General features: G+C 46.5%; 1 protein-coding gene and 1 pseudogene across 5 annotated transcripts; both read left to right on the top strand.

Moving 5' to 3' along the window:
• The first annotated feature begins 499 nt into the window (after positions 1 to 499).
• Positions 500 to 23,090, top strand: TFAP2A (transcription factor AP-2 alpha). Of its 5 annotated transcripts, XM_055391293.2 has the most exons (8): positions 515 to 587; positions 9,800 to 9,853; positions 9,997 to 10,234; positions 13,285 to 13,336; positions 15,393 to 15,624; positions 17,525 to 17,643; positions 19,549 to 19,690; positions 21,430 to 23,090. In XM_055391293.2, exons 1-8 carry the CDS (start codon positions 550 to 552, stop codon positions 21,716 to 21,718), a joined length of 1,164 nt encoding a protein of 387 aa, XP_055247268.1. In that variant the 5' UTR covers positions 515 to 549; the 3' UTR covers positions 21,719 to 23,090. The 5 variants fall into 5 exon arrangements, with proteins under 5 accessions (XP_004043307.1, XP_055247268.1, XP_004043305.1 ...); XM_004043259.5 differs by having other exon boundaries at positions 500 to 741; positions 9,800 to 10,234; XM_004043257.5 differs by lacking the exon at positions 515 to 587 and adding an exon at positions 5,120 to 5,219 and having other exon boundaries at positions 9,800 to 10,234.
• A 30,406-nt stretch (positions 23,091 to 53,496) lies between these two features.
• On the top strand, positions 53,497 to 54,562 carry LOC101129784 (ribosomal protein uL30-like; annotated as a pseudogene).
• The last annotated feature ends 6,386 nt before the right edge of the window (positions 54,563 to 60,948 follow it).

Genomic DNA, 60,948 nt, shown 5'->3' with positions numbered 1-60,948 from the left:
GAAGCCAGAAGTGACAAAGAATCATGAACGTCTTCACCTATTGAGCAACAGTTTCATGTGGAATCTAACGCTGAAGTGGCCCCGGGGTTGGCAGAGTCGGATCCGCTAAGGCCAGCCGTGCCCTGCACCTCGTGGGCGGGTGGGGAGGCGGGGACGGCGACCTGTCCCCACTGTGTCCAGGTGCGCGGGGATCATGGGGTCTGGACGCTTCTAGCGGTCTAGCCGTTCCCCAACCCCCGACCCCCACCCGGGAGTGGAGACTCCCCTAGTTCGAAAGTTCCGAGGGGAGGCTAGCCATGGGTCGAGCTTGTCGATGCCCCACCACTGGAGTGCGAAAACACACTCACACTCGCATCGCACCCAGCACATCCAGCAGTCAGTCCGCTTCGGTTCCCGGGCCAGGGACTGACCGGGAAAGCGGGTTGGGGCTGTTGGGAAAAGCTGGAGCTGATGGCAAGATTGCCGCGGCTATAAATCCATCACTTCCCAGGTCAGCTCCGTGCGGCGCTGGGACTGCAGCTGGCGGAGTGAATTCCTGGGCCAGCGCGCATGCGTCGGCAGGTAGCAACCCAGCTCTTTATGACCAGGTGAGATGTTGGTGAGCAGGTAAAAAAGGAGGATTTGCCTAAGCGATTCCAGGGAGCTGGCCCGACCGAGCCCTCCAGCCCATGCCCGGCGGGGACCAGTCGCCAGGAGCGCAGAGCCGCGATGTCCATACTTGCCAAAATGGGGGACTGGCAGGTACGGGGGGTTTGCCTTGGCTGGGGTTGAGGTGGGCAGGGGTGGAGTAGGGGAGGGGGCCGGAGCGGGGAGGAGGAGAGGAAGCGCCGTGGCCCAGGGCAGGGGAGTCGTAGGTGAGGCGCGCCTGGCAGCGCCCAGGAGAGCTCCCAGGAGACAGCGAAGACAGGAAAAACGAGCGCAGGCAGCGACTGCGGTGCTGGGCGCAAAGCGCGCAGCCCGCGGGGCCCGGCGCCGGGGAAGTCCGGCGCACGCTCCACAGGTGGCCTGGTGGGTCACTTGTGGTTTGTGCTGTGGCCGTTTCCCTCACCCCCTCCCACCTCAAGTAGAAGCTTGGGAGGATGACTAATTCGGAAGGGGGGAGGGAGAAGGCCTGGGGTTGTGGTGCGCGGCGGTGAAGGTTTTCAGCCTGCTGCGCCTGCGGCCTCGCCCTAGACCCCAGGGTTGAGTGTTGGACAGGTTCTGGTGCACCTGTCTCTCTTGGTACCCCCAGATTTCGGGAGACCTAGGATGTGTGAAGAATGGAAAGGGGTCCGGATGGCTGGGTCGCGGCGGCAGCGTGTTTCTTTAGGAGATACAAAGTTTGCCCGAAGTTTAGCTACCAACTCACTCCACTTCCTGAAATGGGTTTTTGCCGCCTGGGCTACAGATGAGGGAGTGTGAGAATGGTGGGTGAGGAGGCAGGGGGGTGGTGAATTTGCCAAAACCAACGCCTGTGGAACTTGGCCCTGCTAGGCCGCGGACACCACAAGGCATCCAAGGCTTGGCTCCTGTCCTTCCTGAGCCCCGGATTCCGACCCTGGCCAAGGAAGCATTTGTCCAGCGCTCTCCTTCCAACTTCCAGACACTTTCCCTTCGGGAAACAGAGCGGCTCTGGCCAGGTTGGTGGCGGTAAAAGGCTCTGCCTGTCGCCGATTTCATCATCAGAACCGCGAGGCCCTGTTTTCGCCCCAACCAAGAGGCCTGGTTAGGGTGAGATTCTGTGTGCCCAAAAGCCCGGGGGACAATTCGAATCTAATGCCCGAACTTCCCCCCAAAAATCTGAGGCCTTGCTACTCCTGGTCGAGTTCTTTCTCTTGTTTCAGATTTAGGCCATTAAAAGTAAAGTTCTGAGAAGTGCAGTCTTCACTAAGCTACCTGGAGTTGGAGAAAGAAAGGCCTTTTGCGTTCTGTACTTTTTTCCCTTGGATTTATTACTTTTATCAAGAGTGAGCTCTTTTATATTCTTCTCCCTAGTTAAGCCTCACTAAATGGTATTTCATCCGCAAGTTTAGACAAACCTCGTGGTTTAAGGATGCAAATCCCATACCAGAGACAAATCCCGGGAATCCACACCTTTCCCTTCCTGACCCTGTGGGCTAAAGGCCCTTCCTAACTCTCTTATTTGGAGGCTGAAGACTGGGGGAGTCCTTTCGGAGCAGTCTTTGGGTTTTCTCCTCAAATTCCAGTGAATTTCGCTGCAGAATTCCTAGGCCGTGAGAAGGTGCCTGTTGAGTAGGTTTGGCCTGGGACTGGGCCTTCTGTGGGTTCGACTAAGGTTTGAAAGCCGCGAGACTGCCGCAGGAGGAGGAAGGAGGGAGCCGCGGGCCTGGCTCTTGCGGGCTCACAGTTAGGCAAGTGGCTGGAGGCCTGGATCTCGGGTGGGGCGAGCGGATTTGGGGCCCGGAGGGGCCGAATCTGCTGGGCTGGGCCTGTGGGGCTCCCGGCTCCCACTGGGCATTGACAATCGGAGAAAAGAGAGTCATTCTGGCCCCTCACTGTCTCTTTCTCTTTGTGACTCTGTCTCTCACACAAATACTCCCTCTTCCCCGCGACGCCCTTTTTATGCCCCCCACGTCAGGCCTGGATCTCCGACCTCCAACCCCAGGCCTGGCGCTGCTGTCCCGGGGTTCTGCCCCGCCGGAGCATTGACATGCAATGAAGCGACTTAGCGTGGTAATGACGCTGGCACAAATGCAGCTTGGCTGGCTCCAGAGGCGACCCTGGCGCTCGCCCGGGCCTTTCATCAGCGCCTACACCGGGGGCGGCAGTCCAGAGCCGGCAGGTCCCAATCTGCACCTCAATGGCGCCCTCGGCGGGAATACAACAACAGTTTAGCGGCCCCAGCGGGTGCGGAGCCGGAGATCTGTTGGGCGCGGGGCAGCGGGGAGGTGGAAAGGGGGGTTGAAATGGGGTTGCAGAGGATGGAGTGCAGCCTTTCCAAGCCCGCAGAGGGCAAGAAAGCGAAACTTGGAGTTCCCTTAAGCACACCGCGGCGACGTCTACGGAGTGTAAAAACCCATGCTCTCAGGCCTAGGGTTTGGCCTGCTCAGGCTATGGCCGCTGCTGGGAGGGTGTCGGTGCTCCTGGCAGCCCAGATCCTGACTTCAAACCACTGCACTGGCGACAGGCTGGGACAGCCTTGCAGGGTCTAGCCCTGGAAAGTCGACCATTTTCTGGACGGAGGGCGGCGCCAAGCCTCCAGCCCGGTTCAGCCGAGGAATTGTGCTCAGTTCAGGTAGGGCAAGGGAGGCCCAGAGCATGGGGAGGGCTTCCTGGGTCTGTAAGGCCCCTTGCCAGCTCTGGCTTCTCCCTAGCTTTTTGGAGCCTTCTGCCTACTCTGCTAGGTTTGGGGAGTTTGCTGAGGTGTTTGGAGGGAGAATTCCCCTTCTGCAGCTTTGGGTGGAATGGGGAGTTCTCCCAGCTCCTGCCTTCCTTCCACCTGTGAGGGAATGCTCCAATCTGCCACAGTTCCCATCCCCTTTTAGGAACGCCCGGTGGAAATATGGGAGGCCTGGAAATTTTCGAGAAACAAGCCCAGATGAATCAAAGGTCCTTACTAGAGCAACTCTGAGGCGGGACCTAGTGTAGTTAAGGAGTTTGTACATATAGCAGAGAGAAAAGACAGAGGTAACTTTCTTTTGGAGGACAAACGAGGAAGCTCAGCCAGGAAAATTAATTACTCTGTATTTCCTAGTGTCACATTAAGTCGTTTTCTTTTTTTTTTTTTTCTTACTTAAAAAAAATCCCAAAAAAGAAAGGGATAAAAGCCCCAGAGGACCCAGCAGGCCCCGGTGAGGAGTCCAAAAGCCCGGACTGACCAGTCTGGACGAGGAGGTGGCTCCCAGGCCTTCAGGTTCCGCGGCAGCCGGGCTCCGCCTCGCGAGCACGCCCGCGTTAGTAGCATCACCAAATCATGAAGGAACTCTCCCTGCTTTAATTAAAAAGGGGAATCTTGGGAAAACTAGAGCAGATTAACACAGCTAAAAGTCGGTTCCCGGTGATTTATTTTGATGCACGCACGAGACGGTATCTAGACTTGCAGGCACACACACGTCTGTATTTAGGCTCAACTTCAGAAGCGGGTGTGCAGTTCCATAGGAGTTCTGTATTCGTGTCCACGTTGCACCCAGGAAACCTTAGCCTGAACACCAATTTGAACTGTCAGTTGGCCCTAGCTTCACACAAACAGGAGGAAAATTGTTTAACCCCTGGAGCTGTCAAGTAACCTCTTCAGGGTACAACTTTTATTTTACACACCGCAATTAAGGGATTGCAAACCCCAGCAGAGCCACCGGAGCCGCTTGGCAGAATCTCCAACCTGGGGGAAAGCTCAAAGCCAATAAAACTCCCAAGGCGCTGCGGCCCGAGGGGGTGGCTGCCTCGAGCGAAGGCGATCCCTTGTTGGGAAAAAATCCTGGAGTGACTTCGCCGGTCTTGGTTTGGTGGTTATGTTTAATTGCGAAAGGGATAATGATTTCTAATAAAATTGCACGGGGCCAAAAGGGCAGCTCGGATCGTGGTAGCAGGGTTAAGGGAGAAGTGCTAGAAGCCGGGCCCCAGGCGTGGCGCTTGGACCTTGAGCAGTGCCGGGCTTTGCAGAAGGCATCTCTGGAGAAAAGGAAGCGGAGAAAGAAAGGAAGGGGAATGTGGCGGAATTGGGGTAAGAGAGGGGGTGTTGGGGCAGGGCCTCGCGGCGGAGCTCGAGGAAGGTTTTATCAGTTCGCAGGCTGGAGTGCGCTCTAGAAGCAAGTTCGCGGCGTAGAGAGGCCTTTATACCTGTGTCGGAGCGGCCGGCGGCAGATTGTGGTACTGGCGAGCAATTGGACTATTGTTGATATGCTAATGAGGCGATTAGGCTGTTGGTAAAGAGCTGGAAAAGGGAAAAGTTTCTACCATTAGAGGGAGATCTCCGAGCGCACACGGGAGCTCTTTCCCTTCTCTCCTCCTCCTCGCCCTTCTCCTCGCCCTCCTCCTCCTCCTCGCCCTCCTCTTCCTCCTCGCCCTCCTCCTCCTCGCCCTCCTCCTCTCCCTCCTCCTTCTCCTCCTCCACCTCCTCTCCCTCCTCCTCCTCCTGCGCTCACCGCCGGCAGCCAGCACTTTGCGCTCACCCAGAGAGTAGCTCCACTTGGGTGCGAGACCGAGAGGGGCATATCCGTTCACGCCGATCCATGAAAATGCTTTGGAAATTGACGGATAATATCAAGTACGAGGACTGCGAGGTAAGCGCGACGCCGGCTCGATCATCCGTGCGGCCACAGGCTCCGAGCTTGACCCTCCCTCTCCTCCTCCTCTCCTTGCAACCAGCTGCGAAACGCGGGTGGGACAAACTTTCCCCAGCGCAGCGCCCGTCCCTCGGATTCGCCCGAAGAACGCGGGGGAGAAGCTGGAGAGGGAGGACGTGGATGCTCCCTTCTTTGGTTTCCCTACTTTGAAGCCCGTGTCCCACTTTACTCCCCTTTCTGACCAATTTTGGCTGTGCCTAAGAATGGGGCGAAGAGAAGAACGTGGGCGTTTGAAGCAATTGCTGGCAACTGGGCACTTGCCTGTGCACTCCTCGTGTTATCTTCATCGAGATTGAGGGCCCAAGTCACCAGGAACAGAAAGGAAAGAGAAAACTCTTTTCTCTCTTGAACTTTCTCTCCGATCTTTAATATTCCTTCTTCTTTCTATTCATTCATTCATCCTTTCTTTCCTTTCTTCTCCCCACCCCCATTTCTAAAGCGGTTCCCTTCTCGGCTTTAGAGACGGGCCCCCCACACTTCGCTGTGAGCTGGGCTGCATCTTCCTGTAAGCGGGTTCAACTTAAGACCACTGATCCCAGCTGCGGGGCTCGCTCCAGATCCTCTGTGCTTCACGAAGTTCTAAGTAGCTTCTTCCTCTGAGCTACAGGATCGACGCACCCCACGGGGGTGTGTGGGGGTGGGGTGGGGAGATGTGCTGCGCCGAGCCTGCTGGCCGCTGGGTGCGGGAGCACCAGCTTCTGCACCAGCCCAGAAAGACCGTGGGAATCCTTGCGCGGCTGCAGAACACCTCTGGTGCCGCGAGCCGCGCGCCGCTTTGGAACCCATTTTAAAACCCAGAGTCCCCTGAGCTCGCCTTCTTGAGGCAGCAAGGGAGACCCTAGCGCGACCTGTCCACCCGCAGGAGGCGCTGGGAACGGTTACAACCAACATTGTAATGAGCAATGAGTCCGAGAGAGGGGTTGGGGTGTGTAGGGCTGGAGATTACCTAAATAAATAGGTGACAGTCCCAACTTTTGCTGTTTTTTTTTCTTATTTTTTGGCATTTGCAGCTGAGAATGTTAGGCAGGAGGTGTGTGTGCAGGCGCAGGGGCGGAGATCTTGACTTCACTCGAAACCAGAAATTGGGTTTATGTGAACGATGTGTCACCCGCTCCCTCCTCCCTTTTCTTTCTGAAGATTATTTTAAATCATTCTCCTTTCAGGCCCCCCACCCCGGTAGATGGGGACGGGGTGACATCCCACGGGTACTGGCTCTTCCCTGGGGGGGGTCCTGTCGCGCTGGAGGAGGGGCGCAGGGACCCCACGTCAGACCAGTCGCTTTGTTTTCGAGGCTGGGGGCGAGCTTTGCGGGCAGGTAGGAATGGAACTGAACCCCTCAGTCTCATAGGACAATTCATACTGTGCTGGTCTGGGCTTTGGCCGGAGGCTTGGGCATTTCACTTTCGCAGAGGCCGAAACCCAGCTCCAGGTGTGGGCGCCCTCGGCGGGAGGGGTCCGAACCTCCGTGCGGCTCTAGGTGCCGACTGGATGGGGTAGGTGGCTAGGTGGGGGATGAACTTGCACCTCTAGAGGGATCCTGTGGGGGCAAGTGTGAATGCATGTGTAAGCAAGGCAAAAAAGATAAGAGAAAGAGGAGAATAAAGTCAAAGCTGTTTCCACAACTTTGGCCGTGGTGGGCAAGCGCCGGAGCGGGGATTTCGGGTTTCGAAGCTGGCTTGGGGCAGTCTGATTGTGCCGGGGCTCTGTAGGGACACGCAGGAGGCGAGGTGCCGCTTGTTCTGACAACCTGGCGGGTAGACTGGCAAAGGCAGCACGCCGGGAGAGCTAGTCGTGTCATCTGGGGGGGCGTCAGGCGGGAGTGGCCCAGCCAGTCGGACGGGTTTTTGCCGGGAGCCGCGAGCCCGTGCCAGCGGCGCCCGGGCTGGGCCGCCTAGCGTCTGTGCGCGCCCCGGCCCGCATCCCGGCCCCCGATCCGGAATCCCCGGCCCCAGAGAGCCGAGGGCAGAGCGACGGTGGCCGGGGAGCGCACGGTGCCCCTGTCCGAGGAAAGCTCAAGAGGAGGCCGAGGAGAGGGCCAGTGCAGCGAGCGGGCCGGTCCCGGGCAGGGCGCCGCGTCATGGAGGAGCCGCGCAGCAGCGGGCAGCCGAGTCCCGAGTCCCAGACTCGGCTACGAAGCGGCGGAGCCCGCGGCCAGACAGGGCCGGGAAGCGCCTGCCGCGCCGAGAGCCCCACGAGCGCCCGGACGCGGTCCCCAGCAGCTCCTGCCCGCTACGCACGACCCCCGCTGCATCCCGAGGTCTGCCCCAGCCTTTTAGGTCTGATTGTCCTCGCTCGCTTCCTCTCCCCTTCCCCCTCCCCCGCGGCCTCCCCCTCCGTGCGCTCCGGCTGGGCCCCCTCCCCCTCCCTCCCTCCCTTCCTCCCTCCCTCTTTCCCTCCCTTCCTCCTCTCGGGCTCTCCCTCCTTCCCTCCCTCCCCTCTCCCCACCCCGGGCTCCTCTCCCTCGCCCACACTTTCTTTCTCACACACGCACGCAGACACATTCTCCCTCTCTGCGCTCTCTCCTTCGGTCTCCCTCTCTGCCTCTTTCTCTTTCACTTTTGCATGCCCTGCAACCTTTTAAAATGTTGCCCCTTCCCTGTGATTCGCCAGACGCCGCGCCGCGGCCCCCCGCGCGCTCGCCCGCTCCCTCTCTCGCTCGCTTTTTGTCTCTCGCGCTCCCTCTCCCCACTCCGATTTGCTACACTGAGACTCCCGTCAATGGACTGCATTGAGAGCCGGCTCCGGCGCGAGTTGCCTCTCCGCTTCACGCTCGATTTCCAGGCATTCTTCCCTTATTAAGTATTCGTGTAATATTAATAGTCATGAATATCTGCTATTAGGAGGCTCCAGGAACGCTGCCCAGCGCGGTTATTAGAAGCTCAAGCGAAGCCGCCGCTAAGAAAAGAGGGGGAGACACGGATTAAGGAACACGCACGCACCCACACACTCACACATACTTTTTCCTTTTTCCTTTTTTGGGGTTTTTCATTTTTAAAGAACTTTGAATCATAACCAGTCGCGGCAGGATAGAGACTGTGGGTTCGACCAGCTGAAGGCGCCGCGCGAATCGGTGGTTCAAGTTCGGATGGATCCGAGCCGGGCTCCCGCGCTCCGGGGAGCGTCGGCGCCGTGACTGGAGTCCTGGGTGGCGCGGGGCTCTCGGCGCCTTTTGTGTGGGGCGCGCTCGGGCGGCGGGGCAGCCGGGCGCTCCAGGCTTGCTTGTTTTTTTCCACCCTGACTCGTTACCCCAGACTCTTCGCAGATGTTAGTTCACAGTTTTTCAGCCATGGTGAGTCCCATCCCCACCCCCGTTGCTGTTTCTTTAGGAATTGGATTCTGGAAACCTGGTGCCGTGGAGCTGCCCGAAACCTCGGGTTTCACGCCCAGCTTTCCTTCAGGACACCCTCTCCATTTGCATCCCCCACCCCACCTTCCGCCTTTCTCTCGCTCTTTTTCATCCCTAAATCGAGTGCATTACCCCCTACCCCAGCCCCCGCTCGACCTCTCCGAGCACGCAGACCTACCTCGCCGCGGCTTCCCAAGGCGTGTTTCTCCCCACGTTCATCTTGATTTCCTTGAGTCTTCACTTGTCCCCGAGATGTTCTCAACATTTGATTCTTAAACTGTCTGCAGGAAAAGTGCAGCGCGGTGTGCCCCCTACCCTCGGGGCCTGCGGCCGAACCGCCGAGGGTTCGCGGTCTCTGGAATCAACTCTCTTCGCTTGTTTTACAAGGGAATTGCAATAGAGAAACCTAAAGTCAGGCGTTTCTTCTGCCCTTTGGGGCTGGGGTGGAAGGGGCGGGGGGGGCCACCGCCCCGGGGTGCACCTCTCTCTTTTAAACCCAGTAAGGCTGAATCTTTCTATTTTAAACCTTGACTTGACGTCCCCCTTTCCCTATCCAAACCATAAATCGACTCTGTCGAGAAAAAGGCTCCTAACAGAGGAAGCGAAAAAGACAGACCCCGATCCTGCAGTTAAAACCTTCTTTAAGCTGGTAGTTTAAACGTGTGTTTTTGTTACAGCCCCTCTGCGAAATGTTTCTATTTAAGTAGTCATGAAACGGTAACAGTCTTCGAACGTTTATGATTTTTTTCTCTCCAAATAAATGGAAGAGAATAAACAATAACGCAGTGGCAGACAGGTTCAAATCGGGGGAAAAGAAAAGGCCGCTTCTGCTGTTTAGTATTTAGGAGGAATTTTAATTTTGCTTAAGAGAGATTTCACGCTGCAGTTTAATGGGCTGTGTTCCAGGAGACCCTTTTCTATCTTTTCCTCTCTTTGAAAGAAACCCCTAAATAGTCTCTTGTGCCCCCTCCATATACAGTTTCTCTGCGTTGTTCGGTCTGTTTCACTTGAGGGTATTTCCTGAAAAGAACTTAGAGCTGATTTTTTCCCGGCGGCCAGCCAACGGGAACGGGCGATTTCCCACGCAGACTTGTCAAGTGGATTTTGTGTGGATAGTTGTAGCTCGATGCCTGATTCCTTGTTCTTTACCTTTCCTCTCGCTCTCTTCTAGGACCGTCACGACGGCACCAGCAACGGGACGGCACGGTTGCCCCAGCTGGGCACTGTAGGTCAATCTCCCTACACGAGCGCCCCGCCGCTGTCCCACACCCCCAATGCCGACTTCCAGCCCCCATACTTCCCCCCACCCTACCAGCCTATCTACCCCCAGTCGCAAGATCCTTACTCCCACGTCAACGACCCCTACAGCCTGAACCCCCTGCACGCCCAGCCGCAGCCGCAGCACCCAGGCTGGCCCGGCCAGAGGCAGAGCCAGGAGTCTGGGCTTCTGCACACGCACCGGGGGCTGCCTCACCAGCTGTCGGGCCTGGATCCTCGCAGGGACTACAGGCGGCACGAGGACCTCCTGCACGGCCCACACGCGCTCAGCTCAGGACTCGGAGACCTCTCGATCCACTCCTTACCTCACGCCATCGAGGAGGTCCCGGTAAGAGGCCACGCAACCAGCGCAGGAGGGAACACAGCCCCCTACTTACCTACCCCAGAAAGGATACCTGGAACATACAGTCGGTGGGCCCGGGTTCTCCCTAGTATTTCCTTATAAAAACATTTTATTCGGGGGCGGGGAGTGAGGGACGTTTTGAGGAACCACACAAAGTAGTTGCGAGTTCTACCCCAGAACAATGGTTTCTGGAGCTCCCTCAAACAATGCCTGCATTACCATTTCCACCAACACAGATAAATCAGACGAATGTCACCATTAACAATGTCTTCCTCTCGACGACAGTAAACTGTCTCAGTTGCTAAAAGATCTACTTCCATCGCTGAGTCTGGCGTGGAGATTTCTCCCTGTCCTGGGAGTGATGTTAAATGCAACCAAAAGAGCTCATTAAATGTCCTCAAAATGTAAAAGGAAGTGTAAAAGACACACTAAGATCATTTTAACCGGATTTTATAAGCACAAGTGAAACCTAAAAGTTATGTGTACACCCTATCCTGATTAAAGAAAAACTAAGTAGCAAATCCAAGCAGAGGGACATTAAAATGCAGCCTTCTTCTTCCTAGGGGTGCTAAGTGGTGACCTCATAAATCATTAGCTAGATTCCCAACGCCTATCAGAACCTGCTACACTCCATATTAAATTAAATGTTTTGAGACTATTGGGTAATACATTATTTGAGTTCTAATTTAGTTATCAATAAATGCAGTTTAAAATGATTTCTAAATAAGCATGGCATTAGCACATTTACTATTTACAATGCAAACCAGGCTATTGATAATTTGAAAATACTTTCTGGAATTAAACTTAAACCAGTACCTCTGCTTCAATTCTATATATTTATGGTTTCCTCACAACCCTCCTGAAATGGAATTAGAGCAAGCCAATAATTTTATTAAAGCTGTAAAGGCTTCTGTTAAAGCTGCTTTTCTTTGGAGAGGAAATGTATCTGGATGTGATTTTTACTAAAATGCTATTTCAAATTACTGCATCAAATATTGCAGCAGTATGTCCGTTGACAGTTTAATGATTACTACATTAGATTGTAAGGAAAATGGTCAGATGAACTTACCTGCTTGCTTGGTGAATTTAAAACATTATTTAAGTTCCATAGGAAAATAGAAAATTTATTACATCTCTCATTTGGCCCAGTTAGTCACTGAAATTTGTTGGTTATGTTTAGCAGCCCTTGCATGGAAGGCAGGAAAGTGGGCACTTGATCCAGCATAAGGTTTAGTGAGCACTGTATGTCTGTATGTGTGTGTTCATACTTACATGTTTTTAGAAACTGATACTTAACAGTGCATTTTTTTGGAAGTGAGAGGAGCACTAATTTATATAAGAGCAATTTAAACATGAACTGGGAGTTATGATTATTTTAGTTCCCTTTCCCAAAGCACTCTGAATCTTTTCCTTGCTTGTTCTTTGAAAATATTTGAATTGCAAAATAATGTTGCAAGCTTTTGGAACTACTGTGAATGAGAATTGCTCTACTTTGCAAAAATTTCAAGGTGAATTCTTAACACCTGTATACTCACTCTTTGTGGCAAAATTGGTCAGTAGGAGAAATTAACTAAAAGATTAAACAAAAACAAGGAAACCCAGTTGCTGTTTTTCCCTCTCCCTCCCCCATCTTTTAAGAAAAAAATTCTTTCAAAGGAATTTGGGTCAAGAAAAAGGTTGTTTTCAATTTTTTCCCATTGCTGCAACAGTTAACCTTTAGTAAGTATAACTGCTAAATATTTAAGAAAATCAAATCGATGGTGAAAATTATTTAATCATTAATATCTCAGTGGGGTTTTAAACTTAACAGTCTTCCCTGTATGGACAAGGTCTAGAAATAACACAAATAAAAGTATTATGCCACACTACATTTACTTTATGGGTTTAGGGTGCATGCATAAAGGGATCATATTTCCCCATATAGTTAAAACACAAGAACTGCAGCAGTAGTCATTTCTGAACATTTCTCAATTTAATTATACTTAAATCCAGAAGCACTTTAGGCAAGTTACAAATGAGAGCATTGAGTATAATAAAACCTGTAATAAAGCAACTTAGTACCATCCACCCGGAATCATTGCGATCAGGCACAATTAACAGGAGCATAAATCCAAGACAGAATGGAAAATGTTCGAATCAGTATTATTGTTGGACAAAGACTAGAGAAGGAAGTAATAGTTTTTTAAATGGTAATGCCTGTGTTTGGTAATGATTGCAAAATCTTCTATCTCAGCAGCCCTGGTGCTAATTTGTAAACACAGCCAGACATTATATTGCCTGTCAGTTTCTGCATTAGAAAACATGATTTCATTTTACTTTCTAATCACGTTTTGACTCTAGTGCGCACACGTATACCCATCCATCTGTAAAAAAAAAAAAAAAAAAGAAAAGAAAAACACCCCGCACTAACAACAAACCTGCTGTTGGACAACAGGAAAGCAAGCTCAAAGGTTTTTTGGTTTTGGTCATTTTCATATTCCTATCATACCCAGGCTTAGGCAGTAGTCTTTCTAAAAATTTATGTGGAGTTTTCCATAAAGGTGTGTGTGTTTGCTCTTTATTATACTACCTAAACCTTTTCTTTTCCAACACTCTCCTGTTACTCCCGCCCCTGTCATTTCTATTGTGTTTCCCTGCCTTTCGCTGCCTGAACACTGGAATTGCTAAAGTCAGAAGCCGCTGAGGCGCCAATCTAAAGCTAGGTACATTTCTAAATGTTGAACTGACTGAGAATGATTAGGTGCTCCAACACTTGATTTAATTTCCAAAGAAAGTTTTATTCCCCATCTCCACCCCTTTTAAACATGGATTATTTGCTGGAGGAGGAGAAATTGGCCATGGGTGTGCAGTGAAACCTCTTGAGTTGCAAAGCCCCAAATTCCAATAAGCCAAGATGAGATGTTTATATATAAATGTCATTATACGGGAGGGGGAATTTTGATTCTACACCTTCCCCTCCTCCCATCTTGCAGGGAATATTCATTTCCTTTTGTTTTGATGATACACTTACATCCATGTGTATCCTTTTGTTGCAGCATGTAGAAGACCCGGGTATTAACATCCCAGATCAAACTGTAATTAAGAAAGGTAAGCCATTTCCTTCTGCATTCCAAGCATGTCCTTACAGGCAGAGTGCTATTTAAAAGAACTTGCAGAGATGTGTTTATTTTTTCCAAATAGGATTTCCTAAAGGCTCAGAATTAGCAAATAGATAGGCACAGAACAGCAATGCTGAAATAATCAGCCTTCAGTATGTTGGTAATGCCAACAGGCTAGCTTTGTTCTGACTCATGATTTGACCATTTAATTTAGTTTAATGATATTTGGACAAACACACAAAATGTACAGTAGTTGAACTGATTTGGAAGTGGCATTTCAATTTTGAAACAGTTTGATAGTTTAATCCATTGCCTAGATGAGGGTTAAGAAGTGTATAATGCTAAAATAGTACAAATATTTTAACATTAATGTAAGAACAGATGATAAAAAGCACTCTTTAGTAGAGGAAAAAAACATTCATGTTCTTCAGTTTAGTTTCTTGTTAGCTGTTTAAGGGTCTTAGAACTTTGTGAATTAGGTTAACAAAATTTTAGCTTTTGGTTAAAATTAGTATCTTGAAGATGGGAGGAATATTAGCATACTTGTTCAGAGCAGAAATTGTTAGAAAAGTGTCAAGTGATTTGCATGGATTTGTAATCTGTATTGTGTTTAGTGAGTAGAAATAAAGTTGACTGAATTAAATGCTATTCACTCCTGGTAGCAGCTTTTTTTTTGGTTATGGTGGCAATGTTACATTTCAGGATTCTAGGCACCACCAGAGGACGATGCTATATAAAACTGTTCTCATTTCTAACCCCAATCAGTATATTGTTAGCTAGTTTAAAGTTTCATTTTTGCATCTGTGAAGTCTTTGTCACGTCAAATTAGATGTGCAAGGGATAAATCTTAAGAGATGCTCTTTCCAAGTCGACATGATAATTGGCTCTTTTATTAGTAATCTCTCAAGAGTTCGTTTAACTCCTATTGTCTCTATTAGCCTCCCCAGAGCCATTAATGTCACAAGTGATCTATCCAAAACCTAGAGCCCCCCACCTCCCTATACCTCTAGCATATCCCCATTAAAGAACGCATACGGAACACTGTGATGAGATTGTGTGCATATGATGTCTCCAAATGGAATTTTAAAATACAATGCATACTGTACCTAAATGGTTGTGAATGCATCTGAATTACATTGGTGCTGAGAAACGTAATGCATTAGTATACTTTCTGCAGGTCTTCTATTTTTTTTTTTCTAACAATGGTGAGTCCAGCAATAAAGAGCTTATGGTTTTAACTAGGAAGTATATATACCCACTTTCCCAATAAAGGCGCTTTAGCAGAGAAGGACTATTAAGTATTTACTTAACAAAAGGGCACATTGCTAGTATTCCACTGTAGGCCTGTTCTTCCCTCCCCACCCCGCAGTTCAAAACTGGCCTTGGAATGGATCTCCAAAACTGAGACATTTTCAAAATTGAACATAGGAAAGGGCCTATTTATCAAAAAGACGGGACGTGTGGTGTGGACAACAAAATCCACCACTTCCCAGCGTGGTGCCTCAATTAAAACGCTCGTTTACAGGGTGTTTTAGCCATCTAAATTGTCGGCTGATTTTAATAATGGGTCTTTGAAGCAGTTTTTCCCCGACACTAAAACCCCCACCCAGCAAAACCCCTGCAGTACAAGTAACTTGCTCTCGGTTTGCAAATGTAATTCCCTCCCCTGCACCCTGAACCCGTGGTCCTGGACCTCATCTGGGGCCCACTCCGCTCGGATGCTCAGCGCCTCAGGGGTCACCAATTTCACCACCCATCTCTAGAGAGCACCCTTGACGGGGAAGGGGAGACGGTCAAGGCAGAAACGCAGGCCAGGCTCGCTGGGGGAGGGCAGGGCCGCCTCCCGGCCGCCGGGTGAGGTAGGGAAGGGCTCGAGCCCGAGGAAGGGAAGTAGCAGAGCCACACAATTTCAGAGCCGGACGGAAAAGCGGGGACTGTGGCCCAAAGCCTGGGATCCGGCCCTGGCCGGGATGAGGGCCGGGGTCGGGCAGGATTTGGGGGTGATCCACGACGCCCAACACGCGGCCTCCCCTCTGTCTCCGCAGGCCCCGTGTCCCTGTCCAAGTCCAACAGCAATGCCGTCTCCGCCATCCCTATTAACAAGGACAACCTCTTCGGCGGCGTGGTGAACCCCAACGAAGTCTTCTGTTCAGTTCCGGGTCGCCTCTCGCTCCTCAGCTCCACCTCGAAGTACAAGGTCACGGTGGCGGAAGTGCAGCGGCGGCTCTCACCACCCGAGTGTCTCAACGCGTCGCTGCTGGGCGGAGTGCTCCGGAGGTGAGGCCCCGCACGGCCCCGCCTGCCCCGCCCCGCGGCCGGGGGAACCACTGCGCTTGCGCCGGGGCGGTGGCGGCGACGCAAACCGGCCTCGCGCTGCGGCCCTCCCTACGCGGGAAGGGAAAGGGGGCGGGGAGAAGAGCGTAGAGCCAAGTGGGCGGGATCTGGGGGCTGGGGAGCGGGCGATGCGGCGCGCGCCTGCGCTCTCCGCTGCCTTCCCGCGAGCGAGTTCTGGTGCGCGCTCCGTTCGCTGCCCCACGCTCGCGGAGTCCTCCGCTCCGCCCTCCTCCTTGCGCAAGCGCAGCTCGCTCCGTCGCGGGCTCAATCCCGGCCACTGCAGCCGCGGGGCGCCGTGCAGCCACATTTTCCCTCTTCGCGCACACCTTGCAAGCCCAGGAAAAGTTCCTCTCAGGCTCCTCGCTTTGCCTTACCTCTCTGAGTAGGGTCTCCGAGGGTAACCGGTCGTGCCTTGTATAGGGTTTTAATAGAATGGCTTTTAACTAAAGGAAGAGAATGGTTGTCCTCTTGAGTCCGCACGCCATGCCCTCCGGTCGCTGTCACCTCCAGACCCCCGTACTATAGGCGTTTGCATATGATGATGATTCCCAATTTACTGAGGCCCTGATGTGTGCCAGGCTGCGTGCGAGCATGTTTACGTGCATTGTGTGTAGTCACTACCAAGGAATGCATCTGTTACATACATAGCCAGGGATTCTTACCTCACCCCTGCGAGGTCTGAGTGATTCATTTAGTAGATAAGATTTTATAAGGGTCAGCAAGGTAAAGCACCTTCCCTTAGGGCAGTTTTCTCCCTGCTGTGGGCTTCCTACCCCTAGGATTCTACTGCACGTTGTGAGTTGTGGGGCTTGTGTTGAACTTACCAGGATAATATGTTTCTTCTCTTCTTTAATAATACTGAGAACCTCATTGTTTTGACTGTTATTCATTTACCTATCTGTTGATAGACCCACAGTTCCTTTCTAGTGGCTATATCCCACACAAAGCCTATAAAGATCATTTTTTGGAAGGTTTTAACATCAGCCATTCTAGTCTTTTCTTCCTCCTGCACAGTCATTTTGCTTTCCCTTTGTAATCTTTCACTGACAGAGATCTTTTCCTTGCCCTCTGCTTTTTCCTTCCCTTCCCCCATCCCCAATATTGGAGACTGTTTACCTAGGGGAGTATAATCTAATCCACACAATTAAAGAGCACTTGAGTAGGGAATAAAATCTGAAATTAATTAATTTGCTGTTTTATTTAAACAATTTATCTTAACCACTTTCTGATTATGGGATTCTATTTAGACATCTGTTTAGAACCGCCTCCATTGTCTCTGAAATCAGTGAAACTTTTAAGGGCTGATATCAGCTTTTGACATTTCCAGTTAGGCTGGTGACATGGCACGTAAACAGTTGGCGAAACGAATTTCCCTTTGGGGCTAGAGCCAGAGCAAGAAACGTGAGAGTGATGATAACTTGGGTTACTCGGAACAACCTAACATTATATCTTGCAAAGACAGTTTTAACGACCCCATTGGGATTGGTGTGATTGTAACAGCAGGGAAAATATACAGGAATCAGTTGAACTCAATACCTCAAACCCTAGAGATGGGGCTGTGTTTGTTTGTGGTTCTTCTTTAGAGAGTTGGGAAATCAAAACCTTCCAACCTGCCACAAGAGTTGCAATAATAACTGAACATAGGGGGTGCTTTACAGTTTAACAGGCGTTTATCTCCTATGAACTTCTGTACTATTCCTAGGTTTCCCTCCTTTAAATGTCTTGGGGCCAAGCTTCTCAGTTTTTGAAAGCACATTTTAGGAAGCTTTCAAAATGATTTTAATGTGGTGCAGAGCAACCCAATGTTTTCTAAATCCCTTTCTCGCATATATTTGTGAAACAGGGCGAAGTCTAAAAATGGAGGAAGATCTTTAAGAGAAAAACTGGACAAAATAGGATTAAATCTGCCTGCAGGGAGACGTAAAGCTGCCAACGTTACCCTGCTCACATCACTAGTAGAGGGTAAGCGAATCCACTTGCTAACTAGAAGTAACTTCCTTCTTGGAAAATGGATAATATTTAGTGGCCAGATGTTTGGTTGTATTTTATGTCAGTTGGGCAGTTTCATCTTTGCAGAGAATATAGCCAGATGTGAATGGAATTATTTCATGGCAAAAAGAAACATTTGCATGTACTCCTATACCTCCATCCTTCTTCCTTCTTTTCCTCTACCGTAAAGTTACACCTCCCCAGCCTAATTCTGAGCTAAACAATGCACAAGTTTAAGAACTGCACATTCTCCAAGTTTCTGTCTCCTTTAAAGGGCTCAGCAGTAAATAATTTAAGTTATTCTGACATCTGCGTTTGAGAAATGCGTGACCATTACTTCCTGAATTAATTTGGGAATCTTTGACCTGCGTCCTGATTTAAGACCATCCTGAAAGCTCAGGGTTATGTGCCCTTTCAGGTCTTTGTTTTCCAAACATATGCTCCCTTATCTCTTTAATTGTGCTTTTCTCTTGGAGAAGAAGAAAAGTGAGCAATTTTTGATTCTGGATGGTGTGGATATGGAAAGATAAAAGAAATATAAGCGTTGCAAAAAGTTTCTCCTGGTAGCTTTAAACATACATACACCCTTCCAAATGCCTCAAAACAAAAAGCCAACCCTTATCCTCACTCCCTGCTCTAGATAACTGCCACCGGAAGCCACTCATATTCCTGCTGCCTCTAGGTTAAGTTTTTCTGATACAAGATTGGCCTAGGTTTTGGTGTACTGGAATGAATCTATAGCTCTCCTGTGTCTTTGTGTCCTATTGTAAATATCTCATGCTAACAGGGAAAAAAAAGTTACTTTAATTACCAGACAGATTTTAAAACTAGCATGTATATATATTTAAAGAAGTCATTTTATTTCATTCACATCTTGTATTTGAGGAGATATATTACAATTGAATTTAAGTTCTGGCTTTGTAAATTATTTTTTAAAATGTTTAAAACCATATATTTGAGGAGGAATCCTATGAATTCTCTTTGTTGATGATGTCAGAGATTGATAGTAATATAACTGTTTAGAAAATCAGCAATTGTTCAGTGCCAGAAACTCAACTACAGTACCATTACATTAAAAATCGTAACAGTCCATAGAGAACCCACTATTCATACTCCAAAAGAATTATAAGCCAAGAAAATGGTAGTGGTGGCTTAAGGTATAGCGTGGAGTTCGTCTGGGTTTGGGGGTTGAGTTCTGTAGCAGGGAGGCAGTTTCTGGAGAACTGTTATTGTTTGTGATCCGCTCCATTTTATGGAAACAAGCTCTGCGGAGAGGGCTTTGATGCTCTAATTGGCGCATGCGTTCTTCCGGAGCTGGAGCTAATGGCAGGAAGCCCTGCAGTAAAAACCAACTGGTTCAGGAAATTAAAACCAAAGATTCGAAAATCAACAACACAGACAGACTCAGTGGAGTGACCCTCAAATCCTCTTGGTTAATCGGTTTGGATGAACAGATAATTTATGTGATCAAGTTAAAATGTAACCCCTCAGTCGTTCCCTTGCAGAAAAGCTCAAAGAGTAATTATGAATATCATTTATGAATGTGTTGATAGGTGTGAAGCTGGAATACAAGAAGCATTTTAAAAGAGAATTTGGAGAAGTGTCATTTAGGGTGGGGGATGGGACTGGAGGTTGGTGGATGAGATTTTCATTTTCAAGTCTTCTTGGCCCTCTAGGAGAAGTGGTTATTTTTCCTGATAAATGCATCCACCAGATCCTACAGAGAAGGAAATAAAATGCCTGAAATGAGAAAACAAGTAGTTTGTGTTTCCTGCAACATCTGGGGTGAAGGGAATTAGGGAGTTGGGAGTGGGGAGGAAGTTAGGATCCCCACTCTTCATTCTCTCGCACTGGCTCCCTCCTCTGCCCTCTTGCCAGGAGAAGCTGTCCACCTAGCCAGGGACTTTGGGTACGTGTGCGAAACCGAATTTCCTGCCAAAGCAGTAGCTGAATTTCTCAACCGACAACATTCCGATCCCAATGAGCAAGTGACAAGAAAAAACATGCTCCTGGCTACAAAGTAAGGCATTTACCTCTATGGGGTCTCTGTGTCTCGTTGTCAAGAGAAACAAAAATCGTTTTTGCTCTTCCTTCTCCCTTGTTTTCCTTTTGTGTTAATCAGCTTTGTTGCAGTTATAACACCATCTTATATATAGTCTATGTTAAGGAAGAAATACAGTTGGGATTCTTAGGCGCTCCTTATCTTTTTCCTCTCATCTGTCCCATTTTCTCATTTTTTTTTAATAATGAGTGTGTATGGGAGTGGGTTGTAGGAAGGGTTTGACTGAAGTTGAGGGTGGATTTGTGACTATGTTGTTTCAGAAAGACCAGAATCAAATCCTCAAAGGGGTAACAGGCTTACCTATATCAGTTTTTGTATCCTATCAATATGTTCTCCAAGGGCAAAGATTAAACAGTGGCCTGCAAAATGTGCAAGCCAGAAGCTGTCCTAGTTTCAACCCTAATCAGTTATTCCATTTCTTACCTTCCTTTCACAACCCCTTCTCGAAAGTGACACATACACACACACACACAGAGAGAGAGAGAGAGAGACCCACACCCCACATAAGTTTTAGCCCACAGGCGAGAAGTCAAATAGATTTCAAAATGGCCCAAGTTATATTCCCATCGGTGCCTGGGCTGAATAGGCTTCTCCAGGTGATGTGTGAAAAGAAAATGACTGTTTTGATATGTTTTCTGGAAATTAAAAGGCTTGTTTGGAAGCCCTTAATTATCAAAGTTGATGTCACAGGAGGGCATGGAAGCAGAGGGCAGAAGCTGAGGCCTTGGGTGGGACCCTGTTTCTGGCCTGGGGACATCAGCTGGCCTTGGAGAAGGGAGCCAGCCCAGGCTCCTCATTCATCCCCCTCCCCAGCCCCCCAGGCCAGGCTGCTGCTGCCCCTGGAAGGCCCCAGCTAGCCCTTGCTTCCCAGATTCAGAGACAGAGCTTCCTGAGTGCAGGCCTCATCTACCTCTGCGAAATTTCAACTTTCTCTTTCCCCAGGCTTCGTTAAGCACACCCATCTTCACAATTTCCCTGCAGTATTTTTATTTTGAGCTATGTGGGGAAAGAGGAGGAATGGGAAATTGAAATGTCTGTTTCTTCTTCCCAAACACTACTTTGAATTATCTCCAAGTAACAGGGCTTGTGTGGGCTCGTTTTGCTTTTTTGTTATTGTTGTTTTTTAAAGGCAAAATAATCCCAAGTAAAGTTTTGTCTCTCTGTCCACATTGACCTGAATTTGATTTGAAGGTGAACGAGTGTGGACTTCATTCTACAAACTGCTGCTGAGGTCTCTCTAGAGGAGCAGGGAAGAGGGTCTTTACGACATTTTGAATAGGAAGGCTGATGGCTGCAGCATAATGTTGGCAAGATGCTACTGTTTCTGACTTCCGGTCTGCGTGACTCCTTTCTTTCTCTTCCAATGTGTGAAATGGTTTCCTATGTCTAGGATGTTTTGTGTGAGGGAGAAAGGTGGGAATAAAAGTTTACCATATCTGAGAGGAAAGAGAGAGAGAGTCATTTGTGAAGGTAGGAAGGGCTTGCATTTAAGTAAAGAGAGATGGTTTAGTGGTCACTGAAAGGTGGCTGGATCTCCCAACATGTGGCCACACTGTCTGTCTCTGGGGTCTTGGGTCATGTCAGGTACCGGCTGGATCCCGGCAGAGGTAGCTGCAGGGAGGGAGGTTTTCTCTTTGCTGCTAGTGCTGCCCAAAGTGGAGCCTTATGTCTCTCTCTCTGCTCCACTTGTGCTGCAGACAGATATGCAAAGAGTTCACCGACCTGCTGGCTCAGGACCGATCTCCCCTGGGGAACTCACGGCCCAACCCCATCCTGGAGCCCGGCATCCAGAGCTGCTTGACCCACTTCAACCTCATCTCCCACGGCTTCGGCAGCCCCGCGGTGTGTGCCGCGGTCACGGCCCTGCAGAACTATCTCACCGAGGCCCTCAAGGCCATGGACAAAATGTACCTCAGCAACAACCCCAACAGCCACACGGACAACAACGCCAAAAGCAGTGACAAAGAGGAGAAGCACAGAAAGTGAGGCTGTCCTCCCGCCCTGCCCCTCCCACGCCTCACCAGCCCCCGCGCGCCCACCCTCCGGCGGGTGACAGCTCCGGGATCAGCAACCCTTCCTGCTGCTGCTACTGCTGCTGCTGCTGCCGCCGCCGCCGCCGCCGCTGCCCTTGGGTCCCCCCGAGTCTCCGGGACTGCCCTCTCGACTGTCAGTGGGGCAGCCTCTCCGACTCTGCACCCGCCTCGACCTCCCCACCCGCTCCCACACCCCTGTGCCCTCATGTGGAGCCTAAGAGAACAGAACAGGCCGTGAAGCCAGCAGAGAAAAGTTCTGCCAAGTTTGTGAACCCTTTTTTTTTTTAAACAAAACAACAAGTCAACAACAGCAACAACAACAACAAAAATTAACTTTTTTCTAAAAAAAAAGTAAAAATAAAAAAAATTATATGCGCTTCATGGGACTGAGTCACCACCTTCCCTTACATACTTCAGTTCAGATTGTAGCCATACTTAAAAAAAAAAAAAAAGCCAAAAGGATGATGACAACATTTTTATCAGTATTGTGAATAAACTTGAACACAAATACACGAAGTTCCATGTCATGTCTTCAGTTGTAGAAGTTTTTCCTCTTTAAGGTAAAGCGACCAACTTGAACTTTCTCTGGCAACACGATTCGCAGTTATATAAGGGAATCAGTGTTCACGTCTCTGTATATATTTATTTATGTGTAATTTAATGGGAATTGTAAATATGGTGAGTCTGTTTTAAGCCTTTTTTTTTTTATTTATCTGATCTTGTTTACCTCTTGTTTAGTGGGTTTTGAATCTTCCCTATTAGTTCTTCATGTGGTTCATGGTACTGATTTAGAAATCCAGTGTTTGGGGGATTTTTTTCTCTGGGATTCATGAATTTAGCCCTGTTGTAGCATGTTAAAGGTGACAATGAAACAGCTGGACAAATTTTTAAAAAGTAAAATAAAATTTTATCTATAATTAGTATTATTACATTTAGCTTTTCATTGAACTGAAAGAAAAAAAGTGATATTGGACCCTGGAAAGATTTTGAAACTTCAGTGGTTTGATAACCCTTCTATGTATTGTAGGGAGAAAAAAAAAAGTTTATTTTATTCCACTGTCCTCCCTTAAAAGCATCATTTGAGCAATAAATGAATATTGTCTTTAAACCAAGGGTTAGGGAATTTTCCTCTCTCTCTCTCTCCTCTCTCTTTTTGTTCAAAGAACTTCAAACATTTGGGACCACCTGGTATTCTGTATTTTCACTGGCCATATTGGAAGCAGTTCTAGTTGCATTGTATTGAGTTGTGCTGGCAGTAGTTTCCATGCCTGTCAATGTATCATAGTCCTTTGTTGCCCAGATAAATAAATATTTGATACGCTTTATGTCGATTTTTTTTTATTCAGTGGCTGTCTTTACCCAGGCGTATTTTTGTTCTTGGCAGTATTTTTTATTCAGTATGGTTACAGTAATTGAGTTTAACTCTCCCTTGGCAATTGCTCCTTGCAATAAGCAGCTGAACCCATTGTTTCCCTCAAGTATAATAAAAACTTACTTTCAACTTGGAGTTCAGAGCAGGGTATCATTTAGATATTCCAGTGTGTCTGTATTCAGACAAATGACACAATAAAACCCAATGTATTCTTTTGGATAAAAGATTGTTTGTACTGCTAAAGGAATGACATACTGTCTTTTCCTTACTAGAAACATTAATTTTATTATTAAAAATAAAGTTTTATTTTATTTATGTTGATCCTTTAGGTTTTCATTTGTGTTTTGGAAACCAAAATATAAAATCTCCAGGACCAAATGTTAAGGATGACAAGGAAGATGGAGAAGAACAGAAGAACCTTCCCACCAGCAGGCCCCCCGCCTAACAGCCCCCCCCCCATCACTGCTTTGGAATTTGTCTCAGAGGATAACTGAGATTTAAATTGTTAGTTCATTAGCACAAAGGAAATACCGACTTCAACCTTCCCTTGCTTGCTCAGGGTAGTCAGCGGCTAAGACGGGCAAATGAGCTCAGACCAGCTCTAGATTTCTGGCGGGAGAAAAGGAATAGTGGCAGAAATATACATGTAGCAGGGAAAGAGAGGGCAAATTGTCTCCCATTTATTTTCATATTTTATTTAGAGATGAATTTACTACTGTGCTATTCTTCAGTAGCTCTCGAGGTAGACAGGGGAGTGGGAAATGATGTTGATCCCTGGAATCTTTCCTGCTTGCCCCTAAATGCCAGCCCACCCCTTCCTATCACCACAGGGCTCCTCTTAGAACCTTTTAGAAATACAAAACGTTCTCTGAGGTGGGGTGGGGAGGATGGGGGAGGGCTGTGAAGCCTGCCTCTCCAGACCTCTCCTATCTGTCTTCTACAATAAGAGGACTGTGTGCTGAGCTCTGAGAGAAGGAAGGACTTCCTGTGCATAAAGATGGCGAATCCAGAGCTTTTGTAAACTGATTTGGAAATTCTCTGCTTTGGAAGTGAAGAGGATTTTTAACAAGCAAAAGGAGGTGGTTAACTGGAAGGTTTAGAGGAAAGGCCACAGAACAAGTGTCTAGGTAGACAGACTGGTAGGATTTCACATTTGTTCCTGCGCTCTGACATTCCGAAGGACCAAGGAAGCAAAGCATTAGAGAGTGTCCATTTTGCAGCCTTTTGCTTTCTAATCTCCTTATGGAAGGCAGTGTAAAATCAATCTCGACAAACGAACGCGAGTTGGTGGAGTCTAAATTCTATTTTCCGAAGCCAGAGAATTCATAACAATGGTGGGTTTAAAAAAGAATTCAAATGGAAAGTGTATTCTCAGAACGCAACGCGGCAATTGTTTTTTAAAGCGGTTATTTATTATTTCCTAGAGAGACTGGTTAACTGTAACGTAGATGTAACAAAATAATGAGGCGAATGAACCCTAACTGTACATACTCTTGACAGAAATGAAATGCACACAGCATTGTAGCAGGTGAAGTGAAGCATTGTCTATCAGGGCTGTTTTTCTTGGCTGCATCTCAGATTGTGTGGGGGATCCTAACCTCAGGCACAATAGCATTCATAAACAGCCATACATTGCTGCTCTGCCTCCAACGACACATAAATACTCATTTTAAAACGAAAACAATCTTATTAAATACCATTCATTCATATCTGGATTTACAGATGCTTGTTATGTTGGAAAACCTGAACCCAATATAATCCTTGCATCCTGAGAAAGACAGAAAGGAAATAGTGGGTTAGAACATCACAAGGTCATAATAAACAATGGTTTCCAAATGCAGAGAATTAGTTATTTTTATTCGGTAGTTGGACATTTTGAAGATCATGATATTGTCACCCTTTTTCTTTTTTTTAAACAAAATTTTTAAAAAGTTACATATATTTTTAAGAAATGGGAGGATTAGAGAGATTATATTAAAAATAACTTTTATTGGGCTAACCAAAGGCTAGGTGGATTTTGGCTTTCTCTGTGGTGACCAATGTATACTTTCTAAAACACATGGTGATTAGTTGACAGGACAGGTGTTTGTAAACTAACAACAGTGATTTTTTTTTGACTAAACTAAATTAGGATACATAGTTGAATTATAAGGATGCTTGCCAGGCTATGCTAATTACCACACCCAATTTTTATGGAAACACAATGCTCCTTCGAGTTTGGTAGTCATCTTACCCCCTCTATTCTCTAACACCCTTTAAAAATTACAATCCCATCCATTCCGCCCCAAAATCGAATATTAATACAATTTGCGTTCTTGATGGAACTACCATCAGGACTGCAATGCCCCGCAGCTGAAATAATATTTAAAATAGAAGGGATTTGACATTTGAGAAGTCAGTGGCTTGAAATACCCAGTTGTACTTAGCTAATTCAGTCCTTAACCTCTGGTTTCAAATAAATCAATTACAGTCGATTCCACTTCAGTTCAGAAGTGCACAGGGTTTTAGTTAATTGAATACATTTTATTCACTTGCTAGGAATATTCATTTATCAAAATTCCAAATTTAATGTACATTTCTTTACAACTCAGGTTATGTTAGACTGCACAATCAGATCAAATTTGCCCTGGTTTCCCCAAATCCTGCTTAACATATACATTTTACCACCCTCTGGAAGAGACGATGTCTCCCCATTCCTTTTGTCAGCCAAAAGTAAATTCACAATAATTCCATGTCAGGCAGGAGAGCTACTTTCTCCCACAAAGAAAAAAATCATCTGTGGTCATCAGCCTTGCGTTAAGTTTAAATAGGTTAAGAACAAAGCTGGATTAATTAAGTTTTTTAAAAGTATAGACTTGAAATAAAAAAAATTATGCATGGTTTCCATTAGAGCTTAACTTTGCTGCAGCTGACAGGTATGACAGCATTTTGTGGTCTTAAAGCCACAGGCTCCTTTTCTTAACCCTCTCTCTTCCTCTGCTTCCCCCTTTGGCTTTTGGAGAAGTACTTGAATAAATACCCAATTGTTAACTGAAAGCAGTACAGTTAAATGTGCCCAAATGAAGTTGTGCTTTAAACAGATATTGATGTATGCAGTGTTTTATATTTATTGTTTGTAGCATCCTGCTGGCAGCAGTTTACTGTTTGGAAAGGAAAGGGGTTAATTAGCGTCATTATCAATCACTAATGCTTGCCTAACGTGTCCAAAGAATAATCAAGTTAGAGGACGGCATGAAGCCAACAGCTGCTTCATCCCAGTTACAGATCTCCTAAGCCACTCAGTTATAGGGTTGAGGGGTGGGGGGAAGTAGAGTGGGGAAGAATCCTCATTGCTTGGGTAAAAGGGCTGTAAAAATCGGGTCAACTCACAAGAGATCTGAGAGGCAGAAAGTACAAAATAAATAACCAGCGTTTTCACTGTCTACGTTACAGGTGCAGAGATGGCAGCGGTTCTGAGGCAAGAGTACTGAAATTTGCTCTATAATTTACTTGATTATCCAAGTTGTGCATTTGAAGAAACGCATCCATGCTTCCGTATTGCTTAGTGCTATGGGTGAAAGAAATCTTAAAGTCAAGCAGAGAAGAAAAAAATAAAACCCACGCATACCTCAGAAAAGCCCAATTCAACTCCTAACATCACCCAACCACCCCATCCCAGAAGAATGAAACCATGGAGCACAACAGGTAATATCAGTTTTCACACCTCTGCATCCCCTTTTAGGATGCTCTGGGATATTTTTCCTTGTGAATTTCAGTGAACGATTCTTTTCTATATTAAACTTGGTTTACTACCTGAGTTGCACAGGTATGCCATCTCAGCTTCCTATTATTATTACTGCTCCCCCGCCCCACCCCAACTGACGGAGCCTGGCTCTGTCACCTAGGCTGGAGTGCAGTGGTGCGATCTCGGCTCACTGCAACCTCTGCCTCCCGGGTTCAAGCAATTCTCCTGCCTCGGCCTCCTGAGTAGCTGGGATTACAGGCACACACCACTATGCCTGGCTACTTTTTGTATTCTTAGTAGAGATGGGTTTCACCATGTTGGCCAGGCTGGTCTGGAACTACTGACCTGGTGATCCACCCACCTCGGCCTCCCAAAGTGCTGGGATTACAGGCGTGAGCCACCATGCCTGGCCTATTACTACTCTTAATGATACGGTCCTCCCTGTGACCCACCTTAGGTGGGAAACTGAAAAAGTTTGACCCTGTTATGGATTCCTTCTTTCAATGTCTTTAAAAACATTATTTGCCAGGTTAGCCATGAGTTCAAACTGATGATCCCATTAATGATCAGAATTTGGTCAACGGTTTTTCTGAAGGCAAGGATGAACTTGTCTGAGGTGAAGTATTTATTCATAGTGAGCCCTTGTTTGATTGAACAAGACATTGATTTCTTTCTGCAAAACGAGTAGCCCAAACTCATCTTTGCCTGTGTGGACACAGATGAGAAATATTCACAATCACATTATGCACCGAGTCTTACCCTCAAAGAAGTAACTGATGTTTCCCATGGAAGGCATGAGAGTGGAAAGAGAGAATGTTGGGATGGAAAACTAGATAATTCATGTATATGGAAAGTTCCTGTGTTTAAAAAAATAAGGAAAGGAGGAAAGAAAAGTGATTTCAGGCTGAATTTGGGAGGCCTAAAACGAAACTTTAAGTGTGATTCATGTGTAAAATTTTATTTCTTTTTCATCTTTGATGCCCGAAAAGGATAGCGCAGAACCAACTTAGTTTTCACAGAGATGTTTATTTCTTAACAAAAGAGCAATACTTAATATATTGCTGGAGAAGTCTGTAGAGAAGCAGTGGCCCAGGGAGATGACCTCCCCACATTGGACACTTGCAACAGATCGCCCTTTTTCTCTCTCTCACCAAAAAAAAAAGGGTCTCTAGGACTTTGAGGAAAAACTTCCTAGTCTTACTTTGACTTTCCTTTAATGCCCATTTAAAGGGGTGGGAATATTTTCATCAGCAGGGCGGGAGCTTTAAAAAGTTACCCAATCCATGCTATGCTTTTGCTGCACGTGATTTTTCTATGGCAATAAAGATCACGTCCTTTAAATTCCAGTAACAAACCTAAACACACGCTCTCAACTGAAGGTGGTCCACAGCCCCTGTATGAGCAATCGATCTTGGCGTGTCTATCATGACTCTCAAGTTTTACAAGTCAAAAAGCCCAGGCCCTCCGGGTTTTTGTTTTGTTTTTTTCTTTTTTGTTTTTGGACTGGGAACAAATCTCTCCAAACTCTCTCTAGAGTTGGTCTCATCACCGTTTTAAAATCCAGCTTATCCTCAGGATATGGATATACACACACTTGTGGGGAGTGTGTGTGTATGTGTGTGTTTGACCAAACTAAATTTAGCGAATATACCTTAAGATAATTTTTCCCCCTGGGGCACCGAATTAACGCTAGGATCAAATTTCCTTTTGCTTTGTCAGCTACCATATCCTATTTCAGGATTCCCCCGTCTTTTTGGAGTCCCCAAGTCTGGGTTGCGCCTTTATCCACAGCATGGAGTCAGTCCCCAGCGCCAGAGCTCAGCTCTGGTCTCCTGGACCCCTGCCTGGGAGGAGGCGGCGCGGTGCGCACCCCCTCACTGGGTCCCACCTGCCCCACCCAGGACCCCACCCGCTGGCAGGGCGCTGCCCTATTTGAATTCCCCGAAAATATCCTGCCTTGCGCCCCTTTGTATTAGGAGCTATTCGCTACCTGATTTGGACTGTCTGGCGTTGGGCGTGGGGGTGGGGGGATGGTAGAGATTGCGTGGGACGGGAGGTTCGAGTCTTGCCTGGGCTGGGGCGGCGGGGAGAGGAAGGACTGGTAGGGGCTCGAAGGACAGCCAGAGAGGGAAATGCGGACGGCCTGGGCGGCAGCCACCGGCACTCGCGTCCAAGATAGACCCAATTAAACTGCAGTAAAATCCAAAGAAAGAGGTTTGGGACTTGATTGTGCCTCCCGTCTCCCTTAGCGCGCTGGCGGGTGCAGTGAGGAAGAGCCGGGAGGCTCCGGGTCAGAGTTTTAAGGGCCTTTTTTTTTTTTTTTTTTTTTTTTTCCACGGGAAGGGCGCTTTAATTAATGACTGGAGGCAGGGTCTGGGAAACTTTCTGGCTCCAAACTCCCAAAGCAGCGCGAAGTTTCAGCATACCTCGCCCGGGTGTCTAAGCAGATAGAGCTGCGTGGGGATCCGACTGCCGCACCCGCACCCTTTCTCTCCCATGCGGCCTGTCCGAGCTTTCCAGCCCCGACCCATTTCATCAAATATCTCACTGTGGGACTCGTCTCCCGAGGCCTTCCCCGACCTGGACCCAAGGAATGGCTGGGAACCCGCGCTGCCCTCCAAGCGCCTCCTGCCCAACGCAGCCTTTTAGGCACTTGCATCTTTACAGTCATTAAAACCTTGTTTCACTGCAACAATTCGGCTGACCTTCCAATACACGTTCGAGCGGACATCCTGGACCGAACTACCTTAGCGGTGGGAAATTCCATAGGGGAGCATTTATTTGACCCCCTCTGGGTTTCCACACCCAAGCACGGACGCCCCCTCGGGATCGCCAGAGAGGAGAGCCTGGAGGGCCGCTCCTGGGGGATCCCAAGGCCATTTGCACCTCTGGGCACCTACTCCCCTCCCTGCCCGCTCCTCCCCTAGCCCTCTCTTCTCCTCTCCTCTTTGTAAAAATGCATTCGGACTTTTCCCGGGCGGGGGCGGGGAGGCTGGCGGGGTTGGGCTAGAAGGGGGGGCTTCGCAGATAGTTGATATTCCGGGTCCAGCCGCTCTCCGCGCTCCCATTCTCTAAGCTCAGCCGGGGGGAAGTGTCGCCCCGGGCCAAACATATGCTTCTTTCCAGCGCGCTAATCCACCTTCAGCGTGGAGGCATAATTGCTCGAGTGTCCATGGATTCTCGGCGCTTTGTCCCTCGCTGGCTCCCATCAGCCCTGGCACACGCCATTTCAATCAAATCTTTTCAGAAAACTGTCTCCTTTTATCAAGTCCCAGCCCCTGCGAACGACGGGAGCATTTAACAAAACACCCTCCGTGTTCCGTCCGCCTCCCTCGGCCCTGGCGGAGCAGAGAGCTGCGATTATTGAAACAACTTTTCACTTAGTTCAGTCTTAGTTCAGAGAAAGGGGGTGAGGGGGATGCAGAGAGAGAGCGAGAGCGAGCGCGAGCGCAAACGAACAACAAAAAAGCAACATCAGCACCCCGCACCCGAAACGGGTCTTTTCTAAGCCCTTTGTGTCAGGTGTATTGGAAAGAAAGGTCAAAGGTCACCCTCAAAGAGAAAACATGTTTCATCTGTTTTTTTTTTTTTTTTCTTTGAAACCACAGAAATCGACTGCTTATGTGGAGTGTTTGGGCAGTCCAGTGGGATAAAAAGACAGGCAGAAACAAGCTCTGTGAAATGGGCCTAGCACACAGAAGGGTCCTGTCTAGAGGATATTATTGGTGGTTTCTGACTCAAAATGCTATGACAAAAAATTCCCAGCGCTGATTTCCACGTACATATCCCATCTCTCTTTTCTTGCTGGCGACAGGCGTAAATAAAAGTTGGATCTGAAGATTTCTGCCTCGGTTAATGTGGAAGTCTCACGGACTCCTGATTTGATATTTTGGCTGAATTCCTAGCTTCAGGAGAAAAAGCTTTTAATTGATAGGAGAAAAAGGAGGAATGATAGTGAAAAGATGGATTCTCAAAAAGATCTTAGAAGCACATAGGAAATATTTTTGACGCTGGAGAAAAAAAGTCAAATGCAAAAGACTGGGCGTGAGGTTTGATTTTGTGTAGCAATTATTATGCAAATAACACACAAACAGAAGAGATTGTAGTTCCATTATGAGAACACAGCCTTGCTGCTTGTTTATAAAATGAGAACGTCAGGGTAATATACAGTTTTCTTCAAATCCACAAACACTCCATATTGAGACTGATTTAAGTGACTTAGGTACTTTATTCTGCAGCATTTTTTTTTCCATGATGATCAAGGGGAGGAAGGCAATGTAAATGGACATGGTTCCTTGTTCTACAGTCCTAGAGCATAGTGGGCCTTTATGGCATAAAGCTCCAAGTAGCTTCTTAATGATTCCCCTCCCTCCTCAGATGTCCAGGCTAAGGAAGACTGTGAAGGGCTTGAAAGTGATCAGTTGTTTCCTGCTCAAATGGACCCTTCAGTGCCAACCCTACCGGCCTTGGTCCACTTTCAGATTCAGATGAAATCATTGTAGCCTCCCGGATTAACTAAATGGATGAGCCAAATTCACTGTTGACATTGATGCCCAGGTGTTCAAGTCAAACCTCCATGATCACAGTTTTAAGATGTGGTTGGCAACATGCTGCCTTAAGTTCTCTAAAGTGTTCAGGCTGTGGGATGAGAAGTGATAGGACTTTGGAGCAAAGGCTGTCCTGACTCATCCTGAAAACTGGAAAATGGGGTACAATTCACAGCTCAGTAGCTTCATGTCTTAAGAACGAGAAATCACTTCGTTATGGTTATAAAACAGTAAAGGATGGATAACATCCTTCAAAACCCCAACCACAAGAATTGCCAAGAGAAAGAGTGATTTTTAAATTTTTATTCATTTGCTTATATTACGCTCTTTTTGCAATTACAGAACAAAAGAAAGACTCAGTAACACCAAGACTCCTCCAGCACTCATTTCCACATACCTACAGTTACCTGGGGGTGAGGGTGGGAGTGGGCAATGGATTCAGAAGGAAGCAGTAATCTTCAAAGGAAAAAAGGAGTTAAATACTAACCACCAGAATGGCAAGGGCTATGAGAACCCTCCGCTGGGGGAGACTGTACTCAATATAATGTAGTTGTTGCATATTCTGTTTCCTACCCCCATACTCCATAGCCAGTTGAATGGAAGCACCCAAGATAATGGTTCCAAAAAGGGTAACTATTTCCATGGAATATCAGGGAGCATGGGCGTGTTGAGTCTTAACCTTGAGGATGTTGCTTCAAGTCAGAATGATCTTGGAGATTCCCACGAAGTTCAGAGACTGGGACACTGAGTGGGTTTCTCTTCTTGCAACATGAGACATGATCAGGTGGTTCCGGCTTCTTGGATCCATGAGAACAAGGTGGGCTTGGGGGAGACCCATTATTAGGAGATAATGAGTTATAGGGAACCTCTAGCCAGTCATGGGACTGCACCTATTAAACCATAGGTTAAAGTTCTGATGAGAAACTTCGAAAATTAAACCAGCCTCATTATTAAATGAGACCATTCTTGGAGGGCTTTTTCTTTTCAAACACTCAAAGAGATGAAGGTCTCTCCAAACCTCACCTCCACCACTGCTTTCCATCTCTGCGCTCTATAAGGTTCTGCAGCATCTTGCTAGTTTAGCTTAGGTAAAGCCATGGGGAGAGCTGGGAGGGAAGGCTGGAGTGGCAGTCCCTGACACGCTCTGGGAAAGCCTGTGTTCCTCAGTGACATAGCTTAGAAGTGGGGAGAATCCACCTGCCTGTTCCTGCAGGGACCTGTTGCAACTAACTTGATCAGGAGATATGAAAGGAAGGCTGGTGCTAACTGAACAGGGAGGTGCCTCGGGGAATCCTGGGACTGGAAAATCCCTTGCTATACCCTCTAGTATAACTCCCAGCCCTTGGAAATTAGTGCCATTTCAAGAGAATCAAGTCACTGGCCTGTGACTGCGATGCTGGGCTACTTAGGAAAACCATCTCAATTGGTGTTACTAAGTTTGAAGAAAGCTCTTCTAAGGAGAGGAATCTAGAAACAAGAGTTGAGAGAGCCCTCTTGAATTTCTCTCCTACCCATCATCTCCCCTCCTCCCCTTACTGAGCATTTTGGCTGAACTTACTGTTTCTTTGTTTTTCCCTCTTTGCTGAGAAAACTTTAAGAACCTTCTACTCGGCTTAGATTTAACCACAACCTTTACTGAATCTGGCTTATGAAAACCAGACTTCTCTAAGAGACGGGTCTTCTGGCAGCAATTAGTCTGACTTTTCTTTAACAAAATTCTTTGTAATGCCATTCAGAAAACAGGTCGGTTGGTAGGAGTTTGTGGCAGGGAGTGCGTATGTGTGTGGGTGAGTACAGGAGGGAGTAGTTGGGGTGGGAGGATGATGTTACAGAGGGCCAATTTGTATGATTTGGTGGAAAAAAAGTTCCAATGTTAACACATTAACTTTGGGAGCTGTGAAATATTTAATTAGTGCACGGGTTGGGATCCTATTAAAACTGGCTCTATTTCTGAAGGCTGCCCTGAAAATCTGCTTGTCCCTTTTTCTACGTGCAAAGTGTAAAACAGCATTGCCATCTCTCCTTGCCACGGAATTATTTCAAACGGTTTACTACAGCAGTTTGTCTTTACATGCAGAGCTGCCTAGAACAAACAAAAGAAAGATCCAATGAGTGAATTTTCGAATGTAGAGGATTCCAGGGGTAGATATGAGGGAAGGGAGAGAGAACTTGGAGGAGTAAGGAAACAATACTGTCATCAGCCCAGAAGCAGCTTCTCAGTTTCTGACTCCTGGGGCAGCAGCATAGCCCTAGAGATGCCCTTCTCCTCCCCACATGTATTTAAAAATCCAACCCCACAACACACACACACAACAAACAAGAGACCTATTCATTGAGTCTGCAAAGCCACCTTCTTCTCGTGGTTATGCAAATACTAAATTGAATCAACCAGCTATAACTGTTCAGTCCATTGCTGAAATATGATAGAAAAAAAAGTTGAGTATTCCGAGGAAATTGATTCCAACAGTTCATTTTCAGTTAGTGTGGATGTCTGTGTGTCTGAAGGTGGAGACACAAACACATTTTTTTTTGTTAAAGTTGAGGCTGCCATTCTGAAAAGCAGCCTACAATTTTACATTCCCCCTCTGCTTTCTCTCCTGGGGAGGTAAGAATTTGAGCCATTTGAGATGCAATGCAGCAAACTCTGGGCAGCCCATCCCTGGGGGAGAGGACTCCTCCCTGAACTGCCTCCTCCTCCTCCTCCTGGTTTCCTTTCCTTGACAGGACCCGAGGTCCAGTTGAATTGAGAGCCCACCCCAGGCGGGAAGACAGCCAGCTCCTGCATTCAATTCTGCCTGTAGGAAGCAAGGGTTGTGGAGACGGCCGGCGACCCCGCTGGGAGCAAACACAGGCTCCCCTTGGCTTTCAGACCTGGGGCGCAAGGACTTTCTTTAGGCTACGGAGAGATCTGGGTCTTGTTCTGGAAAACCCAGGGCGTTCCCTCCCTTCTCTAGGCCTCTGGAGTAGCTGATTTAGCAAACGTATGGACAGCCATGCCAGCAGTACCTCAGTTTCCCTAATGCGGAGACCAAGGAGGGGAGTTTTTGAGAAGACCTGGGACACGCTTGTTTCTCGGGAAATCAACGTGGGGGCCGCCAGGAGGAGGGAGATCAGTCTCTTCCCTGTAGTCCAAGGTGGTGTTTCCTGGCGCGGGACCCTGGGCAGTCCCAGTAATCCAATCCCAGCCCAGAACAATCAGGGCAAGACGCAGCGCAAGCTCTCCGCCACCATCTCCATTTTACACATTGTCCAAAAAAAAAAAAAAATCCAATCTTTCTGCACACCCAATACATCATTTCAATAAGAATGACTTCACTTTAATAAAGATTTAATACGTTAAATCTGTCTTTGTCGCTGATTGATGCTCCTTTGTCTTGAAAACGATTTGGGTTTTACTGATCAGGAATTCTGGGGGAAATGCTGTAATTCAGAGTCGAGGGTAGCTATTACTGTTTGATAACACTTCCCGAAGAGGAAAACACCCCCATGTACGCGCTGGCACGCACACGCGCTCACACGCTCAGAGGCCTGCTGGCTCCTTCTCCTTGGGCTTTCCGGCGTGGAAACCTAGCAAGCTTTCCTGAACTGCCCGGGACGTGGGGGCCGGGGAGCGCGAGGACCGGAGGGGGCGCGGGCTGGGAGGGGTGGGATGTGGAGCCGAGCGTCTGTCGGAGAATCATTTGCCCTGAATCGCAAATTTTCACGGCTTAAAAAGAAAAGGTAAAGCTAATGTCTGGCTCAATTAATAAACATGGTAATTTCACACCCGGAGAAGGACATAATTTCATCCGAGCGCTATCGGCGCCATCACAAAGGGTCAGGGCGCAGCTGCGGCGAACCTGGGTCATTACGGAGTCGCGGAGCGGCTCCCGCGCCCCGGCCCGGCGCGCGCCTCGAGGCGAGGAATGGCTGCGGGCGAGGCCGGGGCTTCCCCCGATAAAGGACTTACCCACCGTGCGGGAAATGGAGCCGCTTTCAGACGGGGAGTAATCAGCTCGCAGACGTAGCGCCCGCCACGGCTCCCCCTCCTTCCCCCTTCCCTATTTACTTTTAAAAATAAAAGATGAAACAAGCAAATACCATCTCCCCATCATCTCAGTCTTTCTCTTCCCTTCTTACGTCTTTTTAAACAAAACCACGACCAACGCAATATGCAGAAGCACATATACCTATTTTTATTTTTTAGAGGTTGTCTTTGATTCGCTGTCAATAGAAACCTATTGTATTTGTAAATTTCAGGACAGTTGTAGTTGATAAATTTCTGGTGTCAAGACTTGGGGCCAGGAGCTGGGAGACAAGATATTAGCTTCAATCTCATAATCTCTTAATCACATTACACTTTAAGTGAGAATGTGTAATTTCACCCATCAATGATTTATTTAAGCATTTGCAGCACAATTACTTGTCTCATACACAAATAGTGACTGGAGCATTGTTTGCTAGAAAGACACCCTGAGATTTGGGAAACAGCTCATATCTTTTCCGTTCCATTACGTGCCCCACCTCGGAATAAAAATTCGTCTGTAATCGAGACCCGCAGGGCCAGTCTCCTCAAAGGAAAGGGTCCCAAAGGCAAACCCACCCGAATCACAAGAGGGGCGCCCCTCCCCCCTTCTCTGGGTTCAGATTTTTAAGCAGATCTTCAAAGCTAAAATAAATGCCCATTAAATAGCCACATGCAAATAGGATGGAGCCGGGTAGCTAAACACACAAAGCCCATCTCACATAAAACAAAAGCATGATTGATGGCAACCCGGATGCTCGTGTGTTTGGAAAAAAAATTATACTTGTCCAGTCTCCCAGTTGTCTAAATTATTGAATAGCGATGTGCATATTTCAACGGGAGAAGGTGGCTAGGTTAGGGACCCATGGTCGGCGCGAGGAACGCCACAGTGTGGTATATTTGGGCTGGGAAAGGCTCCCGTGCAAAGAATTTTAACACATTCTTCTCTGGGCGGCCGAGGAGGCCACGCTAACCTGACAGCTCTGGGGCAAACGGTTAGAGAAAATGGATCGCTTTCCTCGGCCCAGGATCCCCCACAGCCCCACCCCGTCCCGGCCCGGGGTGGCGTGTCCCTCGGTAAGGCTGACCGCGACGCCACACACCCCGCCTAGGCTGCAGAGGGCGACGGGCAGGGCCTGGGTGGTGCAGCCTCTGGGCGGGGCCTGCGCAGCAGGCGGTGCTGATTCCGCGGTGCCCAGCCCAGGCGGGAATATCCACCCGCGACGTGGCTGGGAGCCTGGGGAGCTGAGCTGAGTCTGGGGTTTGCTTCGTCAGCAGGGCCCAGGGTGCTCAGTCCCCGAGGGAGGCGCTGGGGGTGTCGGCCTTTGTTCTGGCACTTTCAGGGCCTAGGAGTTAGGCAACTCTGGGGAGGTGCGAGGGGACGCTCCGTCGGGTCGGGGAGGCCTGTACAGTGGGGGCCGCGCTCTGAATCGAGGCACGGCTAGGGGAGAACGTGCAGGAACCTGGCGGCTCTTGGGGATTTACTGAAGCAGGGTGTGGTAAAGTAAGTGGAAACTGAGGGAACTTTGCAGTATCTCACTTTAAATCTAAAAGGAAACATTTGAAAATAAACAATAATCTGTTCTCTCATTCTCTCTTCATCTTTGTCTTTTGCTCTGAGCTCTTCCTTGTCCCTCTAATTCCGTTTCTCCTCTATTTCTGTCTATTCTCAACTCTACAGCCCATCTTTCTCTGTGTATCTTTTTTTTCTCCCTCCCTTTCTCCGCCCCTCTCTCTGCCTTTATAAATATGCTAGAGAGGAAAACAACCTCGGCAATTCATGCTGGTAGCCACACGGAGAGTGGATCTGTTCTGCGGGGATCAGGCGTGACCGCCTGTTATCCGCCAGGGCACCCCCGGCGCCCCCTTTCTTGCTGGGCTGCGGGGAAGAGACGCGTGGGCCCCTATATTGTCCTACGCATGGGGAGAAGCCAGTTTTTCCCAAGCATCAAATCCTAACTTCAAACTTGAATCCATCTTGCTGCTCAAGAGTCAAGCTCGGTGGATTCATAATAGCAACGACAAAGAGTAATTACATATTAGAAAACAAAACAATAATTACACCACCAAGTTGACACACCAGTCAGCGAAGCACAGTCGCTTGGGCTGGAAACACCAAAGCCCGCGGCGCCCGCGGCTGACTCAGCAAATCGGAAAAGCCCCCAGCCCACGCCCACGCCGGTCCAAGCTGGACAGCCGATGCGCCCCTGCCCCTGCCGCAGTCACCTGCTAACAGGCCTTCGAAGTCTCCCTTAATAAGATGTGATTTGGGAGCTGTCTGGCAGAAAAGCATCTCACAAATACCATAGAACATGTTTCTTGGAGAGATGTTTTGTTTTTTAATCAAAATGGACACACAGATTCTTGAGTTTGAACTCTTGTTTTACATATTCACATTTAGAATAGAAAAAGCTGGTCTTTTTGCATGTTAATTTCTCCCAGCACCTGTCACTCGGTTCCTGGTTACTTTATGGAGCCCTCAGGCAGGAGTCCTCGGGTTTGCTCTTTCTCCCCCTAAGAGTCAAGGCGGCAGGGGCGTTTTTTAACTTCCTGGGTGGGGATGGGGTCAGAGGGGAAGGAGGTTAGAGGCTGGTGATTGGCCTGGGTGATTGGGCTTGGGACCCAGCGAGAAGAGCGTGTCCCTAACCTAGGGCCCCTCGCAATCGCTGCCACATCCCCGGTTCCTTTGGACTGGCGGTCGGGGAGGCTCCCTTTTCGGGCATTGTCCCCCCTGACCCCCTTCAGGGGCTCCAGCGCGTCCTCGGGGTCTTCCCAGAGCCCGGGCCTGGACGGTGGATTAGAGATGGGGACGGCTGGCGAGTGTCTGGGGGCGACACCCGTCCGGACTGCGCAGCTCGCTGCTCACTGAGGCGGACTCCCTTGCCGTCTCGGTGTGAAAGCAAACACATTCTGTTTGGGCCAGGAGCCCGCGGCTGGAAGATGCAACTGAGCTGGAAACACCAGGCCTCCGTCTGGGAAAGATTGAGCCGGAACCTCTATTCGGGCCTCTCCTCTCGCTTCCCCCAGGCCTGTCTTCCCAGGGTTGAAGCCCTCCCCAAAGGCAAGGGGGGTTGAGCGGAGGGCGCCAGTGCGCTTGTGCCAAGGGGGCGTCGAAGGACAAGAGCCTATCTTGGGACTGTGCCTCGAAAGGCGCTAGCATGCCGCGCACCCTGGGCCTGGGAAAAAGCCCAGAGCGTCCTCTCAGGCCCCAGATAGGAGGAGTGCTCAGGCCCGGGGACCTGCCGCAGGCTGCCCTTAGCCGGCGATGCCATCTGCAGGCGGCGAAGTAGTCGGATTTGGCCAAGAAGGGGAAAGGCCGCAGCGACCCACGGTGGGCACCTGGGCTTTGGGGAGGGTGGAAAGCCGGCGGGGACAGCCAGGAAAGCGCGCGGGGCCCAGCGCCCTCTAGGGCACACAAGCCCCTCGCTGGGTGGACGGCTCTCCTTTCATCCCCCAGGGCTTAGGGAAGGACAAAGGACCTATAAAAAAAATCTTAACAACAACAAAAAAATATCAGCTTGACCCCCAAAAGAACACTGTTTAATGAGGTGGAAAATTCTTCCACACAAATTGCTTTTTCTACTACTTTATGAGAGTTCATAAATGTTAATGAAATCCAGTTACCAAAAAGTAACATACATCATTGCAGCTGAAGGGAGGCAGAGGAAGGAAGGTGGTGGTTAACGTACAATCATAATTAAAATAACAGCAGCGGCAGCAACAATGCTGCCCATGGCTAATGTGGTTGGAGGCTCAGTCCAGAGCCGCACCATTGTATCCGATCTGGGTTGGCCACCGGTGTTTCCCTGGACAGGAACAACAGTGGCAGCAATGGCACAACGACAAATGTAGAAGTGCAGGAGCCGGTGGGTCAGAGGGGAAATAAAATCACAAAACGCTCCTGTTTCTTTTCTTTTGAAATAGAAAGCTTGTTACAGACTCAAACTTCTTCAAAATCTATGCAGAAAGAAGAGCCCAAGGCAATGCCTGGGAGAAGCAGAGGGGAGGGGCAAGCTCATTGTCCTCCACACCTGCCCTACATGTTTGCTTTTTCCTTCCTCTCTGCATATCAGAGGTACACTCCTATAGCAGGTGATCTTATTCTGACAGTTTTTTTTTTTTGAGACGAGAGTTTCACTCTGTTGCCCAGGCTGGAGTGCAGGGGCACGATCTTGGCTCACCGCAACCTCCACCTCTGAGATTCAAGAGATTCTCCCGCCTCAGCCTCCTGAGTAGCTGGGATTACAGGTTACTGCCACCACGCCCAGCTAATTTTTGTATTTTTACTAGAGATGGGGTTTCACCGTGTTGGCCAGGCCGTTCTCAAACTCCTGACCTCAGGTGGTCCACCCGCCTTGGCCTCCCAAAGTACTGGGATTACATGCATGAGCCAACGCACCGGGCCTTCTTCTGACATTTCTATGCCCAGCACCCAGCCCAGAGTTGGCACATAGTAGGTGCTTAATAGGTGTGTATTGAGTAAGTGAATGATTGAATGGACCAACAGCAGAAAATTAAATAACTCAATGAACAATCTCCTTGATAATATCTGAAGATGAATTAAGATGCTCAAGCACAAGCCTGTAAAACCAGCACTTTGGGAGGCTGAGGCGGGCAGATCACGAGGTTAGGAGATCGAGACCATCCTGGCTAACATGGTGAAACCCCGTCTCTACTAAAAATACAAAAAATTAGCCGGGTGTGGTGGTGGGCGCCTGTAGTCCCAGCTACTCGGGAGACTGAGGCAGGAGAATGGCATGAACCCGGGAGGCGGAGCTTGCAGTGAGCCAAGATTGCGCCACTGCACTCCAGCCTGGGAGACAGAGCGAGACTCCGTCTCGAAAAAAAAAAAAAAAAGATGCTCAAGCACTCAATATTTTCAATATTCACCAAACATTTTCTGATAACATACTATGTGTCAGGAACTGTTCCAGGCCCTGAGGATACAGTAAGCAAACAAAACAGACAGAAACCCATCTTCTTATGAAGCTAATATTTTGAATTGGCCTGTTTTGGCTGATGTATTATTTTACATGGCTGGGCAAATGGCCTCTTACCTAACTTTGGGAAAATAACTGTTACCCTCCAGATTCCTCTTTATGAAATGGAGTTGAGGAAAGGAGATGTGAAGTCTGTTGATGAAAGTCATATAAAGAATATGGTTTTAAGGAAGATGTTTTATATTTCCTTAATGGGATCATTTCTCTATGTCTTTATTTGTTAGGAGTCAAAAATATATATATTTTTTGTAAATAGCTAGGACAATTTGAATATTTTTCTTTTCCCCTTGAGAGCTGCTGGAATTGAATCATTTTAGCTTTGCACATATTGCTTAATATTTTATGTAATCTAAATACAAGTGCTTTCTTTTTTTTTTTTTTTTTTGAGACGGAGTCTCCCTTTGTCGCCCAGGCTGGAGTGCAACGGCACGATCTCGGCTCACTGCAACCTCTGCCTCCCGGGTTCAAGAGATTCTCCTGCTTCAGCCTCCTGAGTAGCTGGGATTACAGGCGCACACCACCACTCCCGGCTACTTTTTGTATTTTTAATAGAGACGGGGCTTCATCATGTTGGTAAGGCAGGTCTCGAACTCCTGACATCATGATCCACCTGCCTTGGCCTCCCAAAGTGCTGGGATTACAGGTGTGAGCCACCGCACCCAGTCACAAGTACTTTCTTAACAAAATAGGGAATAAAAAAAAAATACAAGTACTAATACTAATAACTTTTTTTTTTTTTAGCTATTATCTTTTGCCAGTTACTGCACTCAGTGCCACATAGGCTTTACCTCATTTAAACTCTTGGCAACCCTTTGAGATACGTGCTGTTTTTCCTGTCTTTATTTTTTAAATGAGGGAAACAAGGTTGAGAGCAGGTAAGTGATGGGGCTTAGGCCACCAGTGAGTAATTGGCAGTGCCTCATCTGGAACTCAGGTATCTGTTACACTAGAATGGAGAGCCTATGACCCTAGGAGTTCCAGTCATTTGCCTTCAGCTTTCTTGTCTATAAAATGCAGTTAATACCCATCTAGTCTATATTGTTCACGGTGTGGTGAAATTAAAATTCCATCTACTTATGAAAACACTTTGCAAATGTTAGAATGCTCCATGAATATACTATTGTTTTTGTTGTTATTATTATTATATGCTGCTTCTTATCTGTAATTGTTAGTAGCTACAATAACCTACTCTGCAGCAGCAACCACTGAAATTGATTGAACTTTGGCTGAGTGATTGTTTTGGAACATGAGTGGTGATGGATCTGTTGAGAATGAGACAGAGACACTCCTGGTTTAATGGAGGAAATACTGTTGGAGAAGATTTGGCTGTTCCCACTGAGTCTCCCTGCATCCTGTGGGATCTCAGGGTCTGGCAGGAGTGGGTTTCTGGCATCCCCCACCACCATCTTCTTTAGGGATATCCTTCCTCCTAATTGCAGGGTGCCCTGTTCTGCCTTGCCTGGACCATTAGCCCTGCTCTCGGCCATCACTCTAGGCAGCCAGTCCAGGCACAACAGTGAGAAAGGTTAAGTGTTCATTTTTGTAAGTAAACTTGCAATGCTGCTTTGAGACAACATAATTACTACTTCCTACACCCTATTGTATCTGGTAGAGAAATGGTCACAAAGACATCAAACAAACATCAAGTCTCAGTCACTGCCTCCTGCACCTGTTACCCTCCAAAAAGTGGGCAAGACTTTGTGGATGTTTGGAAACCTAGTGCCATTTCACAGTAGTCACTTGTCTGAGGCAACACCTGCAGATGCCTTTACTGTTTGAACCTCAGATCAGTTAGTCAAGGAATGAAGAGGCAGAGCTATTAAGAACATACTGGCTTCTGGGTTGTGCCAATCAATCTTTATATTTCATTTATTCATCTGTTCATTCATTTATTCAATGCTTTTGAGCTCTTTTCTAGGAAGTAAAAAAAAAATCCCATTGAGAATTTTATTGCCTGGTGGGAGGCAGACGAATACAAATATAATTACAGAACAGTGAAGTAAGTTCCAGTAAAAGATTTATACACAGAGTGGGGCTGGACTGGTTACTCATTTTGATATATGGAATTAGGCCACAGCATGCATTCTCAACTGGGGTGATATTGTCTTCAAGAGGGCAAAAATTGGTTCCTGGGAGATGAAACAAATCTCAGATGTTACAATGGTCTGTGGTCCTTCAAACTAACCCTACCTGACAAAATGTAACTCCTTCGTATTCAATTTCTCTTGTTAGACTTTATATTGAGGGAGTGATAATAGTGAGAAATTGAGAACCACTGGGCTAGGTAGGAGAACTTGACTCACTAACTCAGGCTGAGTGTGCTTAAGACTACTAGTTTAGGCTGGGCGCGGTGGCTCACGCCTGTAATTCTAGCACTTTGGGAGGCTGAGGCGGGTGGATCACCTGAGGTGAGGGGTTCGAGACCAGTCTGGTTAACATGGTGAAACCTGGTCTCTACTAAAAATACAAAAATTAGACGGAAGTGGTCATGTATGCCTGTAATCCCAGCTACTCAGGAGGCTGAGGCAGAATTGCTGGAACCAGGGAGGCGGAGGCTGCAGTGAGCTGAGATCTCACCACTGCACTCCAGCCTGGGTGACAGCAAGACTCTATCTCAAAAACAAACAAACAAACAAACAAACAAACAAAACCACTACTAGTTTAGCTGTCATGGCTGACTTGCTCAGTTGGTTAAAAAGCAGCAACTGGCTTGGCGCGGTGGCTCACGCCTGTAGTCCCAGCACTTTGGGAGGCCGAGGTGGGCGGATCACGAGGTCAGGAGATCGAGACCATCCTGGTTAACACAGTGAAACCCTGTCTCTACTAAAAATACAGAAAATTAGCCGGGCGTGGTGGCGGGCACCTGTAGTCCCAGCTCCTTGGGAGGCTGAGGCAGGAGAATGGCGTGAACCCAGGAGGCGGAGCTTGCAGTGAGCCGAGATTTCGCCACTGCACTCCAGCCTGGGTGACACAGCGAGACTCTGTGTCAAAAAAAAAAAAAAAGCAGCAACTACTTTGGCTGCTTTGTCCAAAACTCTGTTATTATTTTACCGATTAAAAAAAATCCCCCTGATTCATGGCTTGATGTAAGGAAACCCCACACCCGGTGCCTCATAAAACAGGGAAGTGAATTCTCAAATATTCCTTTAGTTCCCTCAGAAATTAGTTAACCCTGGAGAAGCACGGAAAACCAACGTTTGGCCTCAGTTTCCCTGCTTCAAAACAAAGCTGCTAGATAAAACGACACCTCTAGAAGGGTGAGCTTTTGGACAGATGAATTTCCATATTATTAATTACAAGTTAAGAATATGTTGATTTATTGTTGAATTTGCAATCATGTTTCCTTTTATTTATGCAGAGGTTAAGATATCTACTTTTAAAACACAGAGAAAGCAATAAAATCCCTTCACAAGGTTGTCCTCAATTTATTCTTTTGGTTTGCAGTTTTTATCCTTTGGACTAACTGTAATTACCACTTCTATATCTTGCCCAAAGCTTAACCTAAGAAATTGCTGAGCCCAAGATCTGAAAATTTAGAGACAGCTTTGGAAGGAATTTTTCACTATATAAAGACATTTAAACAGTAGAACATAAGACAAGTTGGAAAATATACTAATAGACTCTAACAATCGAGAAAGCAGAAATGATCATAATTACTAAACGAGTGAGTGAAGAGGGGAAGGAAAGGTGGCTTGAGGGAGAAAAGGGGATGAAAGTGGTCACAAAAATAGCTTTACCTGAAATGGCCTCATTTACAAAGAATAGTAGAGCCCCCTCTTCCCCCTTCCACCAAAATTTGAAAAATAAAAAGCACTGCCACCCACAAAGACACCCTGGGTAGTCCTAAGGAGCCAGTGAGCACATTAGGGTATGCTAGCAGAAAATCTGGCTTGGGACTCATTGCCAACAAAGGGCAAAGCCCAGTCAGCTGGAGTTAGTGACTTCCCAAAACAGGGCTAAGGGGGCGGGGGTGGGAACCAAACCACAGTAATTCTCAAATAGCATTTAATTCCATCTGGGGCAGAAGGCTCTGTCTGGGGCCATGGGTAGATATAAACCTTTATATATAAACCCTTCTTGTGTGAAGTAGCCGCTTGTCCAGTTACGTACCATAGTCACATAGACAGGGACACAAAAGCCATTTGTTAATGCTTCAGACAAGGCTGTAGGGGAAGCATGAGAAGGTTGACCCACATTCCTGAGTGAATGTAACAAACAATTCTTCTCATTCACACCATATGAGTATTGACTGTTTTATTGTAGTCTTGTTATTGTGGCTGTTATTCCTTTAATGACACCATTTCCAAAAGTTTAAAAGTTGACTGCTAACATTTGCTTCGCTCTAAATCTTGGTGCTCAAGTTTTGGGGGGGGGGTGTGTGTGTGTATGTGTGCGTGTAAAGAGGCAATTTTGTGAAAAGGAAACTAGTTTTTAAACTCCCAAATATTTCTATCTTTTCATCTACAACATTAGATATCTTCAAGGAAATAACCCCCACTCTGAAGTACAGATGGACATGCTTGGAGTTGGCTGTGGTTTAGTGGAAAGAGGAGTGGGTTTGGAGGCTGAGGAACTGGCAGTGTTGTGCTGTGGGTGAGCCACTTACAATGGGTATACTTCCATTTCCTCATCTGTAAAATGACCATTGTAATACACACACACACACACACACACACACACACACACACACACACACACACACACACACAGACCATGGGGATTTTGGGTGGATTAGGTGAAATAAAGGCTACCATAAAACCACAGAGTGCTGGCCGGGCACGGTGGCTCATACCTGTAATCCCAGCACTTTGGGAGGCCTAGGCAGGCAGATCATGAGGTCAGGAGATCAAGAACCAGGGTGAAACCCCGTCTCTACTAAAAATACAAAAAATTAGCCGGGCGTGGTGGCGGACACCTGTAGTCCCAGCTACTCGGGAGACGAAGGCAGGAGAATGGCGTGAACCCGGAAGGCGGAGCGTGCAGTGAGCCGAGATTGTGCCACGGCACTCCAGCCTGGGCGACAGAGCGAGACTCCGTCTCAAAACAAAACAAAACAAAACAAACAAACAAAAAACTGCAGAGTGCTTTGACAATGTAAAGTGGTTTTATAATCAGGCTGGAAATGAGCTAACACCAAGACTTTCCCTCTGAGAGCCTCATATCCAGGTATTCTTCCCTCCAGTCCGTTTGCCACACTGGGTTAATGCTGAGTATTTCATTGTGGCCTAGAATTATAATCCTAAACATGAGTCCACTTATATAAGTTGCCTCCTCGAAAAACTGCAGCAGTCCTTCTTTTGTAAAAATTAACCTCCTCTTAGCCTGGCAGGTAAGCTCTTCCCCAATCCTACCCCAAACTGCCCTTCTAGACTTTTGTTCCATTAAATTCCTGCAAACACCCTGTGCTTTGGCTGCTCCAGGCTTCCTGCTTTGCCTTAAATATGTCAGGAACTTACAGGACTCCTGACCTTTGCTCAGCCTAGAATGCCATTCCTCTCACTCAGAAAACAAAAAAAACTTTCTTACCCTCTAAATCCCAGCTTACAAATTCATCTCATAAAGCATCTCTAATCTCCCCAGTCAGAAGCAATTGTCTCTTCTCCTGACTTTTTATCGCATATTTCTTGTAACTTTATTTAACCCTGCTATAACTCTGTTTAACCTCTGCTGCTGTGATCCTGGCATCATCATCATTATTTATCGAACATCCTTTATAATAAAGTTAATAAATGTAATGTTGTTCATGCTTCAGCTACAATGAGGCCCTGTTTAATAAAGCATGGGGAAAAATTCTCGTTCTGTTTTGTGTTGGGTTAGTTGTTTATGTCTGTTTCCTTTACTGGGTGGGATGACAAGTTTATTGAGGGTAGGGCCTATGCTTTATTTATATCTGTGTTCTCCATAGTGACTGGCAGGGGATCTTGCATCTAAAGTAACTAAAATAAAATTAAGTTAATCAGATACATTTTGTGAAGGTTTAGATCTCTTGGCTGGAAAAATGTTAAACAAGAGACAGTAATCAAAGGAGATTTGGAAATGGGTGCATTTAGAGAGAAAAATGTGTTCTTAAAAAGCGGTGACTAAATTCGGTCTCCTGATTTTTTCATTTCAATAGATCTTTTTAAAGAAAACCAAGTTTTGAATTTCTCTGTCAGTGAAGACTTTGTGCTGAGTTTTCATGATGGGTTTTCTGTGAGCAGAGAGTCCTCAGCAGCCTTCCCACTTCCCTGAAACCCCCCAAAACTCTGAATTTTTGCCAGCAAACACATTAACTGTTTTTTCATTCTGACAAAGCAAATCCTCCAGAATTTTGCAGTAGAAATATCAGCCACTTCGTGGATGATGGCTTTTTCGCCCTGAAATCTCCTATGGCTTTCTAAGTGAATGGGTGTCATCTGAATTAATGATGGCGCTGTTAGGTTTTCTTGATTAGTTAATAAATGCTGGGGAGGGGAATCCTGGGTGATAGGTATTTGCTCCTTCCTATATTTGCTGGAGAGAAACTAAACCCAAAATGAAGTATGCTTTGTGCCAGTTGTGTTAAAGTGACTATGTCAGTGGGATCCCACTATGACTGTCCCAAGGTAATAAAAATATCAGGGCTTGGGCCAGGTGCGGTGGCTTATGCCTATAATCCCAGAACTTTGGGAGGCTGAGGCAGGAGGATCACGAGGTCAGGTGATCGAGACCATACTGGCCAACATGGTGAAACTTCATCTCTATTAAAAATAAAAAAAATAAAAAAATTAGCTGGGGGTGATGGTGCACGCCTGTAGTCCCAGCTACTCGGGAGGCTGAGGCAGGAGGATTGCTTGAATCCAGGAGGTGGAGGTTGTGCCACTACACTCCAACCTGGCGACAGAGTGAGACTCCGTCTCAAAAAAAATAAAAATGAAAAGATCAGGGCTTGTGTAAACATGCGTATATTTATCTTGCATATTTTTTACTTTCCTTTTGTATGCTGGGAACGTGCTAAAAGTAAAGTCAACCCCAAAGCAAGCACACCCAAGTGCAGGCAGAATTTTCCACAATAGGGTTTCAGAATACAGCCTGAACACAGAACGTCCCTTTTCCAACCGTGCACTCATTTGTGATGGCATTCTTTTAAAATTTTAAATGTTATGCATTTCTTTTCTGCACACGGCATGAAAAAATAAAACAGTGTAAAAGGAAACCCTGCAAAAAATTTCTGCACCCTGTTTATTACAAGTTGGATGGTGTCTCCCCAAAAGATAGGTTGAAGTCCTAACCCCCAATGCCTCAGAACGCAACCTGATTTGGAAATTGGGTTGTTGCAGATCTAATTAGTTAAGCCAGGGTCATACTTGAGTCGGGGGTCCTTGATGCAATATGATTGCTGTCCTTACACGAAGGGTGAAATTTGGACACAGACACAGACCTGTTAAAGACAGAGGCAGCGAGTAGAGTGATGCACCTGCAAGCCAAGGAGCCCCAGTGACTGCCAGCCCGCCCCCACCACCAGAAGTTAGGAAGAGGCAAGGAGGGAATCCACCCAGAGTTTTAGAGGGAGCATGACACCTTGTTTTTGGTCTTCTAGGCTCTAGAACTGTAAAATAATAATTCTTTTTTTGTTGTTTTGTTTTGTTTAGAGACAGGGTTTCCTCTGTTGCCCAGGCTGGAGTGCAGGGGTGGGATCATAGCTCACTGCACTTTTTTTTTTTGAGTCAGAGTTTCGCTCTTGTTGCCCAGGCTGGAATGCAATGGCACGATTATGTCTCACTGCAACCTCTGCCTCCCAGGTTCAAGCGATTCTCCTGCCTCAGCCTCCGGAGTAGCTGGGATTACAGGTGCCCACCACCACGCCCAGCTAATTTTTGTATTTTCAGTAGAGACCAGGTTTCACCATGTTGGCCAGGCTGGTCTTGAACTCCTAACCTCAGGTGAACCACCCGCCTTGGCCTCTCAAATTGCTGGGATTACAGTCATGACCCCCCGTGCCCACTTTTGAACTCCTGGGCTGAAGCAATCCTCCCGCTTTGGCCTCCCAAGTAGCTGGGACTACAAGTGCATGCCACCATGCCTGACTAATTGTTCTATTTTTTAAATTGTAGAGATGGGGCCTTGTCATGTTGCCCAGGCTGGTCTTAAACTCTTGGCCTCAAGTTAGCCTCTTGCCTTGGCCTTCCAAAGCACTGGGATTACAGGCATGAGCCACTGCTGCCTCCAGCCTAAATTTCTGTTGTTTTTAGTCACGTGATTTGTGGCACTTGCTTATGGCAGCTGTTAAGAAACAGACACACCATTTTTCTACCTTTTGGTTTCTCTGCTCAGAGGCAATCAATGTTAATACTTCTCACGGTTATACATATATATAATATACACACATATATATAATATATACATATATATTTTTTAATTTAAAAATCAACCTGTTAGATTTTTTTTTTTGAGTCTCGCTCTGTCGCCCAGGCTGGAGTGCAGTGGCTTAGTCTTGGCTCACTCCTGGGTTCAAGCAATTCTCTGCCTCAGCCTCCCGAGTACCTGGGATTATAGGCAACCGCCACCATGCCTGGCTAATTTTTTTGTATTTTTAGTAGAGACAGGATTTCACCATCTTGGCCAGGCTGGCCTTGAACTCCTGACCTAGTGATCCACCTGCCTTGGCCTCCCAAAGTGCTGGGATTACAGGCGTGAGCCACCACACCCGGCCTAGATTTTTGAATAGATAATATATTCTCATGGGTCAAAAATGAAAATATACAAAACATTACACCGTCAAAAGTCTCTCTTAGTTCATCATTTATCTGCATATTTATTTATTTATTTATTGAGACATGGTCTCGCTTTGTCACCCAGGCTGAAGTGCAGTGGTGCAATTATAGCTCATTACAGCCTCTAACTCTCAGGTTCAAGTGATCCTCCCCCTTCAGCCTCTGGAGTAGCTGGGACCACAGGCGTGTGCCACCACTGATAGCTAATGTTTGTATTTTTTGTAGATACAAGGTTTCCCAATGTTGCCCAGTCTGGTCTTGAACTCCTGACCTGAAAAGCAATCCTCGCGCCTCAGCTTCCCAATGTGCTGGGATTATAGGCATCAGCCACCATGCCCGGCCTTACTATAAATTTTTTATTATACAAACCAAAAAAGCTTTTTTAACCTTTTGGTCCCTTTGTAGTAATACTTAGCTTAAAAAACATATTGTACAGCTGTACAGTATCCTTATTCTGTAAGCTTTTTTATATTTTTATAATTATTTACTTTTTTTTTACTTTTTAAAACATCGTTGAAAACCTTAAGACACAAACACACACATCCTAGTTCTACACAGTGTCAGGATCATCAATATCAGTATCTTCTGCCCCCACATCTTGCCCCACTGGAAGGTTTTCAGGGGAGCTGTCATCTCTTGTGGTGACAATCTCTTCTTCTGGAATCCCTCCTGAAAGACCTGCCTGGGCTGTTCCACAGTTGCCTTTTAAAAATACAAGTAGAAAGGTGCACTCTAAAATGACGATAAAAAGTATGGTACAGTAACTACATAAACCAGTAATATGGTCATTTATTATTACTATGGAGTGTTGTGAGTCATAATTGGATGTGCTCTGCTTTCATATGACTGGGAGTTGAGTAGGTTTGTTTACACCAGCATCACCACAAACACATGAGTAATGAATTGCACTAAGACATTGCAATGGCGACAACGTCACTAGGCAATAGGAATTTTTCAGCTCCATTAGAATCTTATGGGACCACCATGGTATACGCAGTCTGTCATTGACTGAGCGTCATTTTGTGTCACATGACTGTACATGCTACAGATTTTTATCTTCCTCTTCATAATAGAAATCTATTATACACATTGTTCTTCACCTTGTCTTTTTGTTTTGTTTTGTTTTTGAGTCTTGCTCTATCACTCAGGCTGGAGTGCAGTGGCGTGATCTCGGCTCCCTGCAACTTCCGCCTCCCAGGTTCAAGCAATTATCCTGCTTCGGCTTCCTGAGTAGCTGGGATTACAGGCACCCACCACCACGCTCAGCTAATTTTTGTATTTTTGGTAGAGATGGGGTCTCACCATGTTGGCCAGGATGGTCTCAATCTCTTGACCTCGTGATCTTCCCGCCTCAGCCTCCCAAAGTGCTGGGATTACAGGCATGAGGCACTGCGCCCAGCCACCTTGTCTTTTATTTTATTTTTTTTCCTGACGGTAAAAGTATTTTTCCGTCATTTTCTGTTCAAAATTTCTCTAGCATGGAAACTGATGAATATAGTTTCTGCTTCATGGTTAACGAGAAAGGAAAGTGAGGCCTTCGTCAAGATCACCCTCCATCTCAGTCTCAGAATTAGGCTTACTTTCTAGGTGTCTGTACTTATGGGGTCATAAGTTGTGGAAGAAATATGTCACCCAAGGCTGGGAATGCCTAGAGCACTGCTTCTTGTGTGGGAAGATTCATGGAAACAGATTCATGGAAACCAGGGTGGCCTGAGACTGAAGCTTCCAAGCCCAAGTAGCCTCCTGGGGTTGGTGGCATGGAAAAGGGTGAGTGTAAATGGGTTGGCCTTTTGTGTCTCCATGATACCGAGGAGTCTTTATGGTCCGGTGGGGTGCTCAGAGGGAGATGGGCATCTTGATATCTGATAGCCATGCAATTCTGGTGGGCTAGAGGTTTTCTGATTTATGGAGGAATGGTTCAAGAGAGCATGAGGTTTAATTAAAAGCACTGGCTTTGAAGCTGGTTGTTTGGATTGGAATTCCTGTTAGCAGCTGGGTGACTTGCCCTTGGTACTAAACCTCTCCGTATTTCAGATTCATCATCTGCAAAACGAGGATTGTGATGAGGAGTGAAGGAAATCATTTGCTTGAGTGTGAACAGCCTGTCTGGCACTTTAATGTTAAGATGGTGATGAGAAGAGGAAGGCGAGGCCAGAGATGATGGATTGAGACCCTTGGCAGTGCTGCAGAATAAACTTAGAGAACTACTGCCTTAGACTGGGCTAAGCAGGGATTTTTTCTTTTTTCTTTTTCTGAATGGGTTAGCCTGACCTCCTTCAGCAGAGGCTGGTGGGAACTGGGGATGCATAAGATGAAAATACACGGGCCGAGGGGAATTTATGTTCATTTTGACCTCAATTAACTTATAAAACATATAAGAAATTATATGCAAATAAGTACCAATTATTTTCTGTCAGGATCTTGTGTCATTTTTTGCAGTCTTGGCATCTACATTATGCCGGGTCACTTGATCCTCAATTTTCCACGCCAGGCCATCACCCCCAATTCATTTTGTACCCACCAATTTCCTGACAGCATTGCCAGTTTCAGACTATCTTTTTATTTATTCTTTGTTCAGATCCTGACTGACCTTGTAAACTTCTTTATTGCCTAGAACTGGTAAGACAGCACTGCATAAATTAATAAAAATGTTGCCTTTTAATATATCAGCAAAATGACTGGAGAGCTGTTGAATTCATAATATGTATTCTTAGAGATTTTCAAAGCATCTCCTAGGGTTTAAGTGCACAATCCCTATTAAAGCTAAATACGATTGGAGTACATCGCCTCAAAAATCCTTAACTAACAGTTCTCCTTGGATCTCTATTAGGACAAGAGCCCTCCTCGAAATTCAGATATTTGGAAACATCAACTTGAGCAAAGAACTCTAGAAGCACAAGCAATGTTTTATTTGTCTGCTCCTCCAACAACTATTCACAGACTCTCTACTGTGTGCCAGGCATCTCAACGACAGCTATATGAAGAAAAAGCTACTGGCATCCCTAATAAATAGAATATATTAAAATAATATATTGTTAAAATGAGCATACACTCATATGGATGAGCGTTTTACGTTGTCAGTGTAGCGTGCTTCTATCCCATTCAAGGTCGTAGTTATCAACACCATAGGTCCTAAGGTGTGGAGAAATGGAGGCATTTTTATGTCAAATTCATCTTATTGATCTCAACTTATAAAACATATAAGAAATTATATGCAAATAAGATGAGAGCATCTCTGAATGGGGTAGCAGAGACAACATAAATAAAAGTTGAGCCAAGAAGCCTCTTTCTGAATAAGAATGTTGAGCCTCCTCTTGGTCAATAATGTTGAATCAAGAACAAACTGAGGCTGGCAGCAACCCTTAGCCAACTGGTGAAGGCTGAGGGGGTCTTGTGTACTGCCAGGGACAGTCTACCTACGGGAAGTAAGTATTCCTGGGTAAGTTGCTCAATGAAGTTTGACTCACCTAGAACTATATTACCATCCAGCTTGTTATTCTTCAATGCCACAAGAATAAAATGGATTTTCTTAAAAAGCTTTTAAAAAGTAAAGATATTGACGTTGAAAAGATTTTTTAGGCTGGTAATATTTTGTAAAAAGGAAATGAATGTAGTCCTCTCTTTGATGTTGTTAGTGGGCCCTTACTGACTTGCAATCTCATCTTCTTTTTCTTCTGTCCACAAGATTTTTTTTCTCCCTGTGTTGACTCTTCTAAAATTTTGCCAATGAATGATGTCAAATCGGCTGATCTAAAATGTTCAGAATGTCAGCTTTGGTAAAAACCTGAACTACGTTTTGATCTGAGCTTCCAGAATCTCATGTAATTTGCAGTACTCTTCAAAGGTTACCACCTGACCTTCTGATGGAAATTTGTTGCCTTATTGTTTCATCCTTGCAACTGACTTTCTTTTCTTTTCTTTTTCTTTTTTTTTTTTTTTTGAGACGGAGTTTTGCTCTTGTTGTCCAGGCTGGAGTACAATGGCATGATCTCGGCTCACCGCAACCTCCGCCTCCCAGGTACAAGCGATTCTCTTGCCTCAGTCTCCCGAGTAGCTGGGATTACAGGCATGCACCACCACGCCCGGCTAATTTTGAATTTTTAGTAGAGATAGGGTTTCTCCATGTTGGTCAGGCTGGTGTCGAACTCCTGACCTCAGGTGATCCACCCACCTTGGCCTTCCAAAGTGCTGGGATTAGAGGCATGAGCCACCGTGCCCAGCCATGACTTTCTTTTTTTTAAGCCACAGAACAGATCTCAATGTTATCCTTATAAAGAATACTTTTGACCACAAATGTCACTCTTTGGGGTATGACAGCAGTAACTACTTTGAAAAACCACCAAATACACTAGAAAGATGGCGGAGCAAGAGCAAAGAAAAATTCCTTTGGTTCCAGAAAATCTCCTGAAAAAGAGGAAGGCTTATCAAGCCCTCAAAGCCATTCAGGCAACTCAGGCACTTTTGGCAAAGGAGGAGCAGAGGAAAGAAAAAGGGCTCAGGTTTAAGTGACTGGAATTTTTTCTACATGATTCCTGGTGGCAGAAACGTGACAAGGTGCATCTCAGACAACTAGAAGTGAAACCTCATGCCTTGGAATTGCCAGATAAACATGCCTTGGCCTTTCTCTCTCCTTCCTTCCTTCCTTCCTCCCTCCCTCCCTTCCTTCTTTTTTTTTTGAGACAGAGTCTCACTCTGTTGCCCAGGCTGGAGTGCAGTGGCACGATCTCGGCTCACTGCAACCTCCTCCTGGGTTCAAGCGATTCTCCTGCCTCAGCCTCCCCAGTAGCTGGGATTACAGGCACGCACCACCACGCCTAGCTAATTTATGTATTTTTAGTAGAGATGGGGTTTCACCATGATGGCCAGGCTGGTCTCAAACTCCTGACCTCAGGTGATCCTCCCACCTCGGCCTCTCAAAGTGCTGAAATTACAGGCTCCTTGGCCTTTGTTATACTCCTTGAAAGGATTAATGGTGTGAGTTACCTGTGCAGAGAACCATTGCAAGACTTCACCTGAAGAAAATTTTTAGTGGTGTCTTTGTAAAAGTTACCCACTAGAACCTAAAAATGCTGCATATAGTGGAACCTTATGTGACCCGAGGATTTCCAAATGGGAAGTTTGTCCGGGATCTCATTTTGAAATGTCGACAAGCCACAGTCAAGAATAAGGCCATCCCTCTGACAGACAACACAGTGATTGAGGAGTACCTGGGGAAGTTTGGTGTCATTTGCTTGGAAGAGCTCATTCATGAAATTGCCTTGCCCGGGAAGTATTTCCAGGAGATCTTATGGTTCTTGCACCCTTTCCACCTCTCGGTGGCCTGTCCACTGCCAAGAATAGAATGGGCTTCCTCAGGGAGATGGGCTTACCTGGCTATCAGGGTGAATGCATCAATCAGCTCATCCACCAGCTGAACTAGAGCCAGAATATCTGAAAGCACAGTGCGGGGGAAGCACGTGTTTTTGTTTTTTTGGGAATTATTATCAAGTATCTTCGGAGAAGATTATTTCCTGTTTTATCTTCAAAAATGGAAAGGAAAGTTCAAAGAAAAGACAGTAGGTTATGTTCATGGCAAGCACCTCTCATCGCAGTCCAGTTCCAAGGAAAAATTCCAGTGTTTTCTACACTGGCTGCTGCCTCATCTGAAATCAGCACATGCCATGGAGGAAGGAGTCCTGCTTTGTCGCATCTTCTATCCTAGGGTTTAATTGTTGCTGAATGAGTAACTCAAGCATTTGTACAGGCTCCCTAAGACTCCTGTAGCAATGGACAAAGCCCAGGGACATAATTGAATCTGGAGATTTCTGGGGCCTTGTTTGGAAAAGACTTGAAATGCATGTAGGAAGAAAGGCACAAAACTAAATGTTCAGTTGTCTCTGCTGTGGGAAAAAAAAAAAACGCACACCAGGTTTGGGGGTTTTAGGATCTACCAACAAATCATTATCTTAAAGGTCAAGAGCCTTGATCTAAAAATCACTAGAAAAATGAGATCAATGAACCAGTAAAATGGACCAGATTGTTTCACTGTGAATATGAACTTTCAATGTCTCACTGAAACATGAGATATTTTCTGGCTCTGTCCCTTCATGTTCTAAAAGATATGAAGTCTTTGGCATGCAGAAGGTAACCTAAAAGCCTGAACCATTGAAGAATAGTCCTTGAAGTAGCCTCCTGCCTTAAATCACAGATCACAGCTATCAATGAAGGCTTTATTCTGCACTTGAGCCTTCACTGGTAGAATGTGTTATACTCTTGTAGGCACCCAATTGTCCCATAGATTTTTTTAAATATATATATAAACATAGAAATTGACCCTTCTGGTGATAAAGCTTGAAACTTAATTTGTTTTATCTGAGTTCCTTTCTCAGGAAAGGATCCTCAGGCTCCTCAAAAAAAGTATCAAAGAACTGAAACTCACCAGATCACCACAATGAGATGCCAGACCCCTCATTTATCATGATTGCTACCTTGCCCCTCCCTAGTTCTTGTTTTCTTACACATTGTAACATTTCTTCCCTCCTACACAAATTTCTAGTTTTAGTAGTTTTAGTTGGTCAAGGAAATGGATTTGAGACAGATTACCCATCTCCTTGGCTGCAACACCCAATTAAAACTTTTTTCCTGGGCAATACTATCGTCTCCACCATTGGCTTTCTCTGCGGCAAGCAACAGGGGTTTTGGAAACACAAAGAAGAAAACTTCCCAAGTGTATTGTTACAGGACTGAGTACCATGGGAGAAATGGAAAAGACAGACATCATCCCTGGATGAATCAGAAATGACATGAATCACATCGCCAAGACCTGTTGGAGGAGTTTAGGATCATGACAGATGAACTACTCAGAACCTTGGGAAACATAGATAGACGATGATGAGCCCAATTTCTCCACCTCTGGCAGAGGGCGATGGGGTTGTTACAACTTGTGCTGACAATGAGGAAAAGTCTCCCCTCCTCATCCGCCCCTCAGTGAAATTATAGCACATTTAGTTTCTGTTTTAACTGGGGGCTTCTGTGTGGTGGAAGCATTGCAAACCGCCACAGCACGTCTGTTTGCTGTGCCTTTTCCTTTTCTCTTTGCTTGTGCAAACTGTGCTGGGTTTTTTTTTTGTTTGTTTGTTTGTTTTTTAGATGGAGTCTTGATCTGTCACCCAGGCCGGAGTGCAGTGGCTCGATCTCAGCTCGCTGCAACCTCCGCCTCCCAGGTTCAAGTGATTCTCCTGCCTCAGCCTCCCTAGTAGCTGAGATTACAGGCGCACGCCGCCACGCCCAGCTAATTTTTTGTGTTTTAGTAGAGACAGGGTTTCACTGTGTTGCCCAGGCTGGTCGCAAACTCCTGGGCTCAGGCAATCCGCTGGCCACGGCCTCCCAAAGTGCTGGGATTACAGGCATGAGCCACCGCACCCGGCCGCAAACTGTGCTCGTTTTAAAAGATTCCTCCCAATCCATAATCTCGTACATGAATATTCCAGCATCTATTGATCTTTCCCTAGTTTGATTCTAGAACTAATGATCATGGTACCCCTCACCATGGCTGTCTGTTTTATCATGTGTGTGTCCCATCTTTTCTAGCCGGTTTGCGGTTTCTACTGGTAGAAACTATATTGAATTTAATTTTTGCTTGTTAGGTCTTCCTTTTAGGGCCTTTCCCACAGGATGCGTGAGTTAAAGAACTAATACATGTTTGATTTTTTCTGTATGTCACCCTTGGAAATTCTATTTTTTTGATGATGTGAGACAGTCCCAACTTCCTCCCTTGAATGTTTTTTTGAGACTTTTTTAAAACAAAACAGAACAAAACTCATGTCCCAGTTTTTGTTTTATTTTGTTTTGTTTTGAGACAGTCTTGCTCTGTCACCCAGGCTGGAGTGCAATGGTGCCAACTCAGCTCACTGCAACCTCTGCCTCCTGGGTTTAAGCAATTCTTGTGCCTCAGCCTCCTGAGTAGCTGAGATTACAGGCATATGCCACCACGCTTGGCTAATTTTTTTTGTATTTTTAGTAGAGACGGGGTTTCACTATGTTGGCCAGGCTGGTCTCAAACTCCTGGCTTCAAGTGATCCCCCCTCCTTAGCCTCCCAAAGTGCTGGGATTACAGACGTGAGTCATTGTGCATAGCCAAATCCCAGTTTTTGATTCAGAAAGCGTGATCATGGTGTCTTTTCATAGCAATTCTCCAATATATCAATTTTTATCAAAGGATTGATTGCTGAACAATTTCCAAGTGTGTTTCAACGGCCAATAGCTCTCCTCTTACAGGAGAGGCAAACACTATGGCCCACACTGACCCTTGCTCTCCTAGTCAGCAAATTGTATTATCATCATCTAGAAAGGTGAGTACCATGATAATTAGTTTCTAACAAGAAAAGCCTGAGGTCGCCTCTCTTAAAACAGTGTGCTACTGTGTTGGTTTCTGTTGATCAGCAGGACATGCATTTTCAGTTGTTCCCAGGAATGTTGTTGTTTTTTTTGCTGATGTGGTTTAACTTATGATCAATGACTCTTATGTCTCAAGGATACAGCCAGAGTCTGGGGTCTGGAGCTTTGGGTGACCCCACCTTAGGGTGAGGCCCCTACTACTCAACTGAAACTTTGACCTAATTTACACTGACCTTTGTATAAAGCAGAGGCTGCTGCTGGCTGCACAAGAGAATGCAGGAATAGGCCAAGAAAGCATTTCTTCTTGGTTCAAACGTCTTGAATCCACCTGGCTGTGAAGGTAGACATGTGGATAAAGTTTTATACAATGGGTTTTAATCTTGTACAAACCAGAATCCTTTTGAGAGTGAAAAGAGATACTAAAAACAATTTTTTAAAAAATTAATTGACCTACAATAGGAGCAAGCTGGGACTATCCCAGGAAATATAACATTTGAAAGCTCGGAACCTTCTCTAAATAACAACTCACAGATGCATTTGCTCACAGAATTGTGCACAGAAGTCTTGAGGTTTCATAGAGACCTCCTGAAACCAACGGAGGAATCCAACTGGACTGGAGAGAGGAACCAAAGACAGAAAATCCCCGAATTGAAAATTCTGTAATTTACTTTGTGCCAGAAATCTTGCTATCTGTAAACATTTTAGCCTAGGCCACATAAGCAAGACTCTGTCTCTACAAAAAAATAAAAACATTGGCCGCGTGTGGTGGTGTGCACCTATAGTCCCAGCTACTGAGGAGGCTAAGGAAGAAGGATTGCTTGAGCCTGGAGGTTGAGGCTGCAGTGAGCCATGATAGTGCCTCTCGCTCCAGCCTGAACAACAGTGCAAGACTCTGTCTCAAAACAAGAACAACAAAAACTTTTGCTCATCCTTTCCATGACTCAGCATATATTTATTTATTTATTTATTTACTGAGACACAGTCTCACTCTGTCGCCCAGGCTGGAGTGCAGTGATGTGGTCATAGCTCACTGCAGCGTGGAGTTGCTGGGTTCAAGCGATCCTCCTGCCTCACACTCTCAAGCTAATGTTTTTATTTATTTTTATTTTGTAGAGACAGGATTTCCCTATGCTATCTAGACTGGTCTTGAACTCCTGGGCTCAAGCGATCTTCCCACCTCCACCTCCCAAAGTGTTTGGATTACGGGCATGAGCCACCGCACCTGGCCAACATACATTTATTGATCTCCTGCTACTTAAGCATTTTTCCGGACCATGGAAAGACAAAAATCATTAGAGTCCTTTCCCTTGCGGCACAATCCTTGTTTGAAAGGCAGATAATTGCAATGCTTCACTAGGAGTATTAGTAAAGTACTGCCATGGCTTAAGGAAGAACATCCTTCCTTAATTGAATTTCTGGATTCTTTTTTGAGCCCATCTTATTTCTGGCACTGGCAAAGGAGATGACACCTGAATTGAGTTTTGAAAGTTTAGAGATATGGGCCGGGCGCAGTGGCTCACACCTCTAATCCCAGCACTTTGGGAGGCTGAGGCGGGTGGATCACCTGAAGTTGGGAGTTCAAGACCCCCCTGGCCAACATGGAGAAACCCCCTCTGTACTAAAAATACAAAATTAACCAGGCATGGTGGTACATGCCTGTAATCCCACCTACTCAGGAGGCTGAGGCAGGAGAATTACTCGAACCTGGGAGACAGAGGTTGCGGTGAGCCGAGACTGCGCCATTCATTGCACTCCGGCCTGGGCAACAAGAGTGAAACTCCATCTCAAAAAAAAAAGAAAAAAAGAAAGAAAGAAAGTTTAGAGATACATTGCTAGTGACAGAAGACTGATAAAAATATCCAACGGGTGTGAAGCAACCAGTCCTTTGCATTTGTTCCAGATGCAGAAACGAGACTAAATCTCACAAGCTTGAAGACCAGTACCATTGCTAGGCAGCATAGGACAGGGGTTAAGAATGCAGCTGCTTCTTCTTCTTCTTCTTTTTTTTTTTTTTTTGAGACGGAGTCTTGCTCTGTCGCCAGGCTGGAGTACAGTGGTGTGATCTTGGTTCACTGCAACCTCTGCCTCTCGGGTTCAAGCGATTCTCCTGCCTCACCTTCCCGAGTAGCTGGGACTACAGATGCATGCTACCATGCCCAGCTAATTTTTTTATTTTTAGTAGAGATGGGGTTTCACCATGTTGGCCAGGATGGTCTCGATCTCTTGACCTCATGATCCACCCGCCTCTGCCTCCTGAAGTGCTGGGATTCCAGGTGTGAGCCACCGTGCCCAGCCAAAAATGCAGCTTCTTAATCCAGTCACCAGGTGTAATGGTTAGTTTTATGTGTCAACTTGATGAGACCATAGTACCTAGCTATGTCATTAAACACTAGTTTAGATGTTGTTGTGAAGGTATTTTATAGGTGTATTTAACATCTGCGTCAGTTGACTTTAAGTAAAGCAGATTATCCTCCATACTCTGGGTTGGCCTCACCCACTCATTTGAAGGCCTTAAGAGCAGAAACCTGGGAAAGAAGAACTTCTGAGCCTGGGCAACATAGCGAGACCCTGTCTCTACGAAAATTAAAAATGAAAAAATCACCCTGGTATGGTGGCATGCACCTGTAATCCCAGCTACTCCAGAGGCCGAGGCAGGAAGATTGCTTGAGCCCAGGAATTCAAGCCTGCTGTGAGCTGTGATTGCACCATTGTACTCCAGCCTGGGAGACACAGCAAGACCCTAGGAAGGAAGGAAGGAAGGAAAGAAGGAAGGAAGAAAGGAAAGAAGGAAGGAAGAAAGGAAAGAAGGAAAGAAAGATGGAAGGAAGGAAGGAAGGAAGGAAAGAAGGAAGGAGAGAAGGAAAGGAAGAAAGAAAGAAGCTATAGGACTGTAGCATCAACTTTTGCCTGAATTTCTAGCTTGGTGAACTGCCCTACAAATTTCAGATTGTCAGCCTCTACAATAGCATGAGCCAATTTCTTAAAATACATCTTATCTATATCTATTTTCTATTGGCTCTGTTTCTCTGGAGAACCCTCTGCTACATCAGGGTTGGGGATTGTGTTTGGATCCTGGATCTCAATTCTGATTTCCATACTTCCTAGCTGCATGACTTTAGACAAATTACTTCATTTGCCAAAATATCAATCTCTTCACATGTAAAATTAGATAATAGTAATTCCCTTACAGGGTTGCTGAGAGGATCAAATGAGCTGATGCATTTAAAGTACTTAGCAAATTCCCTAGCTTGGGTTAAGGCTTCAGAAATGTTAGCTCCCATTCTATTTTTGGTTAAACTTTTTTTTGGCCTTATTTTCATTAATCAGAGGTATGGAGATAATACAAAATTGTGCATCCTCAGTCCTAGGGGGCAGAGTGTCATGTTTGTTTTTGGAAGTGCCTTTGACCCAGCATTTTCCATCCGCCAT

This window comes from Gorilla gorilla, chromosome 5, assembly GCF_029281585.2.
Source record: "Gorilla gorilla gorilla isolate KB3781 chromosome 5, NHGRI_mGorGor1-v2.1_pri, whole genome shotgun sequence".
Lineage (NCBI taxonomy): Eukaryota > Metazoa > Chordata > Mammalia > Primates > Hominidae > Gorilla > Gorilla gorilla.
Note: the sequence above shows the minus strand (reverse complement) of the source record. Positions and strands in the feature narration are given on the sequence as shown.

Coding starts and splice junctions, on each gene's coding strand:
- TFAP2A (XM_055391292.2), top strand. CDS start 7,360: ATGGAGGAGCCGCGCAGCAGCGGGCAGCCGAGTCCCGAGTCCCAGACT. Junction 7,540..9,799: donor GACCCCCGCTGCATCCCGAG/GTCTGCCCCAGC, acceptor GCTCTCTTCTAG/GACCGTCACGACGGCACCAG. Junction 10,235..13,284: donor ACGCCATCGAGGAGGTCCCG/GTAAGAGGCCAC, acceptor CTTTTGTTGCAG/CATGTAGAAGACCCGGGTAT.